We start from the raw sequence: 72,089 nt of genomic DNA on the forward strand, positions 1-72,089 counted from the left end.
TTGAAGAGACTTTTGAGCACCAGGAGTTGTTCTCGGCATGAAATATGTCCCTAATGTTGTAGATTTCTTATGCTTTCCATAACTTGTAGTTGATTATTTAATTAGTGCTGGTGCTTTGAATCTTTTTCTTTTTTGCAACCTTCGGTGGTAACATATGCTTTTTAGTATTGACATCCTCCTCCTCCTCCTCCTCCTCCTCATCTTCTAATTGCCTAATCATCATCTTTTCATGCTCCATTTGTTGTGCATTAAATGGATTGAAATTTGCTTGTATTTCTCTAACTTTTTTTTTTCAACATTTCCTTTAAGGTTCAAAAGCATTTGATGTCGAACATCAAGAGTACATTTACGACATTGTTCAACTTCTCCTTTAGCTCCAGCTAAATGTTGCTTAAATCAATTAATGTCAGCACCTGCAAATACTTTAGCACAATATAAACATACTAATTTAGTTTTTTTACATCCAACACTAAGTTCAGGAGCTTCTCTACAATGACCCCATGCCAAATCTGTTCTTTCTCTACTACCATTTGACATGGAAATTGAAGGTTGAGATGATTGGGTCGTTGAAGGATCACTACTTGGAGTACTACCATCATGTGAAGATATTTTAAGGACCTGACATAATTTATAAGATATCATTAGAGGATTCTTTCAACCAGATTACTAATTACTACCATAATTAAAGTTTCAATTCATTTCTATAACAAAATTCTGATTTCATGCTACTGCACACAATACTTCATCCTGTCTTATCTTAGAACTCAACAAGTTCAATAACTTCAGTTCATAGCCACTTTCAGTTCACAGATACTACATCACTCCTACATTAGTTAAACAACCAACCCACCCAAATTCTTATAGTTGTAGTTCAACAATAACTAATACATTATATCAACATCACAGAAAACTGAAATGGCTAACACCATCCATAAAAGGCAATTTCCTCCCAACAAAAAGTGCCAGTTCTTTTTCAGTGAGCAAATTAATATGGGAATAGTCTCAAATTCTGATTCAACTTAAGCATTAACAGAAGCAGAAGAAAACGAACAGGGACAACCAATATCAACTTAAGCAGAACAGTGAAAAAATTAACAACAATATTCACAGCTACTTGCAGAAGTAGAACGAACGAAATATTCACATTTCACAGCAATATTCACAACAATATTCAAAGCAAATGAACATATATTTGACCATTTGAAGTCGCAGAAAAATAAAAAAACAAAGAAAATGAGATACATACCTGTGGAAAGAATCGATGGGTCAATAGAGAGAAGAATCGATGCCACTGTTATACTCTCCTGCAAGTTCAACAGAGGGAAGAAGATGAAACAGAGGATAGCAAAAGAAGAAAGAAACAAGTAAAAACTCATCTAACCTTATTCTCATATTTGAAACGGCGATCAAGGATTCAAGAGTCTTCTACTCATCTGCTCTTCTTCACGACTAAGAGTGAAATGGGTTTGACGATTTCTTGAAATTAATTAGGTCTTCTTCTCACTTTTGCTGCTCTGCATTGCATTCATTTCTCTGCTATTGTTGTTTTCACCTTTTAATTGTAAAAGGCCAAAACGACATCATTTCGGGCATGAGGATATATATAAAAAAATAAACCCAGGTCCGGCCGGGTCCTGGGTCGACCCTCCGGGTCAATCAGGTTTGACCGGAGCAATTCCCAGCTTGTTTTTTACTTAGTCCTGGCCTGGCCACAGACCCGGGTCGACCAAGTCCCGGGTCAATCCACCGGGCCGGGCCTTAAAACACTAGTTCCATGCTCGACATTTCAAAGAAGCGGATCTAATGCTGATGAGATGCTATCTGGAGTTGAGTTCATGATATGGCCAGCAACAGTGGTGATACAATCTAGTACTGCTTTATTTTTTCAAGCTGGTGCGTCTAGCAGTAAGGTTACGGCTACAAACAATAGTTAATGTCTGGACTGAATGCTGCATAAACAACTTGATATTTGCTTATTAACAGGGACTTGCATTTATCGATGCAGCAAAACACCTAATGGTATGCTCTATTCACTATCAAATGTCGTTGGGTTTCATGCAGGGAAAGTCTCTTGGCAATTCTTTTGGATCTGGATTTCAGGTAATCTAGATATGGCTCGCTGCATAACTTATAGTTTAGGGACGGCTTGGTTTTGCAGGCTCTATTTGTGCTTCTCCTTCATCCTTTTCTATCATGCTTGAAAGGCATACCATTTGCTCAACTTCAATGCAAAATATTTTCCCACATGTTTTAGTATATTGTTAATGTTAATACTAATTAATAATTAATTAATAATGCGAGCGAAGAACTTGAAACATACTTTAATTACATAATCTGCAGGTTCGTAAACATACCAAGGACAACTTAGATCACAAAATTGCAGGTGTAGCACAAATGCATAATAAAATGTCAAGCATCTCCAATAATAAAAGTTATTTAAGAAAATTAAAAAGTAAATTTTTTTTTCTTATGGAAAAAAAAAAACCCATGAGAAAAGCCATTTATATTTTAATAATTTAATATTAATACTTTTTTTATTTTTTTGGAAAAACTTAATTAATAAAAGATGAAATCTTTAAATAATCTATTTTAACATTGAAGCCGCAAAATCAGAAGACAAGATAAAAAAAATTAGTTTTTGGCTCTCCCACTAGAGATGCCCTTGCAAGCAGAAACTACATTTCAATGAATTCACAAGTAGGCATCCTTTTAAGCCACGAATTTAAAATGCTGCTCTTGAATCCCTTTTGGCTTTTACGCATCAAGAGCTCAACTGATGATTCGTTGTCATTAATACGTCCTCTGCAACAAAAATAAAAAAAAATAATAAGTCCACTGCAAATTAAAAAAAAAAAAAAACAAAAACCGGGACATCTAATTCACTTGAACATAAACTGAAAAAGTTTGTACAGATAACATAAACAAATACACAAACATCATGATAGCATAGACAATCTATGGATTATGTTATCCAAACTCTGATGAAAAAAAAAGGTTAAATATGATTATCTGGCTGGAGAAATCACACCAAAAATACCAAACACATTTTGTCATAAATTGGCATTCATGTTCGGCAGACAGCTAGAAGACGTGATCACATTCATTCTACGTGGTGAAATCAATATACCACAATTTCACTACAGAATTTGATTACTGTGAACTAGATCAGCATTGTTATCCAGCTGAGACAATAGATTGTCGTATAAGGTAAAGAGAACCAGAAAATATTTCATAAAACACTGAATGATGTACCTTGCGCTTCTTTAGTTTTCCCATTGCACTGCCGCCATTACTGATGGTTGTTGTCTGCTCATTTGTATCATCATCTAAGGGTAAGGTTTTGATTTCATCATTGAATCCATCAGTCAAACCAAGCAACCTGGAACAATGAAATGAGAATTCCATCAAGTCATGAAAAATATCAGGTTCAACTGGATAGTTAAATAAATTCAGCAGACCAAAATTAAAAAATAAATAACCCAAAAACTGGTAAGAAATAATCAATGTTGATCCATCGAGTATACCCATTTCTTGACTTCTTCAAATCCTTTTGCTTCCTTTTCTCCTTCTTGGTCAGAGGAACCCGTGTAAATAGTTCTTCTTCTTGTCGTGCTCGATCTTCAAACTGTTCCACGTATCTTTGGGATTCCCAGCTATCGAGTCCAGCATATTCTTTAACCTGATTTTACCATCATTGACAGGTGATCCAGTGAACTTGTGAACGTAGTCTTCAAGCTTACACAATACCAGAAAAACAATAGACAACAAACCTCAGCGGGTCTATCCTCCATATCATCTATCAGTTCTTTCATAAAACCATGTTTAGCTTTTCGAAGAGTCTCCTTCTGTCTTCTCAGAGCATTTCTTTCCTGTTTTGACATCTTATCCTCCTCCATAATCATGGGGGCAATTTTGGGCGGTCGATACACACCACCATTCTGCAGTATATAAACATGAACTTAGGAAACAAAAACCCTCAGATGTTTCAAAAACTACTAATAGATATATTTGTTAAGAACTGACCTGAGCCAGCATATCAGTTTTGCTTTCAAGCAAGTCTGGGTTTGGTCTATATTTCAAATTATCCTCTGGTTTCTTAGATGCCTTAGATTCGTTTTCGCTCACATCTACTTGATCTCTTGCAGAACCGGCATCCCTTATGAGCTTTTGAATTTGATATTCAAGTTTTTTATCAATCATCCGGATCTGTTAATAAACATTAAAGTGAACACAGTAGTAGTAAGAGCCACTTAACTGGTACACAGATAAGCTTAGAGAAAAAGAAGAAGAAGAAGAATGATATTCATACCTTCTCCAAAAACAACCTTATCTCCACAAGGCTACGAACTACAGGATGTTTCTCAATTGACAAACCTTTTGCCTTGCGTATCAGATAAAAAACCAGTGATTGGCAATAACTTAGTAGCAGTAAATGTTTAGCTTCAAGGTAGCTTATCCCTTCCGTAGTCGGAAAATTATTCGTTTTTACCTATTATATGACAAAACAAGAATCGTAAAAGAAAGAAAGAAAGAAAAAAAAACCGATTGCACGTTCTTAGAAATAAAAAGTGTGTAAAATCTCAGTATCAAAAGCAAGAATTCGTTAAATTGGTTAGTTTAGAAGCTCTGCTTGCTTACCTTGGCAGTTAAGGCTTGAACTTTATTCCTCACCATATCCAATCCTTCTTTTATTTCTTTCAACATTGTAGCTAACTGTGGAGCTTCCCTGGTCAAAAACAAAAACAAAAACAAAGAAAGAAATGGAACCCATAAATTATTAAACCCTAAATCAAATTATCATATTGAGAATCGAAAATCTCAAATACTCACTTTTCTTTGACTTGAATCTGTTCTTCTTTGGTAGCCGCCTCCATCTTTTCGTGATCAACAATGACACGGGAGCTAGGGTTTTAGAGTTCCCCTTCGCGCCCTGAGGGAAAAGTAAAAAAAGAAGAAGTTTTGCTCTTCTCTTGAGAACAGTGTCATATAAAATCTGGGTCAAATAGTGGGGCTCTTACTGATATGGGCCTCTGTTATTCGGTCTGCTGTGCTATAACTAGTCTCTTGAAAAAATATATTAAAATAATATTTTTTAATTTTTAATATAAAAACATAAAAAATATTTAAAAATATAAAAAAGTAATTAATTTGAAAAAAATAAAAAATAAAAAACACTAACACTCCGTTCCTCTATCTTCTAGTCTTCAAAATCCTCTCCAATCAATTAATCCAACCAGGAAGGGCACGTACGTTTGGCATAAAATCTCCATGAACGAGACGTTGTTTGTTTCCCTAGGGAAATCCCAGCTACACCAGTATCATCCCTATACCCCTGATTAAAACCATCAAATCAAAACGGAAAAACAAAAATTTGAACATGCCTCTATTCCTATTTCTGTGTGTGTGTGTAATCAGCGAGCGTCTCACGGATCGGATCAACACTTGTATAAATAATTAAAAAGAAAAAACGAACGCGACCAACACGGGTTGCTACTTGTTATCAATTGACTCGCTAAATAATGGAAAAAAGAAATGTGAAGAAATTTAGCTTTTCTTTCGATTGTGATGCATTTGTATAACAGAGAGGAGAAAATATTTGCCTTAAGTTTATTGAATGATACTCTTCCACTTATATACAAGTATTTCCTTACAATTGTGCTACGTCATATTAAAAAAATGAATTACAATAGAAATAATATAATTAGTAGAACAGGTCTACATATATCTTTCCTAAACCATTACGTAAACTTTGGGATATTCATTGATCCTTTCTTAATACTCCCCCTCAAGTTGGAGAGTGAATGTCGAGAACTCCTAACTTGCGAATCATGGTAGAGAAAATCTCATTTCCCAATGGCTTAGTGAAGACATCCGTAAATTGATCTATCAAAATTATGAATTTAGTTATGATGGATCCATCTTGTATTTTATCTCGAATAAAATGACAATCCATTTCTATATGCCTAGTTCTCTCATGAAAAAATTGGATTAGCCGCTATATGCAAAGCTACTTTGTTGTCATAGTGTAGCAATGCTGGTTTTTGATGCAATATCCGTAAATCTTTTAACAATGAACGTAACCACGACAACTCACAATATGTACCTGTCATGGCTCGATATTTGGCTTCTGCTGAGGAGAGTGATACTGTTTTCTGTCTTTTTGTTCGCTAAGAAACAAGTGAAGATCCTAAGAAAACACAAAACCTGTAGTGGATCTCCGAGTCATTGGGCAACTAGCCCAATTTGAATAACAAAAAGCTTGCAGAGATAAATTATTTTGAGAAAAGAACAACCCTTGTCCTGGTGCACCTTTTAGATAACACAACACATGCAAGGCAGCTTCCATGTGTGGTTTGCGTGGTGCATGCATAAATCGACTTAGCACATGTACATAATACATGATATTCGGTCGGGTAATCGTCAAGTAAATTAGACAACCTACAAGTCACCTATACTAAGATGGATCTTTAAGTAAATCACCTACATTTGAGAGTTTTGTGTTTTGTTCCATAGAAAAGTTCATAGGTTTAGCACCTAAAATCTCACCATCCTCCAAAATTTCCAAAGTGTACTTCCATTGTGAGATAACAATACCTTTTTGTGATCGAGAGACCTCAATTCCCAGAAAATATTTCAAGTTGCCCACATCTTTAATTCAGAAACGACTATGCAGAAATCTCTTTAGTGTGTATATAGCCTTAAGGTCATTACTTGTGATCAGAATGTCGTCAACATATATCAACAATGCAGTAAAGGATTTATCATTGCGACAGGTGAATAATGAATAATCTGCTTTAGATTGAATATATCCGGTAGCTTGAATAGCTATAAAGAATTTAGCAAACCATTGACGAGAATCTTGCTTTAATCTATAAAATGACTTTTGGAGGTGACATACCAAACTCTCCCCCTGTCGTCGAAGACCAGGAGGTAGACACATATAAATTTCTTCATGAAGATCACCATGAAGGAAAGCATTGTGCACATCTAGCTGGTGAAGGGACTAATTTTGTGCTGCTACCAGAGCCAATAAACAATGGACGATGATCATTTTAGCAGTAGGAGAGAAAGTGTCATGGAAGACAATACCTTCTAGCTGTGTGTAACCCTTTGCCACCAATAGGGCTTTGTGACGTTCAATGGTACCATCTGAATGACGTTTGATTTTGTAGATCCAGCGACATCCAATAGGTGTTCTGCCAGGAGGGAGAGAAGTGAGGGACCAGGTGTTATTAGCCTCCAATGTTGCCAATTCAGATTGCACGGCAACTTGCCCTTGGGGAAGGGAAGCAGCTTCGGTGTAAGAACGAGGCTCAGTGTCCTAGCTAATGGTGGCAGTATAGGAGCAAAGCTGTGGTGAGTAGCGATGGTAAGAAAAAAAATTACAAATAGGATAGCATGTACCTTTTGATGAACCAGACGAGGAAGCCAACGATGGTTTGGGAGACGTTACTTGGTTGCAGATGGAATCACGTAAAGCAGGTGGAGGGCTATGATGGCGTTGGGAATGGCGTAAGGGCTACACAGGAATCAGAGGAGGAGATGGGGAACTGGGGGAGAAAAATTTGGAGGAACTGAAGTAGGAGAAGTAGGATTAAAGATGGGGTAGTCTGCAACAGGAGCATCAGGTATGGAAAGAGGCAGGACAGGGGAGGGAGTTGCAGAATTAGGGGTTGATGCATGAGGTGCAGGAATGGGTGGAGATGATTTGTAAGGGAAAATATGTTCGTGGAAGACAACATCATGGCTAGTGAAAAATTTATGGGTGGTAAGGTTGTAGAGCTTGTAAGCTTTTTGGCTGACTGGGTAGCCGAGAAAAACACAACGTATGGCTCTAGGAGCAAATTTATGTGCAGCATGCACTTCAGTGGCATATGCAAGGCAACCAAAAATTTTAAGATGTGAGTAAGTGGGGACCTTGCCATAAAGTCTCTCAAAAGGGGTTTGGTGAGAAAGAAGTGGTGTAGGTAAGTTATTAATTAAATGCATAGCGGTAAGAACACATTCTGTCCAAAAATACAAAGGGAGATGAGCTTGAAAACGAAGGGCACATGCAGACTCAAGAATATGACGATGTTTACGCTATACAACCCCATTTTTGTTGAGGTGTATAAACGCAAGAGTGTTGATAAGTTGTGCCATGTTGACAAAAAAATTTCGCATGGAAAAAAATTCCCCTCCATTATCAACGCGAATATTTGCGATGGATGCATTGAATTGTGTTTTGACAAAGGAAAAAAAATTTATGAGTAAATTTCGTGTTTCATTTTTGTGATGCATAAAAAATACCCACGTAAATATAGAATAATCATCCATGATTGTTAAAAAATATTTAGCACCGGACAGGGAAGGAATTTTATAAGGGCCCTAAATATCACATCGAATTAATTCAAATAGTTGAATAGATGAAATTGAACTAGCAGAAAAAGAAAGTTGACATTGTTTTGAAAGAGCATAAATATCACATGCATCGTTGAGTTTGAAAGAGAAATTAAGTAAATTGTTGGCCATAAAATTTAATCGAAAGGAAGATAAATGCCCTAACCGGCGATGCCACAACTCGGTGGAGGAGATGACATGAGAACAAAATGATTTGGTAGCAATAATAGCTGAGGATTGGAATTTTGGTGTCGGTGTTGGTGATGCTAAGGCAACTAAGTAATAAAGTTCGCCTCGTTGTATACCCAAACCAATCGTCGTCTTCGTCATCAAGTCCTGGAAAATACACCAATAGGGAAAAAAATGTTACTGAACAATTTAGACCTCTTGTAACTTGACTTATAGACATCAAATTCACTTTAAAGGACGACACACCAAGCATATTTTTGAGAGAAATAACATAATTTAAAGGCAAAGTCCCGGTAGAAGTAATTGGAGCCTGTTCTCCACTAGGCATAGTAATTGGTGGTAAAATAAAATTCTGACAACTATTGACAAGCAGATTTGGAGAAGAAGTAATGTGATCGGTTGCACCGTTGTCAAGAATCAACTGAGGTAGGCTGTATGATGCTTACAATAAACCTGGAGAAGTAACAACAACATTGGCCTGAGGTTGATGGGATTGATCTATTCCATTATTGTTCATAATGGACAATATATGTTGAAATTGTAAATCAGAGAAGCCATTCATGACCGACAACATCTTTTGCCTTGAGGGACCTTCCTTGACGTAATTGGCTGAAGGATGAGCAGACTTGTTGTAAGGAGGACGAATGGCTTTATGTTTTGGATGGCCTGGTGGGTAACCATGTAGTTTCCAATATGTATCTCGTACGTGATGATCATGAGCATAGTATGAGAAATGCAGCGGCTTACGATTAAAAGAGTTGGAGCGAAAGGAAGTGATTTGTCCTAACCGAAGTGCTAGAGCTGTGAGGGCATCTCGTTGGACTGCCATGGCTGTAGTTTTTGCTATCTCCCATGTATCATTTAAGCTGTGTTGCTTCTCTTCTTGAATAATAGAGGAATATGCTTGGAAAACATCAAGGAGAGGATTCAACAATAGGATTTGTCCTCTAATTGCCTTGTAAGAGTCATTAAGTTCCATGAGAAACTGCATCAGTTGTCTTCTCTTATGATCTGCTCCACAGGAGCAAACAATGCTGCTATAGAAACCCAATTCATCCCATAATCCTTTCAGCTTTGTGTAGTAAGCTGCAATAGTCATTTGCACCTGAGAAGTACAAGCAATATCCCTCTCAATCTGAAAGATACGCGGGGTATTGCTATGAGAAAAGCGATCTCGAAGGTCCTCCCAAACCTCCTGTGCTGTAGTTGAATATATAACACTGTCTGTAAGTTCTGGCGAGATTGAATTGAGAATCCATGACAAAATCATGTCATTGCATCTCTTCCATGAAGTATAATCAACTGGTTGGCTTTTGACAGATGGTATCTGTACTGTTCCATCTATAAATCCTAACTTATTTTTAACGTTCAAAGAAATCATCATAGACCTGCACCAAGTAGAATAATTATCGTCGTTGTGAGGCTTAGAGACCAACACCAATCCTGGGTGATTAGAATGGTAGAGAGAAAAAGGATCGAAGGCATTGTTCTTGCCTTTCTTAGAAGATTGTTCATGCTCCATAATACTAGACAATTGGCAGGGAAAATTGGAGCAAGAAAAAAAATGGTAGAGAGCTAGGTTACTAGCTCTGATACCATATAAAACAAAAAAAAGAAATTATGGCATCGTAGTGGGTTATGACATGAAATTATGGCGCAGAGAGATTGCCATATTTGAATTTTATATTATTTGGATAATTTAAAGATTTTGAAATCAAGAAATTACGAAAATGATAGCCTCACCTGTCAAGTTTCTCTTTGCTTCTATCACATTGTGGTTGCTCGTATATCACATTGTGGTTGCTCATAAATGAATTGAAATGGTTGGTAATTCAGGCACGTGAATGAATGTAGTTTATGGTAATGGAAGCAAGGAAGATACCAGCTCTAGCATGGTATGAATGACATTGATCATAAAAAAGAATATCCCTAGATTTCCTAGTAGCTTGTCTGATACAAATATACCATCCTCCATGACATGGGATTGGGTGATTCAAGGGCTTGATGTTCATATCTTGTTGCCATACAGATTGCAGCTGCGCGCCATTGATGATTCCATTGAGGATATGTTGCGAGGTTTGAAGCTTATAACTACTGCTAAAACTACACTGATATTTCCCATGAAGAAAGAAAGCTCAAAGCCCAAAATGCCTAGTTCAACAAAATTTGGAAGTGTAAAGTTTTTTATACAAGCTTACAACTGATATTGAGGAAGAGCCAATGTAGGGTTGGCTTGATGAACACTATCATCTAATGAAGAATGAGGCAACTGAGCTCGTTGCAGGTTGAAATTCTTTGATGAATTTATTTCCAAACCTAACAACGGTCCTAAAGCTGCTGAAACAATTGATTCTAGTCAAGAAAGAAAGGTTTGTGTAATGGAGTTGAGATTGACCTACAAAACCCATCAAATATTCAGGAAATGCGAGAAGGTATAAACAATCATTTAGATTGTATTACCATGCATGTCAAAAGCTAGTAACATCAGAAGGTTCAGGCGCTTGTGTGGAAGGATTTCAGGTTGGTTTCAAGCCCAGCACTGTTAGGGCTTCTCTTCTTTCTATTTCTGCTAGAGTTAAGAAAAGTATTGACTAAGAATGACTCTAAAAGCAAATTAAAATCTCAGCATAATCTGAGTTTCTTTACAGTATCAGAGTTTGTTTCTTATTGCTAGTCTAATGGCTATTTTTATTCCATGTAACAAAAAATCAGATATTCTAGGAGAATATCTTGCAATTCTATTTTTCCTTATTGTATAAATAATCGTATTGAAATTCAATAAAAAAAAAAGTGTGTTCTGTTGCAACTACAATATAAAACTTTTGTTTTCTCTTTAATATATAAAACAAATTGGTATCAGAGTTGATTTTCTTGAGGGACTTGTGAGATTGAGAGATCTTAAACACAACCTTCAAACACTTGTGAGATTGAGAGAGCCTAAACACAGCCTTCAAATACTTCTCATTTAAACACAACACATCCAGTATGAACTCATAAATGCCATTTACTGCAGTTGTACCTCCAGTATTTAATGGGATCAATTATCAAGTATGAGCTGTTAGAATGAAAGCCTATTTTAATGCTAATGATCTATGGGAAGCAGTTGAACAAGTATATGAAGTGCCAACTCTTTCAGACAATCCAACAATTGCACAAATAAAAAATCACAGAGAGAAGAAGCAGAGAATATCGAAAGCAAAAGCAACTCTGTTTACAGCAGTCTTGCCCACCATTTTTTATAGAATAATGACTCTTAAAACAAAAAAGGAAATTGGGATTTTCTGAAAGGAGAATACGAAGGAAATGAGAGAATCAAAGGGATGTGCTAAACTTAATCCGAGAGTTTAAGTTATAAAAGATGAAAGAATCAGAAACAATCAAGGAATATTCTAACAAACTTCTCAGCATTTTTAACAATGTAAGACTTCTTGGAACTGATTTTTCTGATTCTAGAATTGTTCAAAAAAATTCTAGTAACAATTCCAGAGAAGTTTGAGAGACAATCTCATCTTTAGAAAATTCTAAAGATCTGTCAAGCATTACCTTGGCAGAGTTGTAGAATGCACTATAAGCACAAGAGCAAAGGAGGTTGATGAGGCAAGAAAGAACTATAGAGGGTGTATTTTTTGTCAAATCTCAAAACAACCATGATGGTAAGAACAAAAAAAAAACAGAATAACAAGTTTGGAGGCTCTGCATTCAACACCATAAACAATAAAACCAGCAACATTCAAAGCTTTCCTCCTTGCCCTCACTGCAAAATAAAAAACAATCATCCTCAGAATAAATGTTGGTCGAGTCCTAATGTACATTGTTTTAAGTGTGGGTAGTTAGGGCACATGGAAAAGATATGCAAGACTCAACAACAACAAACTGAAGCCAAAGTTGTCGATGATCAACATCAGGAGGAGCATTTGTTTGTGGTATCATGTTTAGCCATGATTAGTACTTAAAAGTGCATGTTTATCAAGGTTTTATATCATCATTTTGCACTTGAAGTATCAATAACTCCTTATCTAAAACATGTTTTATAATAACAACTTTGATATTATAAGATACCTTAATTTATGGTAAATGCTCATCTTAAATGCAGGCCGATCACATAAATAAAAGGATTGATTGATGAGTTTAAGTATTGAAAGTTAAAGGACAAAGAGATGGCCAACTTAGAAAAGAGATGTCGGTGCAGTCCAAACCGGAACATTGCTCGGTAATTGGATCATATCTGGAGCTCTAGATCTCGGATTTAGGTCCATTTTATATGTATGGAAAGGTAAGACAAAGGCCTACAACTTTCATGAGGAGCCCAAGATCTAAGAAGGCCTTTTTGAAGTCCAAATTGAAGGAACAACGAAGAAGTCCGAAGCTGTCCTGCAGCCCAGACACTATTTAGTGTTCATCCCATATCTTGAGTTCTAGAAGTCCAAATGACCTCATCTTTTTTTTGTTGGAAAGCTGAGATAATTTCCTAGAACATTCCTAAGGATTCTGGGCAAATTATGATGTTAGCAATGACGTTTTGTTCAGACAAGAAGATAAGGATTGTCACCAAAGTCAAGATGTGGCCACCCACTCATCAATTAGTCAACAAATCAATAGTTCCAAATTTTGGCCTATAAAAGGAGGCACTTACCATGTATTAAGGCATCTTGGTTTCCAGATCAAGATCATGCTCTTGCTTTCTCTCTTTGTATTGCTTATGTTTTGCTTTCATTAATATCAAGTTTATGCACTTAATTTCCTTTCCTTTACTTAGTTAACTTCTTTCTCATTTATGTTCTTACCTTGTTCATTTATGTTTCTTTCTTTCATTATGTTTAGCTAAGTTAATTATGTCAAGGTGAAAAGGGTACACTAATGGTGTAAGAATAAGTATAATATAAACTTAACATGGACCTTAACGTTGGATACTAACATGTTTTATATTTGTTATCTTGTTCACTTTTAATACTTTGCTTGTTAAATGGTTAATCTAGATTTATGTTGTATAAACACTTGGTACAAACAAATACTTGGTACTTTCATAGCCCATACTGTATGGTATAACCGACACCTGAGCTATGAAAGGGACTTGATTTGTTGTTAACATAAGTTATAATCATGAATGCCTGCCAACATTTACAAGTATTAGCTTTATTCGAATAAGATAACTAATGTAATCATGTTAACAATTCATAATCTGATGGGAACCTCCTTTATGTGTGATTTCCAATTGAGTAATAAGAGTTTATATTATACTTGTTTGAAGTACCGTTAGTGGATCCTCTAACCTTGACATTCGTTTTTATCATTGGTTAATCCTTACATTAATCTTCCAACTCAAAGTTCTCATTAATTTCTTCATCTTCTTCTATTACTACTACTACTACTATTGTTATTATTATTATTGTTATTGTTGTTATTTACATTCTGTAATATATCCCTTTGATCTTTTCATAAACTCAGTATATAGGCTGGAAACCTGTGACCCGGTCTTTTGGATCATTCTCAGGTGTAACAACGCCACGTACTGAGTATTGTAATTATTATTGTTATTATTATTGTTGTTGTTGTTGTTTTGTTATTTATAATTTATACAATTAACCTCTCTGTGGTTCGACCCCGGTCTTGCCGGGTTATTTATTACTTCGACACTCCTGCACTTGGGAAAAGACGTCAAGTTTTTGGCGCCGTTGCCGGGGAGGTAAATTCTTGTATAAATTATAATATTTATTTCATTTTCTCTTTTCACTTTTCATTTTATTTAACTTTTGTTTCTTTTGTTTTCTTTTGTTTCTTTTTCTTCTCTTCTCTTTTCTTCCTTTTATTCTCTTCTTACACGTGCATGAGAGTTTGGTCACGTACATTAAGTGGTCGACTTTGTAGGGTATCTTCATCATTTTCAGAAAATATGGCCGAAGAAGATAATCAATCGCTTCATAATGAGAATAATGAGAATAACCGTATGAGAACACTTAGAGACCACATGAATCCCACAAGAACAAGTGCACCCTCATGCATAGTTTTCCCTCCTGATGCATCTCATTTTAATTTTAAGCCAGACATTATTCAACTTTTACCATCTTTTCATGGCTTAGACTTAGAAAATCCATACTTGCATTTAAGGGAATTTGAGGAGGTCTGTAATACCTATAATGACTCAAATTGTAGCATGAACACCATTCGATTAAAGCTTTTTCCTTTTTCATTAAAAGATAAAGCTAAAACATGGCTACAAAATTTGAGACCGGGATCCATTCGTGCTTGGGATGAAATGCAACAACAATTTTTAAAGAAGTTTTTTTCATCTCACAGAACAAACTCTTTCAAAAGACAAATTATCACTTTCACTCAAAAACCAGGAGAAACATTTTACCAATGTTGGGATAGGTATCGAGATTTGCTTAATACTTGCCCACATCATGGTTTTGAAACATGGAGATTGGTTTCACATTTTTATGAAGGTTTAACACCTAGAGATAGGCAAATGGTTGAATTGATGTGCAATGGAACTTTCGAAGATAAAGACCCTAATGAAGCAATGGAGTACCTAGACTTGCTAGCCGAAAATGCTCAAAATTGGGACACCACAGGTACTTATGAGGCACCAAGTAAAACTCAACCTCATACATCTAGTGGAGGTATGCACAACCTTAGGGAAGATCATGACCTCCAAGCCAAGTTTGCATCTTTAGCTAGAAAAGTCGAAGCACTTGAATTGAAAAAAAGTGGTCAATTAAAATCTATTCAAGACATTGTGTGTCAAATCTGTGAAACCAAGGAACACTCAACAAATGATTGTCCAACTTTGCCTTCTTTTAAGGAATGCCTTCATGAACAAGCCCATGCTTTAAACAGTTTCCAAAGACCTAACCATAACCCATACTCCCAAACGTATAACCCTGGTTGGAGAAATCACCCAAATTTCAGTTGGAAGAGTGATAGCAACAATGCACAAACTTCACAACCACCGTTTCAAGCACACCATAATTTTCAAAATTCTCATGGATATGCACCTCCTTATGCTCCACCTCCTAGAAGAAATTTTGAGGAAACATTGCATGCATTCATTGAAAAGCAGGAGACAATCAACACTCAACTTGCTCAAAGCATGACAGATTTTAAAGATGCTCTTGCAAAATTAACATCTGCTCTCAGTTTCCAAGAGAAAGGTAAGTTTCCATCTCAACCACAACAAAATCCAAAGGGGCAATACAATGCAAATGCAAGTGGTTCTGGAAGCCAACACATGGATCAAGTCAAATCAGTCATCACTCTTCGTAGTGGTAAGGTTATTGAAAAACCCATTCTTGAACCTTGTGAGAAAGATGATGAGTCTATCTCTGAGGGTAAGGAAGGGGTTGAACCTGAACATTGCAAAGAAAAGACTGATTCCCCGCCAGCACTTCCATTTCCTCATGCCATGACCAAACAAAGGAAAGTCAATCACAACTCTGAAATCTTTGAAATTTTCAAACAGGTAAGGATCAATATACCTTTGTTGGATGCTATTAAACAGGTACCTTCCTATGCTAAATTTTTGAAAGATCTGTGCACTGTGAAGAGAAAACTGAATGTGAAAAAGAAAGCCTTTTTAGCTGAACAAGTAAGTGCCATTCTTCAAAACAATAATGCTTTGAAATATAAAGACCCTGGTTGTCCTACAATTTCTTGCTTTATTGGAGAACATAAAATTAAAAGAGCCTTACTTGATCTTGGAGCTAGTGTGAATTTACTTCCATATTCAGTTTTTCAAAATCTCAATCTAGGTGAGTTAAAACCAACGTCTGTAACTCTTTTACTCGCCGATAGATCTGTAAAAGTACCTAGAGGAATAATCAAAGATGTGTTAGTACAAGTTGATAAATTCATTTATCCTGTGGATTTTATTGTCTTGGACACGCAACCTGTTGAAGCATGTAATTCATTTCCTATTATTTTAGGACGTCCGTTTCTTGCAACTTCTAATGCATTGATTAATTGTAGGAATGGACTCATGAAGTTATCTTTTGGAAACATGACATTGGAGATGAATATTTTTAACATTTGCAAGCAACCTGGAGATGATAATGATTTACAAGAAGTAGATCTTATTGAAGAATTAGTTCATGATCAACTTGAATCTACTTTGAGTAAAATTGAGTTGGATGAATCTGAAGTTTTGCAAATGATTTATTCTCAGGAAGAAATCACGGATGAAAAAGGCACCAAAAATATTGATGTTGATCTTGTGTCAAAAGTGACAACAGATTTGACATTCGACATCCCACCAATCGATGATTACTTTCCTGAAGAATCCTTACTTTCTCTCAGTTCAATGCCTTGGTTTGCTAAAAATATCAATTTTCTTGCAACAGGAGATTTGCCAGCTCACTGGAGTACCGAAGACAAAGGAAAGTTTTTGAACGAAGTGAAGAACTTTTACTTAGATGACCCTTACTTATTCAAAAATTGTCCTGATCAAATATTTCAAAAATGCATTCCCGATAATGAGGTAAGTAATGTCATTAAACTTTGTCATTCTGAAGCATGTGGGAGTCAATTCTCATCAAGAGAGACGACTGCAAAAATCTTACAAAATGGATTTTATTGGCCCACCATGTTCAAGGACACACATGCATTCTGCAAAACTTGTGAAAATTGTCAAAAAGTTGATACTGGTCAAAAAGTTTTGCTTTATAATTCTCAACTCCATTTATTTCCTGAAAAACTAAGATCAAGATGGAGCAGTCCATTTATTTGGAAACATGTGTATCCTTATGGGGCCCTTGATATTGAGAATCCAAAGAATGACAATGTTTTGAAGGTAAATGAACATCGTTTAAAAGCTTACTTTGATGAGTTTCCTAGTGAAAATGAATCCATTGGTTTGAATGATCTTTTAGATAAAGGTTGATTATTTTGTTTTTCTCACATTTTTTTTGTGTTTCTTTTTGGTGTGACTTTTGTTTTGCTAGTCTCTCTCACCCCGGTTAAATGGCGGATAACGGTACTTCGTGACATAAGTCGGTTCTTTCAGTTTCCCAAATAACTGATATCTGTATATATTTGTACAATTCTTAGCTCTTTCTCCCTTCTTTGAATCTCCCATCCAATTCTCATTTAAAAATGGACACCACTCTTGAAAAATTGAAAAAGTATTTTCCCGCTCTGCCTCAGAATACGATTACAAAAATTTATCGTGCTAGGTGTGAAAGATTGAGGTTGTTAATGAATCATGGAATTCCTGAAGATATTCGCTGGCTAATTGAAGCAAAGGTCTGATTATCAGGTGAGTCCTCCAATTCTTTCATTTCACACATGCCTAGAACAGGTAAAAGCACTTTTGCAAAGAAACGTCGTGCAAAACGACTGAAAGTCTATCACAGATGTGCCAGATGGACTTGTAATGCGACATGTCGTTCTTTAGGAATGGTATCTGTAAACCGTGAAGATAAAATACAATTCATTAAGGATGGCCTGAGTAAGGGGTCTTTAGATAATCTTTTATTGAACCTTGAGACGCATCCTAGTGGAGATGTGTATCGTGTAATTCATGATTTATGGCCACAATTCCATAAAGAACATGATCGACTTAGTCTTGGGAATCTGACTAAAAAAGACCCTATTTGCCAGTTTTTAAGAAAACTGGATGGGAAGCCTATCCCCGACCCATAGAGGGCGTTTAAGCCGTTCTTGGATGTAAAACCAAGGGAAGATGTGAGCCACAATCACAACTACCTGTACATACATGCTTTTTCAAAATAAATAATTAATAAAAAGAGAAAGAGAGAGAGTGTGAGACTACAGCTGGCCTACATGTAGGTGGTATGATTGCATTTTCACTTTTTCATCTATAAATTCTTCTCTTCCTTCCCTTCATTTCTACTCATCCCATACATTCATCAAATATAGAAGTGTGTAGAAATGGCAGGTTCCTCAAGTCATCACATAAAAAATATTTGTGTTTTCGGTGGATCCAGCCCTGGAAAAGAAAAAGAGTTTTTAGAATCAGCAAATCATCTTGGTCAAGTACTAGCTGAGAGAAAGATTCATTTAGTGTATGGGGGAGGCAGCCTTGGGTTAATGGGAGGTGTTTCAATGGCTGCATTTTTAGGAGGCAGTCAAGTTTTGGGGGTTGTCCCCAAAGCTTTAGCAAATGGGGACATCATTGGAAAAACAATTGAAGAGGAACTACAGGTCCCAACAATGTCTGACCGACTGAATACCATGTTTAACCATGCTGATGCCTTCATTGCCTTACCAGGTGGTCTGGGCACATTGGAAGAGATCTTTCATATTTCATCTTGGGCCCAACTGCACATTCACCATAAACCTATAGGTTTGTTAAATGTTAATGGTTTTTATGATAAGTTGCTATCTTTCCTTGATCAAGCTGTGGAACAGGAATTTCTAACATCTTCGGCACGACAAATCATAATCTCTGCTGCTACTGCTGAACAATTGATTGACCAACTACAATCTTTCATCCCTGTCATTGATCCTTGCATGAGTCGCCTAGATTGGTCAGCTAAGGAAAGCCGTAAAAAGCTTAGATTAGATTTGAGCCTTCATCTGTGAAACCTTGTGTCTTTTGTGTTATTAATAGTATATTATTTTGTTTTGTTACTTCTTATATTTGTTTAAGTGTGTTTCAGGTTTGTCATTGTTCACTGTTTCAGGTGATGTCTTCTATACTCTATCTTTCTACCTTAGAACATTGAGGACAATGTCTCGTTTTGGTTGGGGGGAGAGGGTAGTAGTTTAAAAAAAAAAAAAAAAAAAAAAAAAACTAACCAACTAACTGTTGTTGTTTTTAAAAAACCATTTGGCAAAACTGTTATTACTAGGATGGTAGAGTAAAGAGGAATTATTCTTGAGACGCATCGTAGTAAAAAATTTTCTAATGGTTATTTGCAATATTCATAACAAGGCCTATTAGAATACTTCTTGAAATATTCAGGTTTACAAACTCTCGCATTGTTATCACTTGATTCTGCTTATATACTCATTTAACAAGTATTATTAAACCTTCATTTTCACACACACACTTTAACATATGATTGTGGGTTGCACATTGGATTATTACATTATTTATGTTCTTTTGTTGAAGGTAACGACTAAGGGTAAGGGTTAGTATGTACTTCAAAAAAAAAAAATGATGATAATATTGATGATAATAAAAACGTAGATAAGTTTGGTTTCGTAGCCTCCCTAACCTAAGCAATTAAGCCCGAAGGGGTATTTTAACACCTAATACCCTAAAGTCAACTGACTTGGGAGCTATTGGCCCAAAGCTTGTTACATGGGTTAAGGAGAAAAGCTTAAGGGAATCAAATATTGCACTATCTACGTATCAGTATCTGCAACCCGAGTTGTTAAGCTCGTAGGGGTGTCTCAACACCTAATGCCCTAAGACCAACTGGTCTGGGAGTCATTAGCCTAAAACTCGTTACATGGGTTAAAGATACATTATGTTTTAAGTTGTATGTGTATATAAATAAAAAAAAATAAAAAATAAAAAAAAAGGAAAAAAAAGAGAGAAAGAAAAAAAAAGAGTAATAATAATAATAATCCCAACCCAAGGAAGTTCACCTTAAACATTTGAACATAATATTGTTTTCTTCCAACAAAAGCCCCATCATCTATGTTTTCATATATTGAGCACGTAAAAAGAAGGTTTATTAATATCTTGTTTAAGAAGTATGAAGCAGTAATATAAATTTGGTGAGAGTTTGTTTATCTGGATAGATTAATAGAAGTTGAATGATGAATGCCTTGCTTTGTGATACTTGCAAATTGTTTCTCTATTTTAACGCTTTAGATTACTAGGGACTAGTAATAAGCTGGTTGGGGGGTGTGATTAGTACTTAAAAGTGCATGTTTATCAAGGTTTTATATCATCATTTTGCACTTGAAGTATCAATAACTCCTTATCTAAAACATGTTTTATAATAACAACTTTGATATTATAAGATACCTTAATTTATGGTAAATGCTCATCTTAAATGCAGGCCGATCACATAAATAAAAGGATTGATTGATGAGTTTAAGTATTGAAAGTTAAAGGACAAAGAGATGGCCAACTTAGAAAAGAGATGTCGATGCAGTCCAAACCGGAACATTGCTCGGTAATTGGATCATATCTGGAGCTCTAGATCTCGGATTTAGGTCCATTTTATATGTATGGAAAGGTAAGACAAAGGCCTACAACTTTCATGAGGAGCCCAAGATCTAAGAAGGCCTTTTTGAAGTCCAAATTGAAGGAACAACGAAGAAGTCCGAAGCTGTCCTGCAGCCCAGACACTATTTAGTGTTCATCCCATATCTTGAGTTCTAGAAGTCCAAATGACCTCATCTTTTTTTTGTTGGAAAGCTGAGACAATTTCCTAGAACATTCCTAAGGATTCTGGGCAAATTATGATGTTAGCAATGATGTTTTGTTCAGACAAGAAGATAAGGATTGTCACCAAAGTCAAGATGTGGCCACCCACTCATCAATTAGTCAACAAATCAATAGTTCCAAATTTTGGCCTATAAAAGGAGGCACTTACCATGTATTAAGGCATCTTGGTTTCCAGATCAAGATCATGCTCTTGCTTTCTCTCTTTGTATTGCTTATGTTTTGCTTTCATTAATATCAAGTTTATGCACTTAATTTCCTTTCCTTTACTTAGTTAACTTCTTTCTCATTTATGTTCTTACCTTGTTCATTTATGTTTCTTTCTTTCATTATGTTTAGCTAAGTTAATTATGTCAAGGTGAAAAGGGTACACTAATGGTGTAAGAATAAGTATAATATAAACTTAACATGGACCTTAACGTTGGATACTAACATGTTTTATATTTGTTATCTTGTTCACTTTTAATACTTTGCTTGTTAAATGGTTAATCTAGATTTATGTTGTATAACACTTGGTACAACAAATACTTGGTACTTTCATAGCCCATACTGTATGGTATAACCGACACCTGAGCTATGAAAGGGACTTGATTTGTTGTTAACATAAGTTATAATCATGAATGCCTGCCAACATTTACAAGTATTAGCTTTATTCGAATAAGATAACTAATGTAATCATGTTAACAATTCATAATCTGATGGGAACCTCCTTTATGTGTGATTTTCAATTGAGTAATAAGAGTTTATATTATACTTGTTTGAAGTACCGTTAGTGGATCCTCTAACCTTGACATTCGTTTTTATCATTGGTTAATCCTTACATTAATCTTCCAACTCAAAGTTCTCATTAATTTCTTCATCTTCTTCTATTACTACTACTACTACTATTGTTATTATTATTATTGTTATTGTTGTTATTTACATTCTGTAATATATCCCTTTGATCTTTTCATAAACTCAGTATATAGGCTGGAAACCTGTGACCCGGTCTTTTGGATCATTCTCAGGTGTAACAACGCCACGTACTGAGTATTGTAATTATTATTGTTATTATTATTGTTGTTGTTGTTGTTTTGTTATTTATAATTTATACAATTAACCTCTCTGTGGTTCGACCCCGGTCTTGCCGGGTTATTTATTACTTCGACACTCCTGCACTTGGGAAAAGACATCAAGCTTTTGATCGTGTCAAGCCACAAATAAATTAACAGAAAATTAGCTCATCGACAGTGGCTATAAAAATCATGATGGAAAGCTCTTCACAGAGCTTGATAGAAATATTATTTCCAAAGTCAAGATTGGAAATGGAACTCACTTGAAAGTAAAAGGCAAAGGAACAGTAGCCATTGAAACACACTTAGGTTTTAAATTAATTTCAGATGTACTATATGTTCCTGAAATTAATCAAAACTTGTTAAGTGTTTCCCAGTTGCTGGACAAAGGTTATAAAGTGTTGTTTGAAGATAAAAGTTGTGTGATTGAAGATGCTGAGGGCATAAAAGTCTTTAATATTCAAATGAAAGACAAAAGTTTTGTGTTGGATTTTAAAGAAAAGCAGGTTGCTGTACACAAGGAAGTCAATAATTCATTGCTTTGGCACAAGAGAATGGGGCATTATCATTATGAAGCGTTATTTTTTATGGAAAAGAACAACATAGTGAAAGGCTTGCCCAAATTAGAAAAAGATCTTCCAACATGTGTTGCCAGTTAATATGGAAAGCTATCAAAACTTCCATTTCAACAAAGCAAAGCGTGGAGAGCTATACAAAAGTTGCAACTAATTCACACAAATGTTGGAGGACCAATGAACACATCATCTCTAAATGGCAGTAAGTACTATGTTACCTTTATTGATGATTATTCCAGAATGTGTTGGATTTACTTTATGAAATTCAAAGTTGAAGTTGCCAACATATTTGGAAAGTTCAAAGCATGGATTGAAACTCAAAGCAATTGCAGAATTCAGGTAATTAGATTCGATAATGGAACTGAATACACTTCTGAAAAATTTAACAGATTTTATGAAGATGCAGACATTGAACACCAATTAACAGCACCATATTCTACACAACAAATGGTGTTGTGGAAAGAAAAAACAAAATAGTGATGGAGATGACAATATGCTTGCTACATGATAAAGGACTGCCTAAGAAATTCTGGGCTGAGGCAGCTAATACATCAGTATTCTTGTTGAATAGATTGCCAACAAAAGCCTTGCAAACAAGGACTCCATTTGAAGCATGGCTTGGCTACAAACCAAAGCTAATTAATCTGAAGATATTTGGTTGTTTATGTTTCTCTTATATTCCTCAAAATAAAAGAGACAAACTGGACAAGAAGGCTGGAGTTGGGATTTTTGTAGGCTACAGTGCTATTGCAAAAGCCTATAAAATCTAAATACCTCAAAGAAACAAAGTAATCATCAGCAAGGATGTTTAGTTTTTCAAATCTGACAGTTGGGATTGCAAAGATGAAAAACAGATTGAAGATCAAAATCAGAAGAATGAAATAAATGATGTACCTGTGAGAGGAACCAAAACTCTTGTTGACATCTATCAAAGATGCAATGTTGCTACAATGGAACCTGTAAATTATGAAAAAGCTGTAACTGATCAGAAATGGTTAGATGCAATGAAGAAGGAGCTAAAGATGATTGAAAAGAATCAAACGTGGGAATTAATAGACAGACCTTAACACAAAAAAGCCATAGGAATCAAATGGATTTTTAAGACCAAATTGAATTTAGATGGTTCTGTGAATAAATACAAGGCAAGGCTAGTTGTCAAGGGATATGCTCAAATGTTTGGGGTGGATTTTTCTGAAACATTCACTCCAATTACAATGATGGATACAATAAGGATGGTGCTGGCACTTGCTGCAGAAAAAGGGTGAACTTTACATCAAATGGATGTAAAGTCAGCTTTTTTGAATGGTTACTTAGAGGAAGAAATCTTTGTTGAACAACCTGAAGGTTTTTCTATTGCAGGACAAGAGAATCATGTATATCAACTAAAAAAAGCCTTATACAGCTTAAAACAGGCTCCAAGAAGCTGGTACAGTAGGATTAATGCTTACTTGCAAAACTTAGGCTTTACAAGAAGTCTAAGTGAATCTACTCTTTACATAAAAGGAGCTGAAGGACAGATACTTGTTGTATCTTTTTATGTTGAAGATTTGCTAATAACATGAAGCTGTATAGAGCAAATTGACAAGTTCAAAGAAGAGATGAAGTCTGTTTTTGAAATGACAGACCTTGGAGGGATGACATTCTTTCTTGGTATGTAAATATTTCAAAAACAAAATGAAATATTTCTGTCAGCACAAATATACAAAGGAAATTCTCAAGAAGTTCAATATGGAATAATGCAAGCCAACTATAACACCAATGAATCAAAAGGAGAGGTTCTGTAAGGAAGATGGAGCTGGAAAAGTGGATGAAAAGCTATACAAAAGCCTAATAGGTTGTCTAATGCATTTGACAGCAACCAGACCGTCTATCATGCATGCTGTAAGTCTATTATCTAGATATATGTATTGTGCAAGTGAAAATCATTTTTAAAGCTGCAAAGAGAATTCTTAGATACATAAAAGGCACAGCTGATGTTGCGATGTCGCGGTCGCACAAATTAATTACCCTAGCTTCAAACACAACACACAAGATAGTATAGAGCAAGCAAGGGGTCGATCCCACGAGGAAGATTTAGTTCAGATTTTTATGCTATACGTTATACAATTTGGGGGGGGGGTTGGATGTTATATAGGCTAAAGAAAAATAAAACAGAAAACTATCAAACAAAATTTAATAAAATCAGAAAATTATCTAGAGAACAAACCTTGGTCGCAAGCACACATCCACCTATAGAAATCAGAACTGATCCTTGAAACGAAACTCCAGTTTATATTCTGAATTTTTATCTTTTCTTAACGTTGGTTAATTAACGGATCCGCCGTATAACTAACCCTAACCAACAAATAATCACAGTGTCCGCACTAATGATTTAATCCAATGGCAGCCTTAAGATCTAGATAAATTCATTAATCTTAACAACTAAGTTGTCTGCTTATGTTGCTTTGATCGAATGTTCTCCCTAAGATTAATAACGTAGATCCGCTATAATTATTAAACTCAGTTGCTTCACAAGTTCATATACCACAACTCCGGTTTTGATATCAAACTTAGCAATAAATTGTCTACAATAATAACTTAGAGTCCGCTCTAGCAATTAAAATAAACAATCATAGGAAAAATAAGCATAAGAGAACAAACATATTCATCATATAAACTGAAAAGAAAAGGTAAAATAGATCTCACAATTCTTGAAATCTGAAGGTTTACGTGTCCTTGCAACCAAGAAAATGAGTTTAGCCTTGCATGTTCATTGAACAACTAATAAAAAAGATGGAAGAATGCATGATTAGGGGGGCATTTTTCTCCTCTTGGGTGTCTGCCCCCCTTCTCTTCTCTTATTCTTTTTATATGCTAGGAAAACCTAATCTCTATTTTACAAAATAGTCCTCCCTTAAGTAGACAATTTACATTTAAGTAGTTCAATAACTATTTTCCTAAAAACGGAGAAATAGCTTTGCATGAAATCTTCAAGCTTTGACTTAGAGGAGCTACATTGCTGAAATAAAAACTTGGATGTCGGTTTAGATGCTTCGGAACGTAATCTGGACTCGTTTCTTCACGAAACCTGTTTGCTAGCAGAATTCAGTTGTCATCTTTGAAAAATCATATCTCCCTCATATGACATATTTTTTTGGCTGAAATTTGGAGAGTTTATAGGACTTTGAGTCAGGAATCCAAAACAATTGAGTTTGCATCAATTGGATGTTTGTAGCTCTAGATATTCAAGTCGGAATGACCGAAGGTCAACATTGGCAGATTGCGAGATTTGACTTTGAAAGCTGCGATTTCCATGCTCTTCCTTATTTTATTGTCTTGCCTTAGATTTCCAGAAAGGTATGGATGTTAGTTTTTTAATGCCACTGGAATCACTTCATTTCGACCTTTAGAGCTCACGTTCTGCACAAAACATCGGCTGAACATCAAATTTGTCAATTACCTTCAATTTACTCCTTTTTTGCATCTTTCATCCAAAAGTGCCTTCAAAACATAAAACAAAGAATATCAAGGCATTTTATATATAAAACATAGGCAAAAAACTAGTTAAATGTGGGTGAAACTATCGAATAATATGGTTGCATAAGCTGATTATAGGATCAAATTCAGTCAAGTTGGAAAATTCAAAACTCAATTAATTGTCGGGATTTAAATGAAATCTATGTCATGCCAAAGTGATAGGTCCTCTCATTGATATACACTCCAACACTCATGTGTTTAGGGCTTATGTGTTTAAATCTCTCAAATTCAATCAATGAATATATTCTACCATAAGCTTGCTCTTCAATCTCATCTCCATTACTAACATATTACAAGCAATGCATGAATCAAAAGGTCTTATTTCCGGTTGTAATGGGGCTAAGGTTAAGGTGAGGTAAAAGAGAGTAAAATAGAAGGTTCAAACCAAAGAAAGTAAAGCATTCTAAAAAATGATATATATCAAACAAGATATTCAATCAAAGCACATAAATTTTCCATCTTTAATCACCAATGCTTAACTTTTTTTGATTTCAAGCTCTTTCAACATAAAATCTTAAGAACATAAAGGAACACTTCTTTCTTTCTTTCTTTCTTTTTCTTTTTTTGTTTTTGTTTTGTTTTTGTTTTGTTTTTTTTTTGTTTTTCACCTTTGGCAACTTGCCCATATTTTCATCAAGCATCACTTCTTCTTTCTTTTCACATAATTTCCAACCATAATTCCATAAGATATCACAAGTATATGCTCTACTAATCCTTGGCCAGGGGAAAAGAAAAACATATAAAAAGTTAAGGCTTATACATGGATAAAGCAAAGAAAAGATAAACAAGCTCAAAAGGGACTCACTAAGGATAATATGCTTTAAGTTGGTTTTTTGGCTCAAATGGTTAAAATTCCTAATGCCTTTATCATCTTCATGTATATATGTAATGCGAATGTAATCTCAACAAGATATGAAGCAAGTTCTAAAGATGCATATCATTGAAAGAATGCACACTCAAAGAATATAATGTTGAAGGCTCAAAAGCTTACATTGGTATAACACTATAAAGTCAACATGACATATTCTCAAAGTCAATCCCTAAACCAATTAAACCTTAAAATTTTCATGCATACTCCTTCATTTGATTTATATCTTCATCTATCTCAATTAATTCTCATATATAATACTGATATTCTCAAAAACCAATGGGAGTTAAAAAGATCAAACACAATTTTTTTTTTTAAGAATAACAAAGAAAATTAAAATAAGAAAACCAAAATTCTCCCAATACCCCCACACTTAAAACACAACATTGTCCTCAATTTTGAAATAAAAGCAAAGGAACATAAGAGAATGACAAAAAATAAATTAAAATGCAAAAAAAAATAAAAGATAAGGAAAAAGAAAGAAAATCTGATTTTTTTTTTTTTGCTGGGTTGCCTCCCAGTAAGCGTTTTTGTTTTATGTCATTGGCTTGACATGTGGCATGCTCATTCTTCATAGATTGGTTCAGCTAACTCTACAGAAGTGGTGAGTTCTACCGTCCAACCTTCATAGAAAGGTTTCAAACGATGCCCATTTACCTTGAGTACTCTGTTGGTTTCTAAACTTGTAATTTCAACTGCACCATAAGAAAAAACATTAGAAACAACAAAGGGTCCAATCCAACGGGAGCGCAACTTTCCAGGAAAAAGTTTCAAACGCGAATGATAAAGAAGGACTTTGTCCCCAACATTAAATTCTTTTCTTATAATCATTCGGTCATGGAGACTCTTAGTCTTTTCTTTGTAAATCCTTGCATTCTCATAAGCATTATTTCGAATCTCTTCCCACATAATTCCAATCTTTTTAGGCATCAAAAAGATAGGCGCCACCCATTCACTGTCCATGATGGGGTAAATGACTCCTACATCATTGAGGATAATTTGCAAAGCTTGCAAATCCAATGCAGATTCATGCATGGTTTGGGGTACACATATATGCCTCTCCATCTCTTCTATCTCGGTAACATCATAGCCATAGCTCAAAGCTACTCTTAATCCATCCTCATAATCAAAATCAAAATAAAAAACTTGTTGCACACACTTATCAACTTGGTCATAGCATGTGATAGAATAAACATTGCTATAAGGATATTTCATTGCATCATGAAAATTAAATTCAATCTTTTCATCTCTTACTTTCATAGACAAAGTATCCTTACCACAATCAATTTTTGAATTGACAGTTTTCAAGAATGGTCTCCCAAACAATATAGGAGTGTTGTTTAATGAATCACAAGAATCATGTTCCATATCAAGAATATAAAAGTCATATGGAATGACCAAACTATCAATCTTGATTAGGACATCTTCTATCACACCAAGTGGGTAAACAAAACTACGATTCGCAAGTTGTATTACAATGCTAGTTTTATTCAAAGGCTCAAGACTAAGAGAATCATAAACATGTTTGGGCATAACACTAATGGATGCACCTAAATCACACAAGGCCCTTTTAAAACTAGCATTACCAATAACACATGGGATAGTAAACGCACCTGGGTCCTTTTGCTTCAAAGGCATATTTTTTTGAACAACAGCAGATACAACTTCACCCATACTTACCATTTCATGACCTTTCAGTTTGAAAGCTCTCTTGGTAGTACACAACTCTTTCAAAAATTTAGCATACTTAGGAATTTGTTTGATAGCATCAAGTAAAGGAATGTTGAGTTCTACTTTCTTGAAGACCTCTAAAATCTCTTTTTCTTTGTCCTCTTTCTTTGACCTAGAAGAACTCATAGGAAAGGGTGGAATTGTTTTAAAACTGGAATTCATTAAGTGAGGAGTTACCTTTGGAGTGTTGGTCTTTGTTTCAGTTTATGGAGAAGGAGGATGTTCCTTCTTTGTACTTAATTCAGTTTCTATCTCTTCTTCTTCCTCCATCTCAATTTGTTTTAACCTTTTCTCTTCAAGTTCTTTCTCACTTCGCAGCATGATCGCACTAACATTCTCTTTTGGATTCAATGCTTGGGAGGGCAATTTTCCATTCATTTGTGCTTCCAATTTCCCCACACTTGAAGCTACTTGCCCCATTTGCTTCTCCAAGTTGTGAATACTTGACCTTGTTTCCTGTTGAAAAGACATGACATTTTGTTGCAAGGTCACAGTGTTAGAAGCCAAAGTTTTCATCATCTCACGAAGATCATCACTGGATGACGACCCCATAACATTGGAGTTTGTGAATGGAGGGGGCTGTCTTGCTTGATAATTCTGTTGGGGCTGAAATCTATTGGGATGGAACTGTCGGCCTTGATTGCCTTGTTGAGGTTGGTTCCCATACCATAGGTTAGGATGATCTCTCCATCCAGGATTGTACGTGTGGGAAAAAGGATCATACTTACGCTGAGGTTGTCCATTAAATGCCCCATCAACTGCATTAGCTTGTTCAATGTAATCTTCTTGCATTGTTAGGCACATATCTGAAGTATGTCCTTGTAAGGAGCATATGCTACAAGCTTTCACCTGTTGTACATTGCCACAAGCCAAAGAACGCACAAGAGAAGTAAGATCATTAACTTTATTCTCAAGGTTAGAAATACTTACCTCATTTACTCGTTTGTTTGCGAAGTCTCCTCGCGTGCCAAATTGTTTCGAGTTGGCTGCCATATTTGAGATCAATTGGCGTGCAGCCTCGGGTGTTTTATCTACTAATGCCCCTCCACTTGCAGCATCAATGATACTACGGTCAGTAGGTATCAAACCTTCATAGAAATATTGAATGAGCAGCTGATCGGGTATTTGATGATGAGGGCATTGAATACACAGTTGCTCAAATCTTTCCCAATACTCGGAAAGTGTCTTTCCATGAGATTGTCGAATCCCACATATTTCTTTTCTTATGTTGGCAACTCGAGATGCTGGGAAATACTTCTCAAGGAAGATCTTTTTCATGCCATTCCAAGTTCCAATTGAACCTGGGAGAATGGAGAAAAGCCACGCTTTTGATGCCCCTTTTAAAGAGAAAGGGAAAGCTTTCAACTTAACTTGTTCTTCGTCAACTCCATTCGGTTTCATGCCAACACAAACTATATGGAACTCCTTGAGATGAGTATGAGGATCTTCTCCTACAAGACCATTAAATGTTGGTAGCAAATGTATAAAACCAGGTTTGAGCTCAAAGTTTACACTATTATCGATGTTTATGCACAATGGTTGATTTTCCACGTTAGGAGCAGCAAGCTCCTTGAGTGTTTGTTGTCGTGCATTAGCCATGGTGTTGAGGCGAGCTTCCTTTCGTAACCTGCGTAAAGTTTTTTCTATTTCGAGATCTAACTGCACTTGACTTTGATTAGTAGAACGGGTTACTGGCATAAAGCATTAAGAAAACTCAAAAGAAACCAACCACGCAAGAGATCGAAAACAATACAAATTGTACGAAAATCTTACATTAGAAAACTAAAACTGCCTCAAAACCCTAGAAAACAGCGGAATTTGGCCTTGATAGAGTGGGGCTAGTGATACGCCACTAATCCTGTTTAGAACGTCGTTTACCTTCAAGAAACAAAAGGCCGAAACCTAATTCCACCAAAAAATTTGTTTTGAACAGTACCGTTGCCGCAAGCAAAAATTCTGTTTTTTTTTTTTTCAGAAATATAAATAACAATCATAGCAACTAAAAATAATAGTAAAAGCACAAGAATCAACTAAAATTACTTCCCCGGCAACGCCGCCAAAATTTGTTGAGATGTCGCGGTCGCACAAATTAATTACCCTAGCTTCAAACACAACACACAAGATAGTATAGAGCAAGCAAGGGGTCGATCCCACGAGGAAGATTTAGTTCAGATTTTTATGCTATACGTTATGCAATTTGGGGGGGTTGGATGTTATATAAGCTAAAGAAAAATAAAACAGAAAACTATCAAACAAAATTTAATAAAATCAGAAAATTATCAAGAGAACAAACCTTGGTCGCAAGCACACATCCACCTCTAGAAATCAGAACTGATCCTTGAAACGAAACTCCAGTTTATATTCTGAATTTTTATCTTTTCTTAACGTTGGTTAAGCATAATAGAACAAACATATTCATCATATAAACTGAAAAGAAAAGGTAAAATAGATCTCACATTTTTTGAAATCTGAAGGTTTACGTGTCCTTGCAACCAAGAAAATGAGTTTAGCCTTGCATGATCATTGAACAACTAATCAAAAAGATGGAAGAATGCATGATTTAGGGCTTCTTAGAGTAGGGGGGCATTTTTCTTCTCTTGGGTGGCTGCCCGCCTTCTCTTCTCTTATTCTTTTTATATGCTAGGAAACCCTAATCTCTATTTTACAAAATAGTCCTCCCTTAAGTAGACAATTTACATTTAAGTAGTTCAATAACTATTTTCCTAAAAAAAGGAGAAATAGCTTTGCATGAAATCTTCAAGCTTTGACTTAGAAGAGCTACATTGCTGAAATAAAAACTTGGATGTCGGTTTAGATGCTTCGGAACATAATATGGACTCGTTTCTTCACGAAACTTGTTTGCTGGCAGAATTCAGTTGTCATCTTTAAAAAATCATATCTCCCTCATATGACATCTTTTTGGCTGAAATTTGGAGCGTTTATAGGCCTTTGAGTCAGGAATCCAAAACAATTGAGTTTGCATCAATTGGACTTTTGTAGCTCTAGATATTCAAGTCGGAATGACCGAAGGTCAACATTGGCAGATTGCGAGATTTGACTTTGAAAGCTGCGATTTCCATGCTCTTCCTTATTTTATTGTCTTGCCTTAGATTTCCAGAAAGGTATGGATGTTATTTTTTTAATGCCACTGGAATCACTTCATTTCGACCTTTAGAGCTCACATTCTGCACAAAACATCGACTGAACGTCAAATCTGTCAATTACCTTCAATTTACTCCTTTTTGCATCTTTCATCCAAAAGTGCCTTCAAAACATAAAACAAAGAATATCAAGGCATTTTATATATAAAACATAGGCAAAAAACTAGTTAAATATGAGTGAAACTATCGAATAATATGGTTGCATCAGCTGATTATAGGATCAAATTCAGTCAAGTTGGAAAATTCAATCTTCATGGCTACTCTGACAGTGACTGAGCAGGGAATATTGATGACATGAGAAGCACATCTGGTTATTGCTTTAGCTTTGGTTCAGGTGTTTTTTTTATGGAGCTCAAAGAAACAAGAAATTATTGCCCAATCTGCAGTAGAAGCTGAATACGTTGCTGGCACTGCCTCTGCAAACCAAGCAGTTTGGATTAGGAAACTATTGGCAGATTTGAATTTGAAGCAAAATGAAAGCACACAACTATTTGTGGACAACCAAGTTGCAATATCGATCTCAAATAATCCAGTATTTCATGGCAGAACAAAACATTTCAAGATTAATTTTTTGTTTCTAAGAGAAGTTCAACAAGAAGGAGAAGTAAAGTTGCTTTATTGCAAAATAGAGGAACAACATGTAGCTATCTTAACAAAAGCACTTCCTAAGCTCAAGTTTAAGTATTTGAGACATAAGTTGGGAATTTGCAGCTGTAGAGTCAAGGAGGAGAATTGTTGACCAAGAATGACTCTAGAAACAAAATAAAATCTCGGCAGAATCTGAGTTTGTTTACAGTATCAGAGTTTGTTTCTTATTGCTAGTCTAATGGCAATTTTTATTCCATGTAACAAAAAATCAGATATTCTAGGAGAATATCTTGCAATTTTGTTTTTCCTTATTGTATAAATAATCGTATTAAAATTCAATAAAAACAGTGTGTTATGTTGCAACTACAATAGAAAAGTTTTGTTTTCTCTTCAATATATACAACAAATTGGTATCAGAGCTTGTTTCTTATTGCTAGTCTAATGGCTATTTTTATTCCATGTAACAAAAAATCAGATATTCTAGGAAAATATCTTGCAATTTTGTTTTTTCTTATTGTATAAATAATCGTATTGCAATTCAATAAAAACAGTGTGTTTTGCTGCAGCTACAATAGAAAGCTTTTGTTTTCTCTGCAATATATACAACAAAGAGCTTAACAAGAATTGATGGTGGAGAAGCTGTGATGATAGAGGTTTTAAAGAAACTTGATCCCATTTTCTCGACTTTATGGGAGTAATATTTTATTGTATACAGGGACTTTGGTTGTTCATTTAAGAAATTACACGTTTCCTCTTTTTGCTGCTACTTCTGGTAAATGTGAAGGCTGGATTGTGCTGGCACAACAGGTAACTTTCGAAGTTGCTTTCTATACCCTTCTTCTCCTTCCTCCCTACTCCATGATGCTTCAAGTCTTCTTCTCGAGTCCATGCTCATTTACATTGTCTAGCTTTTCTCCATTACCATATTGAAAGAAAAATGGAAATGAAATTGACTAGCAATCACTCATTTATTTCATGCCATGAGTTTGAATTCTAAGAATGAGATTTATCACAATACTGAGTAAATGGTTGGCTTTCCCATCTCAACTTGTTTTCTTGGAAGTTTAGTTGGTTGCCATAGTTGAGATTAGATATATTAGTTGGCTTGCTAAAGTGACAGTAAACCCAAAAAAATTGTCATGTATGTTGACAAATAACTACTCTTAAAATTAAAGGTCTAGTTATTTAAATGTACGTATATAGAGAAATGGCATGCTTTGGAGAGATCGGTTGTTCCTTTAACTAAAATACCCCTAGAATTAACTGTAACTGGTTCGAGGGCATCATCCGGCAATCTAACCTACAATGATACTGATAAGCCAAGAACATCTCAACTAGTGCCTATTAAGAATCCCAGGTTTGTAGAGTTATGATGATCTAATGGAGTGGAATTAATCACTGTGGTATCCTGTGCACACACAAGAAGGAGGAGTCAAGTCTATTTTGTTGTGTTTGAACAAATACTAGCTATTTAGTAGGAATTAGTTGCTAAAGTCTTGATTTTTATATAGTTATGCTAGTATTTTTTATATAGTCGTGCTAGTATTCATTAATGTATTTAAACTTTGAAATTATACAGAGAAGGATAATTCATTATTAATAACAAATACCTATGGTATATTCTCATCCAAAAAAGAATTCTATTTGCATAATACTAATAGCTTTGACTTGGACCCATTAATTGGTATCAGAGCTAGTACACAATGGTAACCACTAAGGAATGAATTGAAAATCTTGAAGGGGGGTTTGGAGGACTTCAAGATGGTATGAGTCGAATGGAGCTTAGTATTGTTGATAGGTTTACCAAATAGAAAACACCATTAACAAGCTAACAAAGGCTTTACTATTAAACAAAAAGGGGTCCAGCAGCAACACCAATGACCATAGCAAACTAACTCGTCATAATAGGGAAGAACTCATGGAGAAAATAGAAGGAGGAAGACAAATGTTCTCATCCAAATTGGCACTTGAGTTTCTAATATACTCGGGGAATGACCCCATTGAATGGTTCAACAGAGTAGATTAATTCTTTGAGTATTAAAGCACTACTGAACCGTAAAATTAAGGTGTCATTGGCATATTTCCATATCCAAGGCAAAGTAAACCAGTGGTGGCAATGGTTGCAAAGTGCTTACAAAGAAGATGAAAGGGAAGTGAAGTGGGCAATGTTTTTAGGTAGAACTATGGGCTCGATTTGGATTGACAGAGAGTGAAGATTTTGATGAAGCTCTACCAAGTGTGAAACAATGGGGCTCATTACATGACTATCAAAAAGAATTTGAGAGACTAGGGAATCAGGTGCAAGGATGGACCCAAAAGGCATTAGTGGGGACAATTATGGGAGGCCTGAAACCAGAAATTGCAGAAGGAATAAGGATGTTCAAACCCAAATCATTGAAGGAGGAGGCAATAAGTCTAGCATGAATGCGGAATGATCAATTAACTCACCAGCTAGAAATCACAAAGTCATTACCCTTCAATTATAATCAAATTACTCTCGCTTCTCCAACAAAGACACCAACTGCCATACTTAAAAAACATCTTGCTTGGGATGAAATGCAAAAAAAGATGAGCTTAAGGCCTCTACTTTAATTATGATGAAAAATTCACTCCGGGCCATAAGTGTTGTAGGCCCCAGCTCGTTACTGGAAGGGGACTATGATTTGAGCATGGTAAATGATGAGGACCCCGTAGTTCATGAACCTGAAATATCACTACATGCTTTTATTGGATGGTCCACTTTAAAGACTATGCAAATCATGGCGGGAATTGGGAATCATGAATTGACTATCCTTATTGACAATGGATCCGCTCATAATTTTATTAGTGAACAAATCGCTAATTGGCTACAACTTCTAGTGATACCAACCAAGTCTTTTAATATGAAGGTGGCAAATGGGAATTCATTAAAATGCCAAGGGAGATTTGAAAACATACATGTCTTGCTTCAAAGTATTCCAATCTCCCTTACTCTTTATGCCTTACCACTAATCAGGTTGGACTTGGTTTTAGGATTTCAATGGTTAGAGCAATTGGGGACAATGACTTGTGAATGGAAAAAAATGACCATGAAGTTCTGATGGAATAATCGAGTTTAGAAGCGACAAGGGATGGATGCTTAACCTATTCAATTTGCATCTCTAAAGGATGTCTTAAAGGAATTACGCCAAGGCAAATCCATGTTTACTATTTGGTTGCAAATCAAAGCTGAGTTGCAAGCAAATAAGGTTGAGATCGAAATGCAACATCTGTTGAAAGTTTTTGAAGACATTTTTCAAGAGCCAAAACAATTACCTCTACTAGGAGAGATTAACCACCCCCATCACTCTTAAAAAAGGAACTGGGCTTGTCAATGTGAGACCCTATAGGTATGTCTATTTTCAAAAAGCTGAAAATGAAAACAAGTCCAATACATGTTAAAATTAGGATTTATAAGATCAAGCACTAGCCCTTTTTCATCTCTTCTCTTGTTAGTTAAAAAAAAGATGGCACATGGCGTTTCTACACCGACTATAGAGCCATTAACATTGTAACCATTAAAGACTGATTTTTTTATCCCTATTGTAGATGATATGATAAATGAACTATATGGGGCAATTTTTTTTTTTACTAAACTAGATTTGATTACTAGTTACCTTCAAGTTAGGGTATATCCACCTGATATTCGTAAAAACTGCATTTTGTACTCATATTGATCATTATGAATATTTAGTCATGCCTTTTAATCTCTGTAATGCTCCTTCCACTTTTCAAGCCATTATAAATTTCATATTTTGCCCCTATCTTCATAAATTTGTATTAGTATTTTTGGATGACGTCTTGATTTATAGTCCTAATTGGACCATGCATCTTGAACATGTTTGCAAGGCTTTTGAAATTTTAAGGTAGCACCAATTTTTGTTATAGTGAAGAAATGTGCATTCGCAACAAGAATTTGAGTACTGGGGTTATATTATTACTCTTAAAGGAGTAATGGTGAGCTAAGAAAAAATAAAAGCAATGTTAAATTGGCCAAGGCCAACTAATATTTCTAAGTTGCTTGGATTTTTAGGCCTTATAGGTTATTATAGGAAACTTGTCTAAGATTATGGGATTCTAGCTGGACTACTTACAACTCTATGAAAAAAAGGATAATTCGGCTAGAACGATGAAGCAGAAACAACCTTTAAAGGCCTTAAAAAAGCCATGACTTTCACACCAATACTTGCAATGCCTAACTTTGATGAGCCTTTTATTATTGAGTTTGATGCTTTTAAGGATGGAATTGGTGCTGTTCTAACTCAACAGGGAAGGCCCATAGCCTTCATGAGCTGAACTTTAGGGCTGTCAAAAAGAACTTGGTATGCAAGAGAGATGTCGGCCATTGTTGTAGCTTTCCAAACTTGGAGGCCATACTTGTTGGGCCGCAAATTCTTAATCCAAACAAACCAGCGCAATCTAAATTATCTATTGGAGCAGCGCATCACTACTCCAGAACAATAAAAATGGGTGTCAAAGCTATTGAGGTATGAGTTTGAGATAGTGTACAAGCCTGGCAAGGAAAACTCAGTTGCAGATGCTCTCTCACGCATAACAGGAAGTCCATACCTTAATACTTTATATGTCCCACAAACTCTGGTATGGAATAAGATCAAAGAAGAGGATGTTTCTCATCCTTGCATGCAGAAAATTGGCAAGATGGCAACTGAGAACCCGGACAACCCCTATACATGGCGAAATGGGCTGGTTCCTTACAAGAACCGAGTGGTGGTACCCCCCAATTCCAACATCATTCATTAACTATTGCGAGAGTTCCATGACTCACAACTTGGAGCCATTTAGGGGTGCTTCACACTTACAAGAATCCCAGGTTCATAAAGCTATGAAGATCTAATGGAGTGGAATTAGCCACTGTGGTATCCTGTGCACATACAAGAAGGAGTCAAGTCTGTTTTGTTATGTTTGAATAAATGCCAGCTATTTAGTAGGAATCAGTTGCTACAGTCTTGATTTCATGTAGTTGTGCTAGTATTTTTAGGAAGAGTGTTATTTATTAATGTATTTAATCTCCGGAATTATGCAGAGAAGGACAATTCGTTAATAATAACAAATACCTGTGGTATATTCTCATCCAAAGAAGAATTCTATTTGCATAATACAAACAGCTTTGATTGGGACCTATCAGATACATAATAGAGTTTGGAAGGAAAAACTTTCGTGATTCATGAAGTTCAGGATATCCCTTAAACAGCATTTTCGATTGATATGTTTGCGTGAATAACTTATTTGCTAAGATAGATCACAGAATTATGACCAGAACATTTCGTTTAGGGCCTTGTGCCACTTTTTATTCAGTTACTTGGATCGTTATCTGCTGCTCCCTTTTTCTTGAAACAATGACATCCCAGCACTCTTCATAGTATTTGCTTGAAACATTCTACGAAAAGAGTTAAAATTCTATGGTGCAGGCTTTGTTTTGCTGCTTACGGTATGTGAAAATGGAAGGGACTAATAAGTCGGGATTTTCCCAAATGCTGGAGGTGTATCTAAATATTGCTGTAGAAGTGCGATGGCGATATTATTTTCCCACTGCCATTTATGTGATGACTGGCTAAACGTCCTATTATTAGGATTAATGAATTAAACACAAGAACTGGTATCTGTTTGTATTTATTTGCATTTCTATTCATCTGTGATATTAGGTCTTGATTCCCCACCACCTCTCGCTCTGATTATAACTTTTCTCCATTGAATCAGGCAACGAGTTTTCAGCCCCGAATTTACCAAGATGTCTTTGTTGGGAGATGGAGAAAGATTTGCATGCTCCGTTCTGCTAGTGGCACAACTCCTCCAGTTAAATCGTACTTTGATTTACCTTTACAATTTCAAAAAGGAGAAGTGTCTTTTGGAGTGGGTTATGAACCATCTTTTTTCTGATGTAAGCTATGCTTTTCGCTGTGGCCCTTCGTAGAGCTAATCTTAGTGTTAGGAACTCTGGTGCTCCACAAGTTCAACCACCAAAAAAGGAGCGTAGCTTACCATGGTGGGATGATGCGAGAAACTACTACATTCATGGAAATATCACCTTATTCTTTTCTGAAACTAGATGGCACGTTCTTGCAACAAGTGACCCTTACGAAAAGCTTGATCAACTTCATTTTGTATCTGGTTTGATGGAGATCCAGCAATCAGATGGTCGTGTTTATGTGTCTGCACAGGATTTTAAGATTTTAATAAGCAGTTTGGAGAAACTGGCAAGCAGCTGTGGCTTAAAACTTCCTTCTGGTGCTTTACTTGAAGCCTCAGTCTTTACTCTTGAAGTCACAATGGAAGGGGAATATGATTCTGGAACTCCACTGAATCATTATTTGTTTGCACTTCCAATTGAAGGGAAGTCTCATGAAATTTTTTTTGATCTCTTCAGGTCTACATCTCTGTCCCTCCGATGGAATTTCTCTTTGAGGCCCTCCCCTCCCTCATGTGAGAGTCAATCACCTTCTTCCTCTGCAGAAGATAGCAAAGTTGTAGATGGAACTGTCTATGATCCTCCTTACAAGCCAGAACATGTTTCAATCGTTACCCCGACATTGAATGTTGGTGCTCATGATTTAACGTGGTTAATTAAGTTCTGGAACATAAACTATCTTCCTCCACATAAAGTACGCTCCGTCTCTCGATTGGTGGCCTCGCTTTGGAATCACAAGAGCTACCAGATCAGGACAATTGTCATTTGACAAGGTGATGATAGAATTTTTTCTTCACATTGATGTTACACTTATCTGTATAAAACACGTGCCTTTAGATGTTGATGATCCAGCAAAAGGACTAACATTTAATATGACAAAAAAGAAATATGAACTCTGTTATAGTCGGGGCAAGCAAAAGTACATCTTTGAATGCAATCGTGATCCTCTCGATCTTGTTTACCAAGGTCTCGACTCTTACATGCCCAAGGCTATCTTGGATAGTTTAGACTCTAACAAAGTGCCAGAAGCAGTTAAAATGTCCAGGAAAAACTCTCAATCTTCAGCTGTCGATAGAATCCCCAGTGAGAAACACAAAAACATGGGTGGTTGCACTGAGAAGCGTCGTGATGATGGATTTCTTTTGTCATGTGATTATTTTACAATCAGAAGGCAGTCACGAAAGGCCGATGCTAACAGGTTATCTGCATGGCCAGAGGCTGGGAGAAGAAACCTCAAGATGACATACGTGAGGTCTGAGTTTGAAAACGGGAGTGGGAATGATGATCGCACAAGATCTGACCCAAGTGATGATGATGGATACAATGTGGTAATAGCTGACAACTGCCAGCGAGTTTTTGTTTATGGCCTCAAGCTTTTATGGACTACTGAGAATAGGGATGCTGTTTGGTCCTGGGTTGGTGGAATATCCAAAGACGATATCTCCAATCTCCCTTGTACCAATCATAAGCTAGATTCCCTTCTCATCATGCGGAGACATCAGGAACTCTTTCATCTCCATCAGACTCAGCAGGAGTAAAGAATTCATCATTTCCTTCAATTGGTATGTCAGCAATACACCTTGTGATTTCGGTTTTAAAGGATCCAACTTGGGAGTGATATTTTTTTTTTTCAAACAAGCAACATTTCAGAACTCTTACTGTATTTTTTGGTGTGATGTAATGCGATTCGGCATCATTAAAACTCTTTTGGTTATGTTTGATCATTGTAATCTGAATTTTCTGTAAGTTTTTTTGTTGATTGAGATGCATCTATTTTGCTTTCTCAACAGTAACAAATGGAAACGCTGGTGATTCTGAGGAAGAAGGGGTTCGTCATTTCATGGTGAAAGTTATTGAGCCACAATTCAATCTTCAGTCAGAAGAAGCCAATGTAACTTTCGAACTTTCTTTGAGATTTGTTCATGTAGTTATTAACTTCTTTTTTTTTCTTCTCCTATGATTGTGATTTGTTCATGCACCTTCTTTTCATTAATATCCTGTTGATTGTTTTATGCCATTGACATTCCAAGCACACCAGAAGCCTATGGGTGAGGGATTTTTGTGCTTGGGAAGGGAAAATGAAACCACAACGTAAGTTACTATGTCAAGGGAAAGCAGTGTGGTTTTATTACATCTTATTTCTGTTTTTTGAATCGAGTAATTGTTATAGAATTTCGATCTTCATGTACTGAAGGTTTCTGCAGTAATACTGATTCATTCTTTTTAATTACTGATGTTGACCAGAATCCTACAAATAGGAAACAATCTCTATAATTATTATGAACTTATGTTAGCTAAAAGTCAGGGATCCACACCCTAAATCAGTCCTAATAAGCCTGTATATATTGATGTATGTTCTGTACAGAATTACCAATGAAATAAAAAAAAATAAAAAACAACTTCTTTCATCTATATCTTTATGGTATTAGAGCCTGGTTCCAACTCTGAAACCTAGGCTATCTCCAAGAGTTTTTGGACTTCTTCCTAGACTCTCTCTGTTTTATTTCAACCCAACATCATGTCTGAAATCTCCTCTTCTTCTGTTTCCAATCACAATCTACCACCGATAACGCCATCTACAGAACATCCTCCACTTAAAATCACCAACATTAAATTGAACGTTGATAATTTTCTTCGCTGGTCCCTTTCTGTCCAGATGAATATCTGTGGCAGAGGAAAACCAGGATACTTGAATGGAGAAAAAATAAAACCGGCAGAGACAGGTGCACTGTATACAGTCTGAGATACCGAAAACTCCATGTTAATGTCCTGGTTAGTTAACTCTATGGAAGAAGAGATTGCTGCCAACTATTTAAGCTATTCTACCGCTAAGGAGATGTGGGAGAAGCTTAGATAGATGTATTCAGATCTGAATAATCAATCACAAATTTATGAGCTCTTGTTGAAAATCAATCAAGCCAAGTAGGGGACAGATTCTGTCGCTAGGTACTTTCCTGGCCTCAAACAGTTGTGGCAGGATCTTGACATGTTCTATGAACACAAGTGTAAAGATCCTACTGATGGAGCATATTTCCAACGGCTAACAAGAAACAGCGGCATATATAAGTATTTGGCTGGTTTAAATATTGATTTTGATGAGGTGAAGGGTCAAGTTATTGGTAGACAGCCACTACCTCCTCTGAATGAAGTCTTCATGGAAGTAAGAAGGGAAGAAAGCAGAAGATAAGTTATGTTGGGGAAAAAGGGACGACGAATCTGCACCTGTTGAAAAATCTATTTTGATTTCCTCCCAAAAGGTGTCTGCCTACAAGATTCAAGGGTCAAGACTTGAGGATATACCCAAGGTATGGTGTGATTACTGTAACAGACCACGACACACTAGGGAAACCTGTTGGAAGCTCCATGGCAAGTCTGCTGACTGGAAAACCTGAGGAAACAATTATCAACATCTGTACCCACTGCTCACTCCGCAGAACAGACCCTTCTCAACAAGGGAAAAATTGAACAACTGCTGAAATTAATTCCACCAAGATTCGGGTCCCACACATCAACTTCTAGCAGCCTGATTGCCCACACAGGCAATTTTCCTTTTGGTTTCTTAAGTTCCTCTACTCTTGCACCGTGAATCATTGATTTCGGTGCTTTGGATCACATGACCAGCACATCCTCCTTATTCCACAGCTAATACTCCTTGTGCCGACAATCAAAAGGTAAAAATTTTAGATGTAATCTTATCTTTCATTGCCGACAAAGGGTCCATTAAAATTTCGGACCATATCACTTTAAAATCAATTCTACATGTCCCTAAACTCTCCTGCAACTTACTGTCTGTGATTAAACTGTCCAATGATTCTAACTGTTTTTTTGTGTTTTATACTAATAAATGTGAGTTTCAGGACCTTGGCTTGGGGAGAACATTTGGTAGTGCTAGGATGCAAGATGGACTCTACTATTTTGTGGACAATCTAAGTAGCAACAACTCTGTTCTAGAATTAGCTTGTAGTGTTAGTTCTCTTCTTGTAAGAACTCAGATTATGATGTGGCATTTTAGACTAGGACACTCCCATGAACTGTTTTTGAAAATGGTTTCATACTAATCGGTTAAGTGCAAATCTGCCTTTAAAGGTTTTCAGTTGCGTTGTGTTTGTTCACCACAGTGTTTTCTCGGTCCGAGTTGGATGCAAGGGCTAAAAAATGTGTCTTTGTGGGGTATGTTCCTAACTAAAAGGGGTACAAATGCTTCAATCCCAATGATAGAAAGTTTCTTGTTGGTATGGATGTTGTCTTTTTTTTTTTTTTTTTTTTTTGAAATAAACTGTTTTTTGAAAAACATCTTCAGGGGGAGGGTCAAAGAGAAGATGGTAGGATTTTTTGAGATAGTTCTGTGGTATTACCCAATACCTACTTTCCTAATGAATCCTTGAGTACACAGAATAGGAAAGATTCTGTTTTTAGTTAAGGAAATTAATTCTCATAAGGATTCTCAAAGGGTTGACTCCAACTTAAATAAGGAAACCAGTCAAAGAGTTTAATTTGATTTGGAGTCAAATAGGGGAATAAATAACCACGAGAGATTGCTTCAAACAGAGTTTTTCTAAAAAGAAACAACACTAGATTTTGAACAACTTAATTCTAGTTTACTACCACATCATCCTGATATTGATACAGGGGGGGGGGAAACATTACAAGATAAGGACCCAAATCTGGGTAAATATCTTGCCGCAGAATTGCAGGTTTTCAGACGGAAGAAACCTCTTCATGGCAGAGTTCATCCACATCACGCATCAGACCAATCTCAACTCCACAGGTCTAGGCAAAACTTCTGATATCAATCTCTCTCTTCCCACTACATCTATTCCTAAACTTGCCAGCCCCGAACTAGCTCAAACTGATTTAGACATTCTCATAGCTATTAGAAAAGGTGTCAGGACTTGCACATCTCACCCAATAGCCAAATTCTTGTCATACCATAGATTGTCAAACACATACAAGGCCTTCATATCGAGTCTCACACATGTCAATATCCCTAGGAACATACAAGAGGCCCTAGGAAATCATCACTGGAAACAGGCTGTTATTGAGGAGATGCTGGCTCTAAATAAAAACCAAACTTGGAGAATTGTTGACTTGCCCAGGGGAAAAAAGACTGTTGGGTGCAAATGGGTGTTTACTGTTAAATACAGAGTGGATAGGTCAATAGAGAGGCACAAAGCTAGGATGGTTTCTGAAGGATTTATCCAAACACATGGCCTTGACTATCAAGAAACCTTCGCACCTGAGGCCAAAATAAACTCAATTAGGATACTGCTCTCCATGGCTGCAAATTACAGTTGACCTCTATGTGGGTGTTTGTTATTGTGGCTACGGGTGAGGTTCACCCGCAGCCACAACTTTTAACGTTTGGTAAAATTAAAACAATAGTTTTTTTTTTCATGGGACCCACTTATAATTGTGGTGTGCCACAGGTTTTTGAGAAGCAGCAAAATGTTGCTTCTCGTCTAGACATCAGCACCAACAATGGAGCATGGCTCCACTGTAGTACTGTTCACTAACGTGAATAGTAGTTTTTTTTTTTATTTCAAAAAACAGTGCCAGTGAATTAATTCACTCGCACTGTTCACATGAAAGTTTTTTTTTTCTTTTTTTTTTCTTCTAAAAAACTAGTGTAATTAATTGATTTCACTCGTGTTATTCACGTGAACGTGAACAATATTTTTTTTTGTTTGTTAAAAAAATAGTTTACGGTGAATTAAATTTACTTGTATTGTAATCTCAATTTTATTCCTGATAATATTTTACCTAATTTTATTGCACACTCAAAAAATCATGAAAACTATAATTCTTGTCGAATGATTTTTGTACGTAATGAAATTGTAAATTTTTTCTTAAAAAATTTGAGTTTTACTCGAAAAACTAGTATTTAATATTATTTATAACACTACATAAATTAGAAGGATATCGCATGATGACGTAGCATTTGTGAAATTTGATCGCAATTCCAATTATGTTCTTGTCGAGTCCGACCTAGTTAAAAAAAATTTAGTTTTTATTTTTATTTTAATTTTGTTTTATTCAAAAAATTAGAAGGATATCGCTTGATGACGTAACAAAAAATTCAGTTTTTGTTATTGCATGCTTAAGAAACCATGAAAAATATAGTCATTGTTGAATAGATTTTGTATGTGATGACATTGCATTTAGTTTAATGGAATAATAAAAAAATATTTGATATCAATATTATTTATTCTATGATGTAATAATAGTAGTTAAATCTACAATATTTAAATTAAAAAATATTTTTTAATTATTTTATAACCTCAATTTGAAAAGCATTTTTTTAACCAAACACATTAAACTACTTTTTGTTCAACCTCAATTTCAACCACAGTTTTAACCAAACATATATTTTTTCAAACCAACCTCAACTAAAAGTACTTTTTATAAAACAGCTAAAAGTACTTTTCAAACCACAACCACAACAGCAACCACAATACCAAACACACTAGACATAAAAAATGCGTTTCTAAATGGCAGCCTTGAGGAAGAAGTATTCATGGACCTGCCACCTAGTTTTGAGAAGGAACTTGGAAATGGAAAGGTGTGCAGACTAGTGAAAGCTCTCTATGGACTAAAACAATCTCTAAGAGCATGGTTTGAGAGGTTTGGTAGGGTTGTGAAGGGATTTGGATACAACATAGAGTAATGGAGACCTAACACACTATTTTAGGATTTGGATACAGCACAGAGTAATGGAGACCCAACGCACTATTTTTTAAGCACTCTAAGGAAGGAAAGAAAGTTATCTTAATTATGTATGTTGATGACATCATCATGATAGAAGATGGTACAACCAAGATTGAAAGAGGCATTGGTAAAAGAATTTGAACTCAAAGACCTGGGTGAACTAAGGTATTTTTTGGGAATGGAATCTGCAAGGATCGAGAGAGGGATATTTGTCTCTCAAAGGAAGTACATTTTGGATTTGTTAGAAGAAACAAGGCTGATGTACTGTAAATCAGCAGACACCCCTATAGAGCTTAATTTAAATTTGGTTGCATAGGTGAATACGAAGCAGTATCAACGCCTTAAAGGTAAGCTGATTTATCTTGCACATACCAGGCCTGACATCTCTCTTGCAGTCAGCTTGGTGAGTCAATTTATGCACTCACCAAGCCGTGAACATCTTGAGGCAGTGGTGAGGATTCTAAGGTTATCTAAAGGGAGCAATGGGAAGGGGGCTGTTATTTGCTAACAAAGGACAGCTTCAGATAGAAGTCTACACTGACACAGAATAGGCAAGAAGTATCACCGACGGAAGATCAACTTCACGCAATTGAGTGTTTGTGGGTGGAAATTTAGTCACTTGGAGAAGCAAAAAACAAAGCGTTGTTCGAATTGGATGCAGGGAGAGAGAGCTCTTCTTGATGGATAATAGAGATTGGTGCAGTGCGAAGAGAGCTTGGTTGGCTGGGGTGACAATTTGCAGTAGTGGTGCAGATAGAGTAGGAGCAATAAGGAAGACTTAGAAGTGGACTAGTTGATGATGTTCTTTAGAGGATAGGTGTTTTCATCAAACGTAACATGTCGTGAGACATATAAGCGTTGAGTAGATAAGTGGAAGCAAAGATAGGCACTCTATGTAGTGGAATAACTAAGAAACAGACAAGGAATAGACTTTGGCTGGAGTTTATGTGTGTGGTAAGGTTTCAACCAAGGAAAACACAAGCAACCAAATGTTTTGAGTTTGAGATAATTGGGAGCTGTTGTGAACAAGGTTTGAAAGGGAGATTTGTGATGAAGAATAGGAGAGGGCAATCGATTGATTAGATAGGTTGATGTGGCAAAAACATAAGGCCATAAATAGAAAGGAAGATTAGCGTGATTGAGAAGTGTAGTGCCTGTTTCTACTATGTGTCTATGACGATGCTTTGAAACGCCATTTTGTTGAGTGTGTAGGGCTGTGGTGTAATGGCTTATGCCGTGAAGAGTAAGAAATGGTTGTAGAGCAACAAATTATCCACCATTATCAAAGTAAAGACTTTTGATATTAGCATTAAATTGATTTTGTATCATTTTATGAAATTGAGGAAAAATGACTTTAACATCAAATTTGTTACGAAGTGGAAAAAAACTAGACATATTTTGTGAAGTGATCAATGAAGATCACGTAATATTTATGACCTTGAATGCTGATTTGTGGTGATGGTCCCTAAACATCGGTATATATTACATAAAAAGGAGCAGAGCTAGTGAGGCCATGTTTATGAAAAGGCAGGCAATGAGATTTATTGATAGAACAGGAATCACAAAAATGAGATATAGAGGAATTGCTGGAAACTGGAAGGAGAATGAGGAGATCATTCTGTCTACAACTTTTGAGGAAGGGTGGCCTAGGTGCTGATGCCAGCCATTTATAGATGTGCGTTCATGAACCATTGTAATGGGAGTGGAGGCATGAGGATGAGGTGGAGGATAAACACCATTCTCACATGGTTCTTAAAGAAGAATCTCTCTCATCTGTTGATCCTTGACAAAAAAACAAGAAGGATGAAATTCAAGAAACACATTGTTGTGTTTGGTAAAATGATGGACTGAAATCAAGTTTTGATTTATGGTGGGAACACAAGGGGTGTCTTGAACTTGGAAGATGCATTTAGGAAAGGGAAGAGTAAGAACTTGAGTGAGTGATTTTGGGTTGTAATGACCAGGGGAGAAGAAGTAATGTCCAGGCGTTTGAGGTAAGACTCATGACTAATAAGAAGATCATGAAGTTCTTCAAATGAAAAAGAAGATTCGCGTGTATGAATAAGAGCTACCATTTCTCTATATTTAGGACCTAAGCCATTGAGAACATAGAGAGTAAAATCATCAGCAGAGAGAGGAGCATCAATGAGTGCAAGCTCATTGGCAATAGACTTGATATAATAAAGAAATTTTGTGACAGTGCATGTTCCATGCTGAATGAGAGTGAGATCCTCTTTGAGTTGCATGACTCGTGTTCTAGAACGACTGGCATAAAGCTTGGTCAATTTGTTCCAGGCTTGAGAGGATGTTTTGGAAGCTGCTATGAAAGGTATCACAGAATCAGACACCGAAGTAAAAAAAACATTCAAAATTAATTTGTCCTGTCGAAACCAATGAGTAGAGGCAGCAGTAGGTGCTGCATCAGGATTTGTGGACAGGGGACATGTGAGTGTACCATCAATATAACCATATAGGTTGTAGCCGAGAAGGAGGGACTCAAACTGTGCATGCCAAGAGGGATAATTGGTTGGTGTGAGTCGGGTGGTAATCTGCTGTGTGACATTAATAGCAACAGGGGGAGAGGCTAAGGAGGCCATTGCAGAAGCGAAGAAGAGAGGAAAAAAAAAATCAAAGGAGAACTCGTTGGAGAAAAGAGGACTCTGATACCATAAAAAGAAAAATAAGCAGATTAATGAGATAACTTCACACACTTTTTCATTTACATCGTGCATGTATAAATACAAGATTGAAGAGCTTATTAAGCTTGAGGTTTTGCTATTCTGTAACTAAAAGCTGTTCATAATTTAAACATTCAAATTAAATGTAAAGATTTGATTCTGGTGGATGAGGATTTTGTGGAGGAACTGATGCTGTTGGATGAGTGATTTGTGGAAGAGTGATGACTTTCTTTATAGAATTGACATGGAAGTGCATGGAGTTCTCTGTAATGTTGGAGCATGTACAGGCTCATGTTGCACCAACTGATGTTGATCCAGGGGCTGGACTGCAGTGGCTTCTAAAAATTCTTAGAAGCTCTCCAAGAGTAAAGCGCACTGGTGCTCTACTTGAAAGAGTGTTTATGCCTTGCGATATGTACTCTCGGTACACAAGACACAAAGGTGGTACTCCAGACTTGAAGGTAAAACAAGAATTTTATGCTATAGGATAGTTTATCTAGATCGCCTCGCTTATCAGTACACAATGCTTTGGTTGTGTGCACTATTGCTTATTTTATCTACATCCCTTTGGAATCCTCTGAAGTTAATCTTTTAAATGCTGATTGTTTTAACAAGTTGAATTCTGTGTTTTGAACAATATGCTTGCTTACCTCCCATTTATTTTACTACAGGTCAAGCCTCTGTAAGAGCTTACGTTCAATTCTCAGAACATAATGGCAACAATGACACCCCGCCAGTTTCAGGTTGTGCTGGATGTGTTGACCAATCTCCTCTTTGCATGGCTCCCCAAGTGAAGATTTTTTTTTTATTTTATTTACATTTTTTCTTTGGTTTCCTTTTAGGAATCCTGTCTCAACACACTGTCTTCTATTTGAAATTATGAGTTGCATTCGATTTGCCAGTTTTCCTATTATGTCCTGCTTTTTTCATTCCTTTCCTTGTCTTTTCATCTTTCCCCATCTGTTTGTGGTTGGCTCTACTTGCTCGAAACAGTAGTTTTGATGATTGTTTCTTTTACACTGTAGATTAGGAACCGACTTTGTGGCATATGCTAGGACTTGTCAGTTAATTTCTGATTCAGATTGCTGTTAGTAGTATGTGTAGGCTCTATATCAGTTGTAATTTGTAAAGACATGAAGCTTCTTCTTCAGTGTGTTGAGCTTACAGGGACTTGGAGGGGACTGTTCTCACGAGTTAAGAAGCATGTTGAAGTCTGTCACGGGAGTGCAGGTCATGAATCTGCACTGGGATAACTTTACCGTCTCTAATCTCATGAGTCAATAACCCATCTATTTTGTAAGGCTGCAGCTTGATTCTATCCAAAGCTATCTAGCATGAAGCTTGCTCGTTTCTCATGGTAACTGAGATACGAGGAGGAGCTTTACCTCTATAATGACAGTGATATAAACATTAAAGAGGTACATGATTGACCGGTCATCTCTTTTGTATGTGTACTGTGATATATAAGCAAGGGAGGGCAGGGCACCTGAGAAACTTTCCATGCATCTTGACTGAGGTATTAAGCAAGTGATGAGCTGTCAGTCATCTTTATTTCAGAGCTTGACTGGGGTGGCATTGCATGAAATTTACATGAAGGCTCCAGGCTAGAAAATCAATGAAAATAGCATTTCGCAATCATCTTTTGATTGCATCGAAGCTCGGTAATGATTAAACAATAACGTATCTTGTTACTCATCACCAGTCTCTGTACACTTCAGGTCGATTTTGCTTCAAGAAAACAATTCCATTACACAACACAGTCGGAAAGTTCTACTCTGGATGCAGACACAACTCATGGTCCAAGCCAAATTTACCTTCGCTGTTCACAAAACGTCGAGTGCCCAAGACAAAAAGACAAAAAAAAACCTTAGTATTTCCACCACCCTTGTCGCTTGGGCAAACCCATGTATTGAAATATCAGAATACCAGAAACATACTTATTTTAGCAATTTGGACCAGTGTTAAGAATGATTAACAAGTACATTGCAAATTTATAACAGCCTAAATCACATATAGACAGTAGTATTAAACGCACTCGGGTGTGTCCTAAAGGATCCAGAACTAATATCCACAAGAAGCGTGCCCCATATAGACAGTAGTAATCACATCTCCTGTCATGAAATCAAAGCTGCAGTTGCGAACCAATGACATGCCTGTTTATAGTTACAATTCACAATTTGCTAATTACACCCTTCAAGAGAGAGATAAGTAACTTTCCGTCCATGTAGCATTGCGGTAAGCGGGATCAAAATGATAGCACCCATCTCCTATCCAAGTCTCTCCAACATTAATGGACAGAAGCAAACCGTCACCTTCTACTCAAAATTAGCAGGAATGTCAAGTTCTGTATCTGAAGGATTAGCGAGCTCAACCAGTGGTTCCTGCAAATCCCAAAACTTTGTCATGAAAGCCTCTTATTTCCTAACATGTCATCTGAAATCATTGATTAAGTGGATAATACCTTATCATAATTTATCCAAAAAATATACCTATGCCTTATAATAAACAAGGCAAAGAAATTGGTCATATTGTGATGTAATGTTTTTTCTTCAAAAAAAAACTTCATTAGATTTGACATTTTGAAGATAACTCTTAGTTGCTTAAATAGCACATGAACATACTAGTGCACTCCATGAACTTTGTTTTGTGTTCTGTTCAAGAAACAACTCTTTTAACTATGTGCAATTGCACATAAATGCTACTGCCATCCCTGGCTTCCTGTATCTTGACTTCCAAATTTCCCCTTGCACATCTGACAAGAACTCTTTCTCAAGAGTAAGAGGCTTGCCCAAAAGACTAACAGATAGAAAATGCACTGTTAGTACACACCAACAAGGAAGTCAAGGCACATACCACAGAGGACATCAGCACTTGGCAATCATGTAATGTGCTATCAATTGATTTTCATATAGGTATTATACCTGCTCATCATCATCTCCAGAAGAATGGACAGCTCCCATTGGCAAAGAATTTGTAAGATCTTGATCAGCTTCTTGCAAAACCTGCACAGAGTGATGACATAAACACAAGACATTCTGATACAGCTTTTGATAAAAATCCAGAAACATAAGGCGCACACACAGAAAACAACACCGAGTAGAAAAGAAATCATTGCCACAATAAAAAAGCAAACTGCTTCCATCCCTTGCAAAATTACTGAAGCTAGAAAAGGCAGGAACTATATAGTTTTGCTCCAAAATCAAGCAATAAATGATTCTGAACAACCAACAAATTCATTTACTTGCATGTTAAGGCTGGGATTGGAAGCATACTTCATCTGGATTGATAGAATGATTGTTGAATCCTTCATTAACTGCGTTGGGAAGATTTTTAGCAGTTCCCTGCATGCCCCATAGATCAACTTAGAAAGATGAAACATGCAGTCCAGTTATCAACGACATACGACATAATAGCAACAGTAAGATGAGACAGTACATGCTCATCCTGGTTACCAGAGAATTCCCCTTCCATAATGGAAGGCTTGACATCAATTGGTGTTCCCTGCAAATCTCATCAACATCAAAGGTTAAACCAGTCAAACCAATGATAGTAAAAGTGTCAATGCTATTACCACCACTATAAATGTTCAAATTAGAATGAGACTACAGTGTAAAATTTCAGTGCTGGATTCAGAAATCAATAGATAAGAGCGAAAATCAAAGTCATCGCATAGAACTATCACATGTATATGTAATAAAGGATAAAGCAGTTGCAGGATAAAATAGGAACTCATCATTGGCAAAGCTCAAATCCAAGCTTGTAAGAGAACAGCACATTTTTAAAGCAGCAGTTCATAAAAATAAAAAATAAAAAAAACAGCTATTACTCATCGTACATACAGGTTCAATTTGGCCCATTGGAAGATTCCTCCCTCCTTTACTGAGATCCCTCAATGATCCCTGTATATTCAACAATGGAAATGTAGAAGTCACTTCAAGTAGAAATCCAAAATGATTAATAACATTAGAAACCACAGAGAAGCTCAATCTTAAGCACATCTGGAAACTACCGCCTAACAAACAGCTTGTAACATCCAATGTCCAAAATAGGTGCACTTCTATTCACAACCCTACAGGATTGAAAAAAACAAAAAAAAAACAGAAAAGGAAAGAAAACTATAAGACCATTGCCTACCTAGCATGTTTAATTTTGAACATTCACATGGTTTGTTGGTTTTGCACAACTTAATTCTATGCTTGCACATAAATTTATCACATTTTGTCCTGGCCACAACAGAGACTTCAAATGTTCAAATCCTTGGTGGGATGGGATGTGGATTTAGGGACTAAAATGTTCAGAGGGCATTGTACTCCAAGCCTTCTTCAGCCTCCCAATAAACCAAGAAAAAAAACCACATTTTTGTTGTTTAATTTTTCATTAGCTATGTAATCAAGTGCAACAGAAGATTGGATAATAAGATTACTCATCAAGTGTTATCCCTGGACCATTATGAGAAATGAAATGTGAATTGTTCCTAAAATGCAGCATGAGAATTAGCGAGTCAAACAGTTAATACAGATATCAAAGTTGTTGCAAAAAATGTATCCAATGACTAAACAAAAGCATCTTTTCATGTTTTCTTCTTCTTTTTTCATATCAAAAAGGGCATATAAATGAACAAGTGTTTATATCAAGCATGTGAAATGATATTATCTGTCTATAGGACTTTCACCAGCGCACTGGACAGATTTGCATAGCTGAACATGTTAAAGAATGGGCAAGAACAGAGCACAAACTAACCTTTCTGAATAAAATTTGAAGACAACAGAAACAAAGAGTTTATTTTTTTTCCATTTAGAAACACTTGTAAACAGATACAACTCATATGATTGATAATTGACTGTTTAACTCTATAACTCCATATGCAAGCAAAGCCATCTCTATGACTCCAACAGCTGCAGTTAACATGCATTTTAAAGCAAAAACAAAAAAAACACAAAAAAAAAACCTTATTTGCCCACATAAGTCCACATGCATTACACAATGTCCTGGGTCCAGCTGGTCCACGACGCATTGCAGGAGTATTATTTTCACCAACACCACAGTGCTGACATCTCCTGACACTAAAACACATTGCAATAGCACATCATTGTCATAAATATTTTTAAATAGTGGAACTGTCAGATCCAGATTATGACTTTAACTAACTCACACAGTTTCTGGACGAGGTATGCCATCTTGAAGGCAACTCTGACTGGAGTCCCAACTTGAACCACCTGGGCTTTCTTTTAAGGATACAAATTGCCCATTCTTGCGGTGCATTCTGGCAGGACAACAAAGAGGAGAGTGACACACTGTTAATACCAAAATACTTTCAATGATATTACCAAACAATCTTAAAGGATGCCTGTGAAAAGGTTTAATTATGTAGCTTCACTAATTATCTCCACCCTCACATAAAAGTACTTCTCTTTCTGTGACAAGCATCCCCAATACATACTGAATGCTCTGCCTAGTTCCAATAACCACCAAACATAGATGAGCACAATTAGGAGAATTTTTAAAGGAAAAAAAACCAGCAATAACCGCAGCACATTCAGCTGTCTCCAACCATTGAACGAAAAAAGGTTTTAACTCTCTGTAGCTATCACCCAAGCAAATATGTAAAAAGGAAATAAAAGAAGAAAACCATCTTGTTTTGTTAGAAAGAAAAATCGCTGATCGTAGTAATCTAGTTCATTATTTTCCAGATACATAACATAATCAAGCAGCATGAAAAACATTTTTAAAAGGGGCCAAATTTGAAGTTAGATTTAGTTGGCAGTACCTCTGTGCAACCTCTTTTCGCACAGTGTATCTTATTTTCTTGTCAAAACATCTCTCCTTTCGTTTTTCACGGAATCTAACAAGTGAGGCTATTCTTCGTGAAAGACTTGAGCACTTGGGGTTGTCGACCACTCCCTAGAGAATGCATGAAATGTAAGCTCAGGAAGCAATGGCATTGCTCTTGATAACCCAAAAACTCAGTATTACCCTATTATTTTGATCATATGGCACTTCAATAGTAGGTACTGCAGTGGGCATATCTCTTCCTCCCAGAAGCAAGAGCACTGCTTGCACCTGACAATCAAAACCAATAATTTCATTATTTTAAAGTAAGCATATCCAGACAGACAACTACAGAGCGATTGTGGAAAACAGATGGGAAAGAAGAAAGGAACAAAAACAAATAACTGCATTTAATTACATTTTTCCAAATAAGTAGATGTAACAAGCAAACATGTATCCAATGCAATAGCCGAAGATGCAATTGTTGCTTCCGCAGTTCCCAAAAAAAACCACATAAACAATATACATAGCACATGCAGTAGTTTCCCTAAGAACTGAAAGCATCTACATTCGCGTATTAATGCACAAATATGGTGTTGCTCAAAATTGAAAGCATCAAAGTACGAAGCTAATTTCCAAAGTATATGAAGTTGAAAAGAGAACATGAATTTTTACACAAAATTCAAAAGGACGCGCGCGCGCGCACATATATATATAGGATTCCGTATAACAAATTAACAAATACGCACATAAACATCATATGCATACAAAATTCCCATTTTTTAAGTTAAAATAATTGAGAACAAAACAAGGAGAGACCTTTTCAGGGGTAACAGCAGGGAAAACGTAAACTTCTCCTTCAAAAGAGAGAGTGAGCTCACTAGTCCTCGAAGTCGTAACAACACCACCACCAACTTCTATTCGTACTCCACGGTGGTGCTCTGCCACACTCACCCCTGAATTCACTTGCGCTACTGTTGCTGCCTCTTTCATGCCATCCATACCATCAGCGTCTTCATACTCTCCGTCGTCGTCGTCGATCTGTATCGAAGCTCGCGTTCGGTGGTCCTCGTACGGACGCGCCTGTAGTAACTGTGGATTCGTCGTCGTCGCCGCCGCCATATAAAACCCTAACCGTCGTGGAAACTGGAAACCTTAGTTAGGTCACTCAGCAACTACCAGCACGCCTGTTGCATTGAATTTCTTTATTTAAATAAAAATAGCTAAGGTTTGCACTTTGCAGGGGTGTGTAGCGTGGTGTAGTGGGCTCGTGTTCCTTCCTTGGAGAGCCTCCATTTGGAAATTTATTTTATTATTTTTTTCTAATTGAAAGCGAAATTGTCTTGTCTAGATAGAACAATTTCTCTTGGGCGTGATCTGGAGTTGCGCGGGATCATGATGTTAGGATGTGCCATCATTATGATTTTTATGTTCGAAGCTGTTTTCGAGCGACACGGGATGATATGTGTGTGTGGAACCCACCCTCTGGTTTTTGGGATGAGGATCCAACGGCTGGTGCTAATGGCCTCAGGCTTACAGTCCAAAGAGGGCCCAGAAATTAGTATTTATGGGATAGTGTGATGGCTTTCATTCATTTGGAAAAGGAATTTGGATATGCATATTCAAATGGGATCAAAAATTCCAAATGCTTACTAATTTTGTCATTTTCAATGATGGCAAGCGGCGAGCTTCCTCTTTCCTTACCATTATTTTACTCTTGTATCCTCGTAAAAAGAAAACAATTAGTGAAAACACTATTCAGAATAATATTTTCATAATCTTGCCTTTTCCTAAAAAATCTGGCTATTAAGTGCATTAATATGTCATAATTTGATTTTTTTAAAATCTAAAAAATATATTTTTTACAATATTTTCAGCATATTTTCAAAAAATTTAAATTTCAAAAAACAATTTCAACATGTTCAATTTTTAGAGCGCCCGTTTTAAAATCATTATCTATTTTTTCTTATCAAGTCGGCATTGACATTGTCATTTAAAAAAAAAATCAAAATGCAATATATATATATATATATATATAATATAAGAGGATCAAAAGTGCAAAGAAAAGAAACGAAAGACCAAAGTGATTTTGGTTTGCTTTGTCACCAAATTTGTTTGGAGACTAAGCAATTAAAAAGAAAAAGAAAAAAAACAAATCATTTTGCTTATAAAATAAATGGTTATCTCACATATTAAAAAAAAAAAAAGAGAGAGAGAAAGAGGCATTAACCAAGAAAAAAAAAATGTTATAGCACAAAAAAAAAACCCACACACATAATTGCACTCTCTCTCTCTCTCATAAAACACTCTCTCCTGAAAAATCATAAATCCATAACCTTCACTTTCTCTAGTACACATATGCAAATAAACAAATAAAACAAAGTCTTCTATTTTATCCTCAAAAACCAAAATAACTAACTCCTTTAATAACACACCACTGACCATCCTTCAGCTCCACTATGATAGCCTAGCACCGCTACCATTCCATTGCACCCAAAGCCACCATTTTCAATCTTAGTAGCTCCCTTACGTATCAAGTCCATAACTTTTCTATCATCGGTCGCTCTCCATTTTTTCCCACAAACAAGTAGCCATCAACCATTAAAAATCCAACAAATTCCATTGTGAACAACCCAATGAACCCTCATAAAAAACCAACCCTTACAGCCACCTATATCTCCCTCTCACTCTATCTTTTTATCTAAAAATCCATAAGTCCAAAACCTAAAAGAAACTAGACTGGAAGGCTCTTAAGGCATGACCATGGCTTTACTATAATCATTATCATTAGACATGGCTATTACATTTGTCTTGTTTTCTTTCACCACCACAACAATCACCCCTCCTTATGACAACCAAGAACAAGCCACGATGAGCAACTCTTTTCTCCACCATTGTCAATAGCCTTATACCCACAACTGTCCCCTCTAACAATAACTCTTCTTCTAGTTGAAAATCACATGGCCCCTCTCTTAGCTAGCCTAGCCATAGCCACCACAATAGCGGTGTTCCTCTACAACAACTTTCTTGCTTGTCATTCTTGGACTGGAGCTGCAATCACGGATGACAATAGCAAAGCCCAATACTAATTCCTTTTTTTTTTCCCAACTGCAAGTGGCAGCAGACTACCACCATAGCAACATGACCAATAGCTAAATTAGTAGTCGTGAGCTTCTTCAAACAGTAGTTATTCCTTAACCTAACCCGCAATAACCCAACATGACACCTCTAGCCACTTCCTCTACCACTTGTGGCAATAACAATGGTAGCCGCCTATGAAGAAGAAAAAGAGAAGATCGATAGAGAAAGAGAAGTAAATATATAGATTAAAAAAAAAATAGAGAGAACCAAAGCATTGTTGTGAGTTTTTCTTAGTTTTGCAGGTGGTGGTGTCCCTCACCACTAATACAGGAACAAAGAGAAGAAGAAGAAGAAGTTTCAAATCCACACATTTCTTGGTTTCACCTGTAGTGGCACATGAAGTCACGCACTGCTAGTGGTAGTGGTGTGTGAATACATGCACCGCCACTGTTTCAACGATCCTACAGTCTTGATTTTAGTAGTCCCTAGATATGCTAAACACCTTAGAAGGTCGATTCATAGTCTCAAAATATTTTTTGGACAAAATGCTATAATGTTGTGAAATTTGGGACAAAATGTTTATTATCATGTACAATACTAGATTGTTTGGACATTTATTTGGTTTGATGTGTGTTTTGATTTTGAAATGACTTTATCATGTTATGGTGGATTTTAAGTTTATTTTCTTAGAATTATGATTGCTAATTGAACATTAATTCATGATTTGTGCTTGGGTGTGTGTTAATTTGTTTGAATTAGCATGCGATTTAAGTTAACAAGACTTGATGTTTGATTTTTTGTTTTAAGTTGTTGAGTGATTGAATAATGGTGTTTTGGCTAGGTTTTGTGGTTGTAACAAGGGGAGTTTTAGTAGTGTTGGGTAAAAACGAGGTTTGGTTTTGGTTTTTGTTGCTTTAGTGTATGAGGGTGGATGTTTTAAGTTGAATGGTAGTTAGACTATTCAACAACATATAACAACTAACTATAAATAATTATTGAGCTCTAATACCAACTAATGTAGATAGAGGCCATATAAAAAAGATAGCAAGTAAAAGTGACATAAAATTATGCCGAATAAAGTCACCCCATAAAAATTATAATTCAAAATTTTATCACTCGATATTTTCTCTAATCAAAACTCAATATTGTGCTTTTTTAGTTTGCTTATATACTATATAAAAAAAAATCCTAAGCAAAGCTAGAAATATAATAAAAAGTTTCTAAATTAAATAGAAAAAACTATCATAAACGAAATACAAAAAAATGACGAATCTCAAATAGTAACTTCTGAAACTTATTTGAAGGCTTTTTTGAAATCAAATAGTTAAGGAATTTTAACTTTATATAAAATAAGGCATTTAAAATCTTTTTAGCATAACTTTAACCCGATTGAATACTCAAATTGAAAGTTACACTTGTTAACATAAGGCTACATATTAGGGGGGAAAATCTCCTACATCAATCTCTTTATGTTAGAAAGAACTTGTCCTTGAGTTCAAACAATTTTTTCCCTAATTGCATGGTTATCCAATCAAAAGTTTTCAACCTTTTATATGCTCATCTTTTTTGTTATAAACATTATACTTGTTAGTAACATGCTCATCCTTCCTAGCAATATAACCAATCTTAGAGTTATGTTGAAGATCATATACGATAACTTTGCATCAACCTTCTCAAACTCTAACTCAACTAGAAATGTAGTTCTATAAAGATCAAACAACCTCTTCCCTATATCTTTTGTATCTTCACCAACAAGATGTGTGCCGATTTTGTCACACAAAGAACCTTTGAACAACTATTTCATAAATTTTATTTAAAGTCTAAGAACATCAACTTTAACCCATCGATTCTAGAATTCTCTTTAGCATATGTGAGGACTATCCTTCATAATATGCTTCATCAAAAATCACCTTTAACTTATTAATGAGAATATTATTTATGACATCATTGTTGTCATTACTATCATTGTTTATGTTATTATTATCGATATAATCATCATCAAAATAAATATCATAAATTGGTGGATAGTATCAATCTATTTCTATTTCATTATAAACTAGATCACCAAAAATATCATGATACCTATCCCAATCAAAAAGCTATCTCATTTGCTTATGCCTCTAAAATAAGTTCTTAAAACTAGCCATGGATTCGTAATCACTCTTCTTATGATCCTCTAATTTTCTCTTCATTTTTTTAATCGACATGACAATTTTTTAACTTGGCTCTATAAGTTTATCATTGCTAATTGAGTGATTAATTTTGTAGTTTATCTATATATGTCTTATATAACTAGTTTTTGACACATCTCTTTTCTGATGGCTAACTTCTTTATCCCCTCCTACACGAGCTCATCTTGTTTTATGACTAACGTTTCTAGTCATGGTTATTCAATGGCATGCAATAACTAAATACCAGGAATTATTTGACTCAATTACTGACTAAAACAATGGAAATAACTTAAGAAAGATAACAAGCATAAGCAACACAAGATTCTTTCAAATAAGGTAACCACACAAAAATTCTAATTCAAAATTTTATTATTCAATATTTTCTCTACTTAAGACTCAATATTACAACTATTATATGCAACTTATATACTAGAAAAAATGTCCTAGATAAATCTAGAAAACTAATAAAATTATTAAAAACTAAATAGGGAAAATAGTCCAAAAATAACTAGAAAATCTCAAATGATATCAAATGGCTATGAGATTTTTAACCCTATATAAAACAAGGCCTTTAAAATCTTTTAGCAAAACTTTAACTTGATTTAGTAGTAGGGTCAAATGTTATACCCATTAATATAAGGTTGCATGTTAGGGAAAAACTCTCCTGCAACACATAGTCAATTTGATTATTAGTACAAGGAAAATCAAGCCAAAATGATAAGGTACTATTATGAACTATTAGGGAAATTATTACCATCTCTATATCTACTGATTAGTACTTAAAAATGTATTTTTATCAAGGTTTTATATCATCATTTTGCACTTGAAGTATCAATAACTCCTTAACTAAAGCATGTTTTATAATAATAATATAAGATACCTTTAATTTATGGTAAATGTTCATCTTAAATACAGGCCTATCACATGAATGAAAGGATTGATTGATGAGTTTAAATACTGAAATTGAAAGGACAAAGCGAGGGCCAAACTTAGAAAAGAGATGTTAGTGCAGTCCAAGCTAGAACAATGTTCGGTAATTGGGTCATATCTAGAACAATGTTCGGTAATTGGGTCATATCTAGAACAATGTTCGGTAATTGGGTCATATCTAGAGCTGTAGATCTTGAATTTAGGTATGCTTTATATGGATGGAAAGGTAAGACATAGGCCTCCAACTTTCATGGTGGAGTCCAAGATTTAAAAATGTCGTTTTCAAGTCCAAATTATAGCAACAATAGAGAAGTATGAATCTGTCCTACAACCTAGACATTGTTTAGTGTTCAGCCTATATCTCGAGTTCTAGAAGTCCAAATGACCTCGATCTTTTTTCCTAGAAAGATAAGACAATTTCCTAGAACTTTCATAAGTACAGTTGGTTTCAATTCCGATGTTAGTAATGATGTTTTGTTGAGACAAGAAGATAAAGATTTTCACGAAGTCAAGAGTTGGTCACCCACTCAACAATTAATCATCAAATCAATAGTTCCAAATTTTAGCCTATAAAAGGAGGCATTTGTCATGTATTTAGGGGCTGGGTTGTTGAGATCAAGAACTTGCTTTTGCTCTCTCTTTTTATATTTTTTGTAATTCTTAAGTTTTGCTTTCATTAATATCTTGTTTATAGTTTTCATTTCCTTTCCTTTACTTAGTTAACTTGTATTTTATTTATGTTCTTATTTTGTTTATTTATGTTTCTCTTCTTCATTATGTTTAGCTAAGTTTATTATGTCAAGGTTAAAAGGTTACACTAATGGTGTAAGAATAAGTATAGTGTAAACTTAACATGGACCTTAATGTTTAATATTAACATGTCTTATCTTTTTTATCTTACTAATTCTTAATACCTTGCTTATTAAATGGTTAATCTAGATTTGTGTTGTATAACACTTGGTTCAACTGACACGACCAAAAGTATATAATAAAAAACATATATAAAGTTTTGTTTTATAAATATTGTCAAAGATTGATGTCTTCTCTCTCAAGTGCAGGAGTGTTGAAATAATAAATAACCCGGCAAGACCGAAGTCGAACCACAGGGAGGTTAACTATAATAATAATAATAATAATAATAATAAAGAAGAAGAAGAGGAAGAAGAAGTTGATGAGAATTTTAAGATGAAAGATCAATGTGAGAATTAAACAATGATAAAAACAAGTGTCAAGGTTAGAAGATCCAGTAATGGTATTTCAAACAAGTCTAATATAAACTCTTATTACTCAACTGGAAACCATACATAAAGGAGGTTCTAAATTGGATGATTTGTCATTAATAGCTCATTATAAAAACATGCTTTAGTTAAGGAGTTATTGATATTTCAAGTGCAAAATGATGATACAAAACCTTGATAAAAATGCACTTTTAAGTAGTAATCACACCCCTAACTAGCTTATTACTAGTCCCTAGTAATCAAAGCGTTAAAATAGAAAAACAATTTGCAAATTGCACAAAGCAAGGCATTCATCATTCAACTTCCATTAATCTATCCAGATAAACAAACTCTCATTAAATTCATATATCTGCTCAATACCTCTTAAACAAGATATTAATAAACCTTCCTTTTATGCTCAATATATCAACACATAGTTATAGGGCTTTACTTGGAAGAAACAAAATTTTTGTTCTAATGTTTAAGGTTAACTTCCTTGGGTTAAGATTATTATCTTTTTTCTTTTCTTCTTCTTCTTCTTCTTCTTCTTTTTTTAAATATATATACATATAACTTAAAACATAGTGCATCTTTAACCCATGTAATGAGTTTTCGGCTAATGACTCTCAGACTAGTTGGTCTTAGGGCATTAGGTGTTGAGACACCCCTACAAACTTAATAACTCGGGTTGCAGATACTGATATGTAGATAGTACAATGTTTGATTCCCTTAAGCTTTTCTCTTCAACACATGTAATAAGCGTTTGACCAATAGCTCCCAAGTCAGTTGACTTTAGGGTATTAAGTGTTAAAACGTCCTTTCGGGCTTAATTGCTTAGGTTAGGGAGGCTATGAAACCAAACTTATCTACGTTTTTATTATCATTATTTTTTTGTGTTTTTTTTATTTTTTTTTGCAAATTATATAATATCCGTTTTCTTTAGTTGTTACCTTTAACAAAAGAACATAAATAATGTAATAATCCAATGTGCAACCCACAATCATATGTTAAAGTGTGTGTGTGAAAATAAAGATTTAAGAATACTTGTTAAATGAGCATATGAGTAGAATTAAGTGATAACAATACGAGAGTTTGTAAACTTGAATATTTCAAAAAGTATTCTAATAGATCTTGTTAAGAATGTTTACTGAGATGCATCTCAAGAGTTATTTTAACAAAAGAACTCCTTTTACTCTGTCATCCTAGTAACAACAGTTTTGCAAATAGTTTATGAAATAGAAAACACAGGTAGTCTCTCTCTCTCTCTCTCTCTCTCTCTATTTATTTATTTTGAAAAAGCATGTGTATGTACAGGTTGTTGTGATTGTGGCTTACATCTTCCTTTGGTTTTACGTCTAAGAATGGTTTAAACGCCCTTTATGGGTTGGGGATAGGCTTCCTATCCAATTTTCTTAAAAACTAGCAAACAAGATCTTTTTTAGTCAAATTCCCAAGACTATGTCTAGCATGTTCTTTATGGAATTGTGGCCATAAATCATGAATTGCACAATGCACATCTCCACTAGGGTGCATCTTAAGAGTCAATAGAAGATTATCTAAAGACCCCTTACTCAGGCCATCCTTAATGAATTGTATTTTATCTTCATAGTTTACAGATACCATTCCTAAAGAATGACATGTTGCATTATAAGTCCATCTGGCACATCTGTGACAGACTTTTAGTCGTTTTGCATGATTTTTTTTTGCAAAAGTGCTTTTACCTATTCCAGGCATGTATGATATGAAAGAATTGGAGGACTCACCTAATAATCGGACCTTTGCTTCAATTAGCTAGCGAATATCTTCAGGAATTCCATGGTTCATTAACAATCTCAATCTAGCACATCTAGCACGATAAATTTTTGTAATCACATTTTGAGGCAGAGTGGGAAAATACTTTTTCAATTTTTCAAGAGTGCTATCCATTTTCAAATGAGAATTGGAGGAGAGATTCAAAGAAAAGAGAAAGAGCAAAGAATTGCACAAATATATACACAGATATCAGTTATCATAGGAAACTGAAAGAATCGACTTAAAAGTCACGGAGTACCGTTATCCGCCATTTGACCGGGGTGAGAGAATAGCAAAACAAAAGTCACAAAAAAATATAAATAAATAAAAAACACAAAAACAATGTGAGAAAAAGAATCAATCTTTATATACATGATCACTCAATTCAATAGAGTCATTTTTAACTGAAAAATTATCAAAATAAACTTTCAAACGATGGCCATTTACCTTGAAAACATTACCATTCTTTGGATTCTCAATATCACAAGCCCCATATAGACACACATGTTTCACAATAAAAGGATCACTCCATCTTGATCTTAGTTTTCCAAGAAATAAATGGAGTCGAGAATTATAAAACAAGACTTTTTGACCAACATTGAATGTTTTTCTCAGTATTTTCTTGTCATGCAACTCTTTGATTCTTGCTTTATGAATTCTTGAATTTTCATATGCATCATTTTTTTATTTATTTTCTTAAGCTCATTTATTTGTAATTTTCACAGCTGACTAGTATCATTAAGGTTTGAATTGAAAGCTTTAATAACCCAATAATCTTTATGTTCAAGTTCTACAAGCAAGTGACAAGGTTTTTCATAGACTAGTTTATAAGGTGACATACCTAATGATGTTTTATAAGCAGTTTGATAAGCCCAAAGTGCGTCATTAAGTCTTAAAGACCAGTCTTTCCGATTAGGGTTCACTATTTTCTCCAAGATCTATTTGATATCCCTATTAGCAAGTTCTACCTGTCCACTCATCTGAGGGTGATAAGGGGTGACAACTTTGTGTGTGATTCCATATTTCTTCATTAAAAACTCAAATGACTTGTTGCGGAAATGTGTTCCACCATCACTTATCATGGCTCGAGGGATTCCAAATCGACTCAAAATATTTTCTTTCAAAAACTTTATCACTGTTTTGTGATCATTGTTTCAATTTGGAATTGCCTCTATCCATTTTGAAACATAATCTATTGCGACTAATATGTATGAGAAACCAAATGATGGAGGAAATGGACCCATGAAATCTATACCCCAACAGTCAAAGATCTCAATGACAAGAATAAGATTTAAAGGCATCATGTGATGTTTTGAAATAGATCCCAACTTTTGACAATTTTCACAAGTCTTGCAGAATACATGTGAGTCCTTGAACATGGTGGGCCAGTAAAATCGACTTTGTAAGATTTTTGCAATTGTCTTTCTTGATGAGAAATGACCCCCATATGCCTCAGAATGACAAAATTTAATGACACTACTTACCTCATTGTCAGGAATGCATCTTTGATCAGGATAATATTTGAATAAATAAGTTTCATCCTAATAAAAGTTCTTCACTTCGTTGAAGAACTTTCTTTTATCTTGGGTACTCCAATGAGCTGGCAATTGTCTTGAAACAAGAAAATTAACAATATTAGCAAACCAAGGCATTATAGAGATATAAAATAAAGGTTCATCAGGAAAGTAGTCATCGATTGGAGTGATGTCAGATCTCGAATTGGTTGTCAATCTTGACAAATGATCTACGACAACATTTTCAGTGCCTTTCTTGTCTTTGATTGTGATATCAAATTCTTGAAGTAATAGAATCCACCGCACCAATCTAGCCTTAGAATCTTTCTTAGAGAGAATATATTTCAATGCTGTATGATCACTAAAAACGACAACAGGTGAGCCAACAAGATAAGATTTGAATTTGTCACATGCAAATACTACTGCAAATAATTCTTTTTCAGTGATAGTGTAATTCATTTGAGCACTATTTAAAGTTTTATTTGTATAGCAAATCACATAAGGTTTCTTATCTTTTCTTTGTCCCAAGACTGCACCCATGGTATAATCACTAGTGTCACACATTATTTCAAAAGGTAGTGACCAATCAAGAGGTTGAATGACAGGAGCAGAAGTAAGCAAGCTTTTAAGTTTAACAAAGGTTTTTTCACATTGTTTAGTCCATTCAAAAACATTTTCCATTGTTAGAAGGTTACACAATGGTTTAGACATTACACTAAAATCTTTAATGAACCTTCTGTAAAAACCAGCATGTCCTAAGAATGATTTAACATCTTTAACAAATTTTGGTGTTGGTAAGTTGGCAATTTACTCGAATTTAGATTTGTCAACCTCAATTCCTTTCGATGAAACAATGTGGCCAAGTACAATGTCGTTTTTTTACTATAAAGTGATATTTTTCCCAATTCAGTACAAGATTCTTCTCTTCACACCTATTCAAAACCTTTTCGAAGTTAGTTAAACAATCATCAAATGAATCACCAAAAATAGAAAAATTATCCATAAAAATCTCAAGGAAACGTTCAACCATATCACTGAATATGCTAAGCATGCATCTTTGAAACGTGGCTGGTGCATTACATAATCCAAAAAGGCATCCTTTGATATGCAAAAGTACCAAATGGACATGTGAAAGTAGTCTTCTCTTGATCTTCTAATACAATTTCAATTTGGTTGTAACCTGAATAGCCATCTAGAAAACAATAAAATTTATGACTTACAACTCTTTTTAAGATTTGATCCATGAAAGGTAAATGGAAATGATCTTTCCTAGTCATTGAATTAAGTTTCCTATAGTCAATGCACATGCGCTAACCAGTAATAGTCCTAGTTGGAATTAACATATTTTTCTCATTTGTTATCACATTGACTCCAGACTTCTTGGGTACAACTTGGGTAGGACTTACCCATTTGCTGTCAGAAATAGGATAAATGATTCCATTATCTAGAAGCTTAATGACTTCATTTTTCACTACTTATTTCATATTAGGATCAAGTCTTTATTACATTTTTCTAGAGGGTTTAGCATTTTCCTTTAAATAAATCCTGTGTGTGCACATTAAAGGGCTAATTCCTTTTATATCAGTTATGGTCCATCCTAATGCATTTTTGTGCATTTTCAGAGTTTGTAACAACTTACCTTCTTGATATGCATTAAGTTTGGAAGAGATTATTACCGGAAAGGTTTCATTGTCTCTTAAAAATGAGTATTTAAGATTGAATGGTAACAACTTCAAATCAGGTTTTGGTGGTTGAACACTTGAAGATATGGATTCAATTGATCGTGCTGATAATTCTTCAATTTATGGTCTCCAATTACATGCCTTTGCTTCTTCCTGAAAATAGATCATTTGCAACTCATCAGGTTCATCAATCTCAGTTTCACTGGAAGTGGTTTGAAATTGATTATGAACTAATTTTTCAATAAAGTCCACTTCTTGTAAATCATTATCATCTCCAAGTTGCTTGCAAATGTTGAAAATATTCATCTCCAATGTCATGTTTCCAAATGATAATTTCAATAGCCCATTCCTACAATTAATCAATGCATTAGAAGTTGCAAGAAATGTATGTCCAAAAATTACAGGAATTAAATTACATGCTTCAATAGATTGTGTATCCAAAACAATAAAATCCATAGGATAAATAAATTTATCAACTTGTACTAACACATCTTCAACTATTCCTCTAAGCACTTTAACAGATCTATCAGCAAGTAAAAGAGTTACAAAAGTTGGTTTTAACTCACCTAGATTAAAACTCTAAAAGACTGAACATGGAAGTAAATTCACACTAGCTCCAAGATCAAGTAAAGCTTTTTCAATTTTATGTTCTCTGATAAAGCAAGAAATTGCAGGACAACCAAGGTCTTTATATTTCAAAACATTATTGTTCTGAAGAATGACACTTACTTGTTTAGCTAAAAAGGCTTTTTTTTTCACATTCAATTTTCTCTTCACAGTGCACAGATCTTTTAAAAATTTAGTATAATAATGTACCTATTTAATAGCATCCAACAAAGGTATATTGATCCTTACCTGTTTGAAAGTTTCAAAGATTTCAAAGTTGTGATGGACTTTCCTTTGTTTGGTTATGGCATGAGGAAATGGAAGTGCTGGTTGAGAATCAGTCTTTTCTTTACAATGTTTAGATTCAACCCCTTCCTTACCCTCAAAGATTGACTCGTCATCTTTCTCACAAGGTTCAAGAGTGGGTTTTTCAATAACTTTACCACTACAAAGAGTGATGACTGATGTGACTTAATCCATGTGTTGGCTTCCGGAACTACTTGCATTTGCATTGTATTGCCCCTTTGGATTTTGCTGTGGTTGAGATGGAAACTTACCTTTCTCTTGAAAACTAAGAGCAGATGTGAATTTTGCAAGAGAATGTTTTAAATTTTTCATGCTTTGAACAAGTTGAGTTTTGATTGTCTCTTGCTTTTCAATGAATGCATGCAATGTTTCCTCAAGATTTCTTCTAGGAGGTGGAGCATAAGGAGGTGTATTTCCATGATAATTTTAGAAATTATAACGTGCTTGAAACAGTGGCTGTGAAGTTTGTGCATTATTATTATTATCATTCTTCCAACTTAAATTTGGGTGGTTTCTCCAACCAAGGTTGTATGTTTGCGAGTATGGGTTATAATTGGGCCTTTGAAAACTATTTAAAGCATGGGCTTGTTCATGGAGACATTCCTTGAAAGAAGGCAAAGTTGGACAACCATTGGTTGCATGTTCATTTGTTTCATAGATTTGACATACAGTTTCTTGAACAGATTTTAATTGACTAGTTTTTTTCAATTCTAGTGCTTCAACTTTTCTAGCTAAAGATGCAAACTTGGCTTGGAGGTCATGATCTTTCCTAAGGTTATACATACCTCCACTAGATGCATGAGTTTAGGTTTTACTTGGTGCCTTATAAGTGCCTGTAGTGTCTTAATTTTGCACATTTTTAGCTAGCAAGTCTAGGTACTCCATTGCTTCATTAGGATCTTTATCTTCAAAAGTTCTATTGCATATCAATCCAACAATTTGCCTATGTTTAGGTGTTAACCCTTCATAAAATTATGAAACCAATCTCCATGATTCAAAACCATGATAAGGGCAAGTATTAAGCAAGTCTCAATACTTATCCCAACATTGGTAAAATGTTTCACCTGGTTTTTGAGTGAAAGTGGTGATTTGTCTTTTAAAAGAGTTGGTTCTGTGAGATGAAAAGAATTTCTTTAAAAATTATTGTTGCATTTCATTCCAAGCACGAATGGATCTTGACCTAAGATTTTGTAGCCATGTTTTAGCTTTATCTTTTAATGAAAAAGGAAAAAGATTTAATCTAATGGTATTCATGCTATAATTTAAGTCATTATAGGTGTTACAAACTTCAAATTCTCTCAAATGCAAGTATGGATTTTCTATATCTAAGCCATGAAAAGAAGGTAAAATTTGAATAATGCCTCGCTTAAAATTAAAATAAGATGCATTAGGAGGGAAAACTATGCATGAGGGTGCATTTGTTTTTGTGGGATTCATGTGGTCTCTAAGTGTTCTAACACAGTTATTTTCATTATTCTTATTATAAAGTGACTGGTTATCTTCTTCGGCCATATTTTCTGAAAATGATGAGGATACCCTATAAAGTCTACCACTTAGTGTACGTGACCAAACACTCATGCACATGTAGAAAGAGAATAAAAGAAAGAAGAAAACAAAAGAAAAGAAACAAAGTTAGATACAAGAAAAATGAAAAGAGAAAATAAAATAAATACTATAATTTGTACAAGAATTTACCTCCTTAGCAACGGCGCCAAAAATTTGACACTCCCCCCATAATGAGGCTTCTAGGAGGGTTGAATTGCTGTCCAAAGTTAGTGTAATATTTGTGTCCGAATTTTTACTGAAATTGTGTTGTGTTCTTTGTAGATTTCAGTTCTTTAGTTTGTAAAACTCATTATTTCAGTTTGATTCAAGTTATTCATGTTTATTAAAGTGTTCTTATATATAATCATGGTTGGCTAATCTCTTTCTTGGATCCAAATCAAGGATGATGGTGATTGAGGTGTTCTTTAAGATATGAATGAATCTTAATGTTTATCTTTTCATTTTCTTCATGCATGTTTTATTATTGCAAAGAAATTTTAGAAATCATTTAGGTAATGTTATAATCTTGAATTTTTATGCACAAACCTTAGTTTTGGTATACAGATTGTTTGATTCAATGTCTTACTTAATATGAAAGTACTTGTTCATTCTTAAGCAATAACCAATCTTCATCTTTTTAAACTTCATTGTAATATCTTCCGATCTAATATCACCATCGTTGATATTAGGTTGAGTTATCTTATATATGTTGAAGGAATCACAAATGCATCACCATTAAAATTGATTTGGACCAAGACTTACTTTTTCTTGTCTTTTAAAATCTATTTACATGTTTTCATCTTTGAAAACAAATTCAGCAATTATTTTCAACCAAGTTATTGTTAATTTAATTTCTCTCAAGTTTTTTTTTTGTTACCTAGCTTAATTTCTAGATTTAGCTCTTTGTGGATATGAGCTCGATTTTACCGAGTTAATTGCTACATCGCACACTCGTGCATTTGCGAGTTAAAACAAGCCGATCATAAATAGCGGTTAAGCAATAGGTTAATTGTATAAATTATAAATAACAATAATACAACAATAACAACAACAACAACAACAACAACAATATTAAAGAAGAAGAAGAAGAAGAGGAAGAAGTTGATGAGAATTTTGAGATGGAAGATCAATGTGAGAATTAAATAATGATAAAAACAAGTGTCAAGGTTAGAGGATTCACTAATGATATTTCAAATAAGTATAACATAAACTCTTATTACTCAACTGGAAACCACATATAAAGGAGGTTTTAATTAGATGATTTGTCATTAATAGCTCATTATAATTTGTTAACTTGATCATATTAATTATCTTATTTAAGTAACACCAAACTTTTAAATATTGGTAGGAATTCATTATGCTAACTTATGTTAACAACAAATCAAGTTCCTTTCATAGCACAGGTGTAGGTAATACCATACGGTTGGGCTATGAGAGTGCCAAGCATTTGTTGTACCAAGTGTTAGACAACACAAATCTAGATTAACCATTTAACAAGTAAGGTATTAAGAATTAGTAAGATAAAAAGATAAGACATGTTAATATTAAACATTAAGGTTCATGTTGAGTTTACAAATATACTAATTCTCACACCCATTAGTGTAACCTTTTCACCTTGACATAATAAACTTAGCTAAACATAATGAAGAAGAGAAACATAAATAAACAAAATAAGAACATAAATAAGATAGAAGTTAACTAAGTAAAGGAAAGGAAATGAAAAGCATAAACAAGATACTAATTAAAGCAAAACTTAAGAATTATAAAAAAATATAAAGAGAGAAAGCAAGAGCAAGTTCTTGATCTAAACAACCAAGCCCTTAAATGCATGGCAAATGCCTTCTTTTATAGGCCAAAATTTGAAAAGTATTGATTTGATGACTAATTGTTGAGTGGGTGGCCAACTCTTGACTTGGTGAAAATCCCTATCTTCTTGTCTGAATAAAACATCATTGCTAACATCAAAACTGGAACCAATTGTATGCATGAAAGTTATAGAAAATTGTTTTATCTTTCCAGGAAAAAAATTTGATGTCATTTGAACTTATAGAACTCGAGATATGGGCTGAACACTAAATAGTGTCTGGGATCCTAACCTAAGTTTTTTTAGCCATGTTTTAGCTTTATCTTTTAATGAAAAAGGAAAAAGCTTTAATCTAATGGTATTCATGCTACAATTTAAGTCATTATAGGTGTTACAGACTTCTTCAAATTCTCTTAAATGCATGTATGGATTTCTAGATCTAAGTCATGAAAAGAAGGTAAAAGTTGAATTATGCCTGGTTTAAAATTAAAGTGAGATGCATCAGGAGAGAAAACTATACATGATGGTGCACTTGTTCTTGTAGGATGTGGTCTCTAAGTGTTATAACTTGGTTATTCTTATTATAAAGCGACTGATTATTTTCTTCAGCCATATTTTCTTGAAAATGATGAGGATACCTATAAAGTCTACTACTTAATTTACATGACCAAACACGCATGCACGTGTAGAAATAGAATAAAAGGAAAAAGAAAACAAAAACAAAACAAAAAAAAAACAAAAGTTAGATATAAGAAAAATGAAAAGAGAAAATAAAATAAATATTATAATTTATACAAGAATTTACCTCCCCGATAATGATGCCAAAAAACTTGACATGATCAAAATATTGATGTCTTATCCAAGTGCAGGAGTGTCGAAGTAATAAATAACCCAGCAAGACCGGGGTCGAACCACAGGGAGATGAAGATGAACTATATAAATTACATTAATCTTTGTCGAACCACAGGTAGATTGATTAGTACTTAAAAGTGCATGTTTATCAAGGTTTTATATATCATCATTTTTGCACTTGAAGTATCAATAACTCCTTAACTAAAGCATGTTTTATAATAACAAGTTTGATACTATAAGATACCTTAATTTTATGGTAAATGCTCATTTTAAATGCAAGCCTATCACATAAATAAAAGGATTGATTGATGAGTTTAAGTATTGAAAGTGAAAGGACAAAGAGATGGCCAAACTTAGAAAAGAGATGCCGATGCAGTCCAAAACCGGAACATTGCTTGGTAATTGGATCATATCTGGAGCTCTAGATCTCGGATTTAGGTCCATTTTATATGGATGGAAAGGTAAGACAAAGGCCTACAACTTTCATGAGGAGGCCAAGATTTAAAAAGGCCGTTTTGAAGTCCAAACTGAAGGAACAACGAAGAAGTCCGAAGCTGTCCTGCAGCCCAGACACTATTTAGTGTTCAGCTCATATCTTGAGTTCTAGAAGTTCAAATGACCTCATCTTTTTTTTTTGTTGGAAAGCTGAGACAATTTCCTAGAACATTCCTGAGGATTCTGGGCAAATTATGATGTTATCAATGACGTCTTGTTCAGACAAGAAGATAAGGATTGTCACCAAGTCAAGATGTGGCCACCCACTCATCAATTAATTAACAAATCAATAGTTCCAAATTTTGGCCTATAAAAAGAGGCACTTACCATGTATTGAGGCATCTTGGTTTCCAGATCAAGATCATGCTCTTGCTTTCTCTCTTTGTATTGCTTATGTTTTGCTTTCATTAATATCAAGTTTATGCACTTCATTTCCTTTCCTTTACTTAGTTAGCCTCTTTCTCATTTATGTTCTTGTCTTGTTCATCTATGTTTCTTTCTTTCATTATGTTCAGCTAAGTTAATTATGTCAAGGTGAAAAGGGTACACTAATGGTGTAAGAATAAGTATAATATAAAC

At 35.2% G+C, this 72,089-nt stretch overlaps 3 protein-coding genes and 2 pseudogenes across 8 annotated transcripts; 1 reads left to right on the forward strand and 4 right to left on the reverse strand.

Annotated features, from left to right (window-relative positions):
* Nucleotides 1-2,556: 2,556 nt before the first annotated feature.
* LOC118030064 (uncharacterized) lies at nucleotides 2,557-4,990 on the reverse strand. Its single transcript, XM_035034090.2, has 8 exons — nucleotides 4,831-4,990; nucleotides 4,639-4,726; nucleotides 4,310-4,489; nucleotides 4,024-4,206; nucleotides 3,771-3,938; nucleotides 3,525-3,679; nucleotides 3,253-3,379; nucleotides 2,557-2,802 (listed from the first exon to the last, which is right to left on the reverse strand). Exons 1-8 carry the CDS (start codon nucleotides 4,872-4,874, stop codon nucleotides 2,791-2,793), a joined length of 957 nt encoding a protein of 318 aa, XP_034889981.1. The 5' UTR covers nucleotides 4,875-4,990; the 3' UTR covers nucleotides 2,557-2,790.
* A 2,540-nt stretch (nucleotides 4,991-7,530) lies between these two features.
* On the reverse strand, nucleotides 7,531-10,090 carry LOC140955624 (uncharacterized). The gene is made up of 2 exons (XM_073409402.1): nucleotides 9,022-10,090; nucleotides 7,531-8,006 (listed from the first exon to the last, which is right to left on the reverse strand). The coding sequence occupies exons 1-2, from the start codon at nucleotides 10,088-10,090 to the stop codon at nucleotides 7,531-7,533; spliced, it is 1,545 nt and encodes a 514-aa protein (XP_073265503.1).
* A 379-nt stretch (nucleotides 10,091-10,469) lies between these two features.
* LOC118030000 (protein SABRE-like) lies at nucleotides 10,470-48,541 on the forward strand (annotated as a pseudogene).
* A 1,167-nt stretch (nucleotides 48,542-49,708) lies between these two features.
* On the reverse strand, nucleotides 49,709-54,851 carry LOC118030024 (GATA transcription factor 24). Of its 6 annotated transcripts, none has more exons than XR_012169971.1 (12): nucleotides 54,336-54,851; nucleotides 53,721-53,807; nucleotides 53,515-53,648; nucleotides 52,900-53,010; nucleotides 52,696-52,810; nucleotides 51,587-51,646; nucleotides 51,183-51,248; nucleotides 51,020-51,088; nucleotides 50,669-50,749; nucleotides 50,369-50,543; nucleotides 50,209-50,242; nucleotides 49,709-50,128 (listed from the first exon to the last, which is right to left on the reverse strand). XR_012169971.1 is itself a non-coding variant. In XM_035034059.2 (10 exons), the coding sequence occupies exons 1-10, from the start codon at nucleotides 54,636-54,638 to the stop codon at nucleotides 50,063-50,065; spliced, it is 1,092 nt and encodes a 363-aa protein (XP_034889950.1). In that variant the 5' UTR covers nucleotides 54,639-54,850; the 3' UTR covers nucleotides 49,709-50,062. The 6 variants fall into 6 exon arrangements, 1 of the variants encoding a protein (XP_034889950.1); XR_012169973.1 differs by having other exon boundaries at nucleotides 50,993-51,088; nucleotides 54,336-54,850; XR_012169972.1 differs by having other exon boundaries at nucleotides 50,989-51,088; nucleotides 54,336-54,850.
* A 7,441-nt stretch (nucleotides 54,852-62,292) lies between these two features.
* On the reverse strand, nucleotides 62,293-71,407 carry LOC118030008 (uncharacterized; annotated as a pseudogene).
* Nucleotides 71,408-72,089: the final 682 nt, after the last annotated feature.

This window comes from Populus alba, chromosome 5 (genome assembly GCF_005239225.2).
Source record: "Populus alba chromosome 5, ASM523922v2, whole genome shotgun sequence".
NCBI lineage: Eukaryota > Viridiplantae > Streptophyta > Magnoliopsida > Malpighiales > Salicaceae > Populus > Populus alba.

What these genes read in the sequence shown, in the direction of transcription:
- LOC118030064 (XM_035034090.2), bottom strand. Translation starts at nt 4,874, where the DNA reads ATGGAGGCGGCTACCAAAGAAGAACAGATTCAAGTCAAAGAAAA. An exon ending in CAGATTCAAGTCAAAGAAAA is followed by an intron (nt 4,727 to 4,830) that starts GTGAGTATTTGA and finishes GTTTTTGACCAG; the next exon opens with GGAAGCTCCACAGTTAGCTA. An exon ending in TTGAAGAAGTCAAGAAATGG is followed by an intron (nt 3,380 to 3,524) that starts GTATACTCGATG and finishes TCATTGTTCCAG; the next exon opens with GTTGCTTGGTTTGACTGATG.
- LOC140955624 (XM_073409402.1), bottom strand. Translation starts at nt 10,090, where the DNA reads ATGGAGCATGAACAATCTTCTAAGAAAGGCAAGAACAATGCCTTCGAT. An exon ending in TGTTGTTGTTACTTCTCCAG is followed by an intron (nt 8,007 to 9,021) that starts GTTTATTGTAAG and finishes ATTTTTGGACAG; the next exon opens with AATGTGTTCTTACCGCTATG.
- LOC118030024 (XM_035034059.2), bottom strand. Translation starts at nt 54,638, where the DNA reads ATGGCGGCGGCGACGACGACGAATCCACAGTTACTACAGGCGCGTCCG. An exon ending in ATACCTCGTCCAGAAACTGT is followed by an intron (nt 52,811 to 52,899) that starts GTGAGTTAGTTA and finishes AATGTGTTTTAG; the next exon opens with TGTCAGGAGATGTCAGCACT. An exon ending in CTGGAGATGATGATGAGCAG is followed by an intron (nt 50,129 to 50,668) that starts GTATAATACCTA and finishes TGGGATTTGCAG; the next exon opens with GAACCACTGGTTGAGCTCGC.